Raw genomic sequence first — 60,619 nt, 5'->3', positions numbered from 1 at the left:
TATGTATGTATATATGTATATGTATGTATATATGTATATATATATATATATATATATATATATATATATATATATATATATATATATATATATATATATATATATATATATGTGTGTGTGTGTGTGTGTATATATGTGTATATATATAAAAAAATTTTTTCCAGTTTTTATGACCACAGATTGTAGCTGCTGGCTTTTGAGTTGTGGCTGTTTGACCAAACCTCTGGTACCAGCTTCTTAAAAGTAAATGATAAGATTTAAGCTACAGCTGAGTCAGTTTACCTGAGTTTACATGATTCTTGCATTTTTCAAATAATTCTGGCACTTTAGGTTTTGTTTGTCAGTAATGAGACAGAAGACATTCTTTTGAAAAGGTGTCGAACAGACATTTTTAAGTTCAAATGGGGATGATGGTAGACATTTTATTCATCAGAAAAGCTGTTAGGTATCATGTGCAATGTACGTGTTTCTAATAATTTAATAATAACACTTTCATTATAATAATTTCTAAGGGAAGCATGTAGAATATGGAAAGTACTGGTCCCAACACACAATCCTGCAGAACTCGTGCATGAGGAAAAATCGTCATTCACATAAATGATGTATCAGACAGATGAGATTAGACCAGCACAACTATTTTAATGCCAACAGTTTATTCTAGTGTCTGCACAGAGCTCAGTGTCAGAGGCCATGACAACATCATTAGTAACTTGTAGCTCTGCTGTTTTCTATCTTTACTGAAGCACTTCAGAAACAATTTGCAACTGACAATTTATAACAACTTTAATAAAATAAATAAATCGAAGGTTAGAATTGATTTCAGAATTTTCAAAAATACTTGTATCAAATAAAGGGTTTTAAAAACAAAGCAAACTCAGTTTATGTGTGTACACATTTCTACTTTTAACAAGTTGCAAAAAATGTTTTGTATTTTTCAACTGAGGTTCTTATGTGAGTGTACGTTCATGAACACGTTGTAGCCGAGAGGATGTGAAGCTTTTAGTTTCTGCTGTGTGTGCCTTATAATGAAGAAAGAAGCTAGGGTGATTTCTGATCATGTAAATTTAAAGCAAATGATTTTTTTGTCTTACACTGGGGAGAATAAATCACGAATTATTGTGAGAAAATATTGAAATGTGTTCATTTTTTGTCTCTTCTTTCATCTGGGACCCATCGGACCCAGTGTCGGCTGAATGAAACAGAACTAATAGGTGAACAAACTGCACATAATTTACTGAACAACGATTTGGCAGCGTTGTTAACCCAGGATTATCTACATGTCTAATTTGGCAAAGGTTTTACACTTCCCAATGCAACCCTCCTGATTTACCTGGGCTTGGGACCAACATTAGGAATAAACTGGTTTGGCTGGTTTCCAAGCAGCCTATATCAGCTTCAGGGTCACCTGATCCAACCCCATCTCTAAGTTTTATCGAGAAAAAAAAAGAAAGTGTGAAACTTAATCTGGAGCCTATTCCAACTGTCCCTGGGCAAGAGACAGGTCAGGAGCCCATAACAGGTCTAACACCAAAAGATCTGGAAGACCACAAAAGAAAGTTCTGTGGATGCTAGAATATATTCCTTTGTGTCCAGTTACAAGGAATTGTCTGTCCCAGTGAGCACAGTGGCCTCCAGTTCTCTTCCTGCCTGGCAAATCTGAGCAATCAGGGTAGAGAGGCTGTAGTTAGTGAGGTGACCAAGAACCCGATGGTCACTTCAACAGAGCTTCAGTGCTGCTTTGTGGAGTGAGGAGCATCTTCCAAGACATCCATTTCTGAAGCACTGCAACAATCAGCCCTGTATGGTAGAGCTGCCAGACGAAGCCACTCCTCAGTAAATGATGCATGACATGAGAAATAAAATTCTTTAGTCTGATGAAACAAAGGTTCACCTGTTTGGCTTGAATGCCAATCATGATGTCTGGATGAACCAGGCACGGCTCATCACCTGGTCAGTACCATCCCCACAGTGATGCGGTGGCAGCATCATGTTGTGGGGATGGCTTTGGGGAGAGACTGGAAACTGAGAGACTAGTAATGGTCAAAGGAAAGATGAACATGTACAGTGCATGCTTGTTAATAACCTGCTCCAGAGCAATCTGGACCTCCAACTGGTGCAAAGGTTCATCTCCCAACGGGACAATGACAGTAGGGACACAGAAAGGGACTGAATCAGGACCACTCTTTGAATGTCCTTCAGTGGCCCAGGAAGGGCGGAAACTTGAATCCAATGTAATATCTGTAAACCTTTATAAACAATATTAATGACATAATTTTATAACTAAATCATGAATTGTTTTGATGCAGCCCACCACAGCTGTATTTTAATTTTTGACACATCCTTGGTTTGCTTGAGGTCACATGCAGACGATCAGAGGACAGAGGACACGAGAAGCACATTGTAAAGAAACAATGAATGCAAGTGGTGAACTGAAATGTGACTGAATCAACGGACACCATCAACTTTACAGGTGCCCCTGCTGTCAGCCTCAACCTGAGTCTGTGTGTTTGTAAATTCAAATTCTTGCAAAAGTAATCATCATCTTTCGGCAGACTGATTGTTCCTGTTTTTGTTTTTGATCCAACAAACAAACAAGCTGCTCATCTGATGAAGGCATCCTGTGACCAGTTGATATTGTCTGTGCATCCACCACCAATGAAATCTTTAGTCTGGCAGAGTGGAAGCAGACAAACACTATTCCATAAACATGGAAAAGTGTAGGTCTTCCAACTGATTTAGACGAATGTTGTCATATAGCAATGAAGCATGTCACCTTCATAAGGCAGCTTTTAAGTAATTAAAAGGCTGACACATATGCAGTACATTCTAGAGTCATCTAAGGCAGTGGTCCCCAACCTTCTCTGAGCCATGAGTCGTAAGCTCATGTTCAAAGATGACAGTATGCATAATTGGCCTCCTCTTTCACTCCTCTATCAAACCATCTGTCTTTTCTATTTCTATTTCCTTTGTCCTAGGGTGCAGATGTGCGGCTGAGTCGTGTGCTGTCAATATGGCTCTTCTATGTTGTGCCATGTGTTTATGGTTTAGGTTCTCCAATGTAACGGACTGAGCACTCCTCACTGCTCTGCACAGCATACACAATGTTGTTTAGTTTCTGTTTTGTCCTGGAGATGAACCTCCACAGACCAGTTTTAGTAGTAGTTCTGTGTATCAATACCAAGAAAACATTACGACGGCTTCAGTGCAATAAAAGCACAACAAAAAAAGTCTAAGTACCATCGCTGAAGAGCCTCTTGAGGGTTTCTTATTTCTGTTTTTTGCAGAAAGTGTATTGGATTGTTGTCGTTTCTGCACACTTCCAGGCAATTTCCAGGCCTCCTTGAATTTGGGAGAGGATCAGAAAGCACCAGTCTGTGTTTAACAAATGTTCAGGCAAATAGCCCCATTTTAAGTGAGTGAAGCCACTGCTGTGGTAGCTGCTCGAATATTTGGGCCATCTAAATAAGAACACCTGGCTATCCTGAACTTGCTTCATAGTTCACCTTTCTGAAAACCTTTAAATGTTATTGTGTATGAAGCAATGACATGCTCTGACAGAGTATACTCTTACACATTCCCAGCTGCATCTTGGCTCTGAGCTGGGCTGTTCTGCATCTTTACCTCCGTTTCAGTCAAAGATTACTAAACAAACTAAGGAATAACTGACTCCATGCAGGACGCAGAGGCTTGAATAAAGTGTATTTTACTGAAACAGTAGGCACACGTTTGAAATCTTCACAGTCACCCTCCAGAACAAATGAAATGCTAAACTTAAGGTACAATAAACACTATAAAAAACTAAATGTATTCGTAATCAAACTTTTTTCTACACTGCCTAGGTAACACAGCAGCCCTCCCAACCACAGGGCACAGTGAAGTTTTCAGTGTAAACGTTGGAGCTGACGGCCATTAGGTCAGAAGACAGTTACAAAATATCCATCAATGAAAATTGTCTTGGGACCTGAATTCAGCCGAGAACTATTTAACATGGGGAATCCTGAGCACGTCCTGTTAGTGCAGTAATAGCTGAGCTGCCATTGAGAGCTGTGTATGTATTGGATGAGATGAACTATGAGTCTTTGAGCATGCTGATCTGAGCAAAGATCTTGAGTGCAGGCCCCAGTTTGATGTTCATGGTTCCCATTAGGTGATCCTCCTTCAGCAGCAGCAGGGCCTGCCCGTCGATCTCCTGAGAGCGGAACTCCTCGGCAATTTCCAGGCAGCCTGCAGCAACAGAGCGACAATGGTGAGTTCACAGCTCACATGCAGTCCTTACAGAGAACAGTAAAACAATCTATCGGAAATCTCTTTGCAAGAAAAGGGAAGCACAAAGAGGGCGGAATCAGAACAGGACACTGCTGAAGTCAGGCATCAAAGAAATCACTATGATCGACTGTTGTTGTGTAATAATCAGATAGTGACAACCCTAATCTGCATAGAGGGTTGGGATTTCCATGCTGTTAACACCTGTTTGGTGTTCAGCTTCACTTCTTACAATTTCACTGCTGCCTTTGTTGTGTGGCCAAAGTCGACCAGCCTGATGTCCGTCAGGATCATGTTCGTGACCAGCCTCGAGTTCACGAGTAAAAATCAGTAAAAATCCTGACTACTAAATGTTCTGCAGTCAGCTGTTAGTCAAGTGGCTTTATTGTCATTCCAACCATGTGTAGTGGTGCAGTACACAGTGAGACGAGACAGCGTTCCTCCAAGACCATGGTGCTACATGGTCTACAACAAAGACACAACAGAATGATACAGACACAACAGTGCAATAGAAATGCACAAAAGACTGAGTGTTGTGCAAAAAGTCACTTGGTGTAAGAAGGTGTGTGTCAGCGTGTCGGTCCAGTCACTGAGTGTTCTGGAGTGTGAGGGAAGAAACTGTTTGGCAGTCTGGCAGTGAGGGCCGAATGCTGCGGTATCTCTTGCCAGAAGGCAGCAGGATGATGAGTGTGTGTGAGGGGTGTGTGGGGTCGTCCACGATGCTGGTGGCGTTGCAGATGCAGTGGGTGCGATAAGTGTCTGTGATGGAGGGAACAGAGGCTCCAATGATCTTTTCAATGATCTAGTTAGTGGTACTTGGGAATAACAGCAACCCAGACATGGAGTGGTAGGCCACATAAAATCACAGTCAGCTCCAAACTTCAGGTGGTCTTCAGATTAGATCAAGAAAAGGGTGGAGAGGGGCTCATGGAGCAGTTTTCCACAGCTGAGCAACTGCATCCAAGCCTTGCATCACTAAGCTCAAAGGGGGTGGAGGAAAAAATTGATACAGCATAGCATTACCAAATTTTTCGCAGGCATATTGTATTAATACGGGGAACCCAAATATTGATATTTTATTATTATTTTTTAAAGACAGCAAATATCCCCTGACAGAAGGTAACCTTTCAGCAAATAGTCATAGCCTCACTTGGACAGATTGGTTGCAATCTCAGAGAGATTGTCAAAGCTTTGCTGTCTAATTTATGAAGGCACAGAGTGTCAGAAGTACAGACATTATTGAAATAGGCTGAAGTGCAAATACCTGAATTAAAAAAAATACTGCAGTAAAAGTTGAAGTATTAAATCAATTTTACTCGAGCATAAGTAAACAAGTGAAATGTACTCAAAGTAAGGAAGTAAAGAGTAGCTCCATGAAGGACAATTCTACCAAAGGTAACTAAACCTAGTTTTACATTAGACTACAACGGGAGAATACAAATCTACTTTCTAATTCTAATGAATGCACTAAGCTTAAACGAGTGATGCAGGACACAGGCAGTGAAAGACAGTTTCCAAACATCATTATTTTCTGTTGCTTATATTGTAGAGGGCGACTTTGCCTCCACATCTAAACAGAAAAACGTTTACAGTCGGGGTTTAAGGTGGGATTCAGTAACTCTACATCAGTTGTGATTATTAGTGAACAGGTCAGCTGACCTGCTGCTCTTTGTGGATTTACACAACTGAATTCAACTAAATGTAAGCAGATGTTTGCTGAGCCATCTTTGCTGACTTATCCTACTCTAACAGTACACTGTACACTGTCTTTATACAGTTGGTAGAAATTCAGTGAATGAATCTAAGCGACAGCAGCTCCAGTCCACATTAATCTTTGCTACATTTAATGTAACCCAACACTGACTGTGAGCAAGCTAACCTGTTTAACCTGCACAAAACTACCATGCAACATCAGCATTTGAATAACACAAAGTTACTATACTTAGCTCGTTTTGCAGGGAGTTTCACAATGTGAAAATATACAACTTATCAAAACACATTATATACAGATCCAATATGGGAATAAAAATGAGGACATTACATGTAACCTTTAAATCTGCAGCTCTTACCTTTAACTATAACCTGTTCATCTGTCTTCCTCCATCTCTGACTAAAGTTACACTCTTTTCTCTCCCTGGGAATCCAGCAGCTGGACCTTTAGTTAGCAACACACTGTCACAGACTGCACACACACACACACAGTTTGTGTGTTTGCTGATGTTTGTTCAGCTGACAGAAATGTTGCATTTGAAATGACCTGCTACTTAAAACACTTCAAATGCACATTTACATTACCAGCCTTTATGGATCACAGAAAATGATCCATGTGACAGCTTTACTAGAAATGTGTTAAAATCTATAAGAAACATAGAAAACATGTCAATAAAATGAAACACTGTTGTAAAAAAAGACACGATCATTCATTGTTAACGTGGTGATTCAGCACACAGAATGGTATCATTTTAAATCCAGTTGATCATTTTAACATTGAGTGCACTCTCACTGCTGATTCCTAAGCTGATGGTTAAACATTAGAGCTCTGCAACTTTAATCTTTAAATGGATCCAGTTTAAAGCTTACTGGAAAGCTTTAAACTAATGAACAGGTAATCGTAACATGTGTCCTGTGTTCTTGTGACAATGTGACAGTTTGTGATTCATTCAGTGTTTTTTAGCAAAGCACAGTTTAACAAGCTGCACATATAAAACACATTCAACCAGCAGTAACTCTATAATACGCTTAAAACAAACTGTAAATGTGGCACTTCCAGCCGATTTTAAACTGAAACCTGCTTCTAACGGTTTCAGCTTTTATTCTCTCAGCTGCACACTCAGTGTTGGATTTGAGAGCAAACATTAAATATAAAAATAGAATTCAAACATAATGTATGTATGACTTTGATATACAGTGAAGGTTCTGCCAACATGTCGGGCGTGGTGTCGCAGAATGAAGTTGTGTCTAATCATCGACATTACAGACGTTCATTAGGGAAACAAAGACACCTCCATTAAAAAACAATAAACCCTCCTACTGTGTGTGTACAGAGGTCGGGCAGATTTTCCAGGACAGGTGATGCTACTTTCTGGAGAACTGATTGTTGATCTGGATTTTAACCTGCTTCAGAGCTAGATAGGTTCACAGCACAAGTTACCATGACGACTTACCCTGTTAAGGAGTAAACCACCTTAGTAGTACAGAAAACCCTGGGTTAACCCTTAAGTTACTTGGAAAGCCAAACTTGTGTTTTGCAGTTAAATGCAGCCTTTTGTCTTCCATGGATATTCTCAGCCATCATTGCTGTTTCACTCCCCTTCACACAGACATACAGGTGGTCCTGAATACTCAGTGTCATTACATCAGTGGCTTGATGACCTGAAAACAGCCACTCTCAGGAAGCAGTTATTGTTGGTGGGGACTGTTCTACCACACTGGGCTGGCTGTCACTTCCAGTTAGTAGCACAGGTCATCTACTAACTGGAAGGTTGGTAGTTCGATCACCGCCCTCTTCAGCTTGCCTAATTAGATTAGATACTAATTCCAAGTTGCTCTCTGATGCTTCAGTTAGAGGATGGTGATCGAACTACCAACCTTCCAATTAGAAGTTGACCTGTGCTACTAACTGGAAGTGACACGCGCAGCACGGATAATATCTTGGAGAAGAACACTCAGAATAAGACCTTCGAGCGAAAATTTGATTACACCTTGGAGAAGCTCACTGCAGTCGTGAGTTCTCAGAATCGGCTCTTTGAGCACAAGAATGGACTGATGGTAAATGGACTGATTCTTATATAGCGCTTTTCTACTCTCCCGGAGTACTTAAAGCGCTCTATACAACACACCACATTCACCCAGTCACACCCATTCTCACAAGCACTACCTCTATACTGAGTGCTTTCTAACTACACTCACACACATTCATACTCCGATGGATGCATCGGAAAGCAACTTGGGGTTAGTATCTTGCCCAAGGATACTTGGCATGCAGACTGGAGGAGCCTGGGATCGAACCTCCAACCTTCCAATCAGTAAGTGACCTGCTCTACCTCCTGAGCTACAGCCACCCAGAATGACAACATCACGAAGCATAAGTTTGATAACATCATGGAGAAGCTCACAGCTCTCCAACAGGAGATTGAGAGACCAGTGTCGGACTGTTAGAACAGCTTTGAAATTCACATGAGTTGTTCGCACTAAAGTAAAAACCACCATCACTTCATGCGGCTACCACTTCGGCGCCAGCTGTGATCTCAAGGCTGGAGCTGAACAAAAACACCCTGATAACAGACGGTGCTTAGACTGTTCCTCCCCTATGCAAGGCCACCTGAGTTGGCTGGAAGACTGTTTACTTAGCCTGGCAGGGCGAAGGACACCGTCTCAGCTGAACTCTGGACACACACACACACACATACACATACACTGATACACACTCATCCCCCCTCCCTTTCCAAACGCCTTCGATGCTTGTCCCCTCCCGGGGAAGATGGCGATCAACTGGACCAGCGCAGACATGCTGCAGGACCGGATGCGCTGTTTACACCGGCTCTCTATTACCCTTTGCCCGCCCCTGTTGCTTGTCTTGTGTTTCTATGGTGTATTGATAGTCATGTGCTTTTTGTATGCGCTGAGGTGTTTTGTTTTTTTTCTGTTCTCAAACTGGTCTCCCAGTTGGAGCTCAGTCTGGGGGGAGTTCTTTTTTCTCCTCGTCTTTCCTCATGTTGTGTATTTTCCATTGTTATACCTCTCTGACCTGTCTTCCCCATGTGATGTTTGTGTAATGTATGTATGGTCAGAAGGGTAAGATAGCGCTGGCACGGCTGGCAGCCTTAACCCAATTTCCCTTGGGCTGAATAAAGTATGATCAATCAATCAATCAATCAATCAATCAATCAATCAATCAATTGATGATGAGGCTTCAGCAAACCACAGGATCAGCCGAGTCAGGATCAATTTAATCTGCGTCAGATCTTTGCTGGATTTTTTAAATTTGGTCAGCTGCTCTAGACAGCTTGTTCTGTCCTCCATTTGTCCAGATATCTCGAGTTTTTAAAGAACATACCCAACACACCATCCCAAAGGCTCTTTGGTAATACCTTGGTGGTGTAAAAATATTATTTTATGCCTGACAAACTGTATCATCTTTGGCATTTTTATATATTTCACTGGAAAAACAAACTTGCTGGCAGCTGCCAGTGCAACCCCTTAGCTCCTTGTAGATACACATCTGGTATCAGTTTTAAAATCCGAGGTGACTTTGTTGTTGAGTTACTGCATTCAGAAGGTTACAGAAACTTGACCACTAACCTTGAGGTCGAGGTCACTGAGATTTGAACTCGTCAAAGATATTTAGGAGATAGACCTATCCTACGTCATGTCCAGTTACTGCATTCACAAGATTTTTAGAAAACGCGACTTCTCACCTCTGAAACAGAATCAGAAAACTTTATTAATCCCTGAGGAAGTATTCTGATTCTGACGCTGAGTCCAAGATGACTGACACTGGAACTTGTCTGAGAGCAGATAGTAGATACACCGATGGTATCAGTTTGAAACCCCTAAGTGGCTTCCTCTCAGGGTTAGAACATTCACAAGATTTTCACAAAACTTCAGGTCACTGAGATTTAGACTGGTTGAGATTTTTAGTTGTCATCGATTGAGTTAAGTGCCTTTAACGATTCGTAGATTAATGTTCAGTTTAAGTTATTACAAGTTTGTCTGTCTCCATAGAAACAAATTATGAATAAATGAGAAGAGCCTCTGTAGAGTTGTGCACACTTGACTCTTTCTGCACTGTAAAGAAGGAAAAATGCACAGCTGGATATGAACGCAGGCGTTACCAGATTGAGCACCCACCTGGCAGAGACGAGATGAACTCGTAAACGTCCTCTATGTTCCACTGCCCCGGATCACTGGGCAGGAAGCCATGGTGCAGCAGTGGCAGCTCAGAGCCTTGTGTCACAGGCAGGCGCTGGGGAACTGACACGGGGGATGGGGGTCTTTTGTAGAGGGACAAATCTGAACACTGATTTGAATCCTCCTGTGCAGGGTGGACTGAGTGAGCAGTAGGCAGAGCAGCAGCAGGCTTCTGAACACAGGGAGCAGTCTGAGGGAGTCCGAGAGAAAAATGGGACTATATTGAGGTTTTTCTCTCATTTATAGATGTAATACATCAGTCTCATTTTAAAAAAAAAAGAAAAGAGAAAAGACAGACAGACAGACAGACATACATACATACATACGATACCTAACAGCTTTTCTGATGAATAAAATGTCTACCATCATCCCCATTTGAACTTAAAAATGTCTGTTCGACACCTTTTCAAAAGAATGTCTTCTGTCTCATTACTGACAAACAAAACCTAAAGTGCCAGAATTATTTGAAAAATGCAAGAATCATGTAAACTCAGGTAAACTGACTCAGCTGTAGCTTAAATCTTATCATTTACTTTTAAGAAGCTGGTACCAGAGGTTTGGTCAAACAGCCACAACTCAAAAGCCAGCAGCTACAATCTGTGGTCATAAAAACTGGAAAAAAATAAATAAATAAATAAATAAATTATATATATATATATATATATATATATATATATATATATATATATATATATATATGACTATATAACCATATTCAAAAGTTTGGTACCCATTTTTTTACCAGCAGAATCCAGAATTCTTCTTAGCCTCATGTTTATTTATATTTTGGTTGTTTGTGTTTTGATCACCCTTGTTAGTGGTAGGGTCCATGCTGATGACACTGGGAAGGCACAAGAATGTGGACTAAGAGCCAGTCTGGACCTCCAGGATGGCGGCAACATGGCAACCTTCAAACATTTCAGTTCTTCATCCTTCAGAAACTGCAGGAAGCACAAGGCCACTGAAGGACTCGTGCCCTCAGGCCATCCTGATAAAGCTCGTTTCTGATTGTTTGGTCAGAGATATCCACTCTCTGGTTTGGGCAGTGCTTATCCTGTTCCTTCTTACACAAAGGAGCAGATACCAGTCCTGCTGACAGCTTAAAGAGCTTCTATGGCCGTGTTCAGCTCTGCTAGAGTACTGAAACCTCCTCTATGCTGTTGAGACTGTACTGAGAGACACAGCAAACCCACACACACTCTGCACTTCTATGTAACATTTACAGTCTGATGGATGCACTGGGAGTAACTTGGGTTCAGCATCTTACTAACGTTACAATGTTAGCCACATGCAGACTGGAGCAGCCGGGGTTCAAAGCACCAACCACCACCATCTTTGCAAACCACTCTCAGTTATCCTTCACTTCATTAGGGTAAATAGTCCTGACTGTCTCACCTTCTTTTTAGAGTCTATGATGGTGTTTTTGTGGTTTCCATTCACAGCTTTTTGCTTCTTCATGTTCTCCAGGGTGGTTTTGCGGTTCGGGAACAGACCCATTCGCTTTGTGCATCCCACATTGTAACTACAAGGATAGCAAACAAGGCAAGTTCAAAATCTGTGCATCATTCACAAGTCTGAACTAGATGTTTACGTCTGGTGTGTTGTGAATTAAGTTATTCCTTTGTCATTCTCAGTAGAAGTGTTCTTTGTATTCAGTTCCATTTTATTTCTATAGCGCCAGTTCACAACAGTAGTCACCTCAAGATGCTTTATATTCTAAGGTAAAGACCCTAAAATATTTTAAAATAGCTGGAACTATAGCACACAGCAAGTCACTGCACACGGGAGAGAAACATGTGACACTGAGGTCACAGGCAAAGACTGGACCAAACACTCAAGTAGCTTCCTCAGTCATATTCTCCTAAATGTTGACTAATGATGTATCAGCTCGGAGACAATATTAAGGCAGTGAACCACAGTGAACTGTGAAAATGAAGACAATGATCTTACCGTTTAGCGCACACCGTAGAACAGAACCTCTTAGATCTTTTGAAGATGTAGGCAAAATCCACCCTGCCGCATAATTCACAGGTCAGCATGGGCTCCTGTTGGCCCTTTACCTCTGAGGGAACAGTCAACACAATCTTTGTGATCATCACGCTGAAACTGTTGAACATCCAGTAAAAAGAACTGCATCCAGCAGCACCAACACCAAAGCTGTTAACCAAAACAAGGGGCTAACACAACTCTAGAGTTCTACACAACTCCCTTTATGCCCAGTATTCCTGACTGCTTTCTTACACAAAATAAATGCTGAATGAAATTTAATGGCACTTTTTTAGTCTCACTGAGCAGCCAAAACACGTTTATATGTGCAGCTGAGATCACTTTGCTACTTTCAAAACCCTTCGACCAATCCCTGTGGTAGTGACAGATCAGACTGGACTTGGTTTCACTTGTACGATATGAAATTAAATTAACAAACTGTTCCAACTTAGGGAGCTTTTGATGATACCGTCCTTCCATGAAAATGCATATGGCATCATTCTGTAAAACGTTCCTGTTCAGAGCCCATTCAAAAGTGATGCAAAACAAGCGTCCCTGCTTGCTCTTATGCTTTTAAGCATCTTCAACATGATGCTGTCCTACACCTTCTACCTCTACATGCACCCTCAGAAAAGAAATGCTGGAAATCTCCTCAATCTTGCATATAACTGAGCAAGGATGAAGGTGTGGACGTTACTGACTACAGCTTACTGTGTATTCTGAAGCTCTGCAGTCAATCAAATCTTTGTCACAAACCCAGCTGGTGAAGAAGTGTTGGGCGTGTTGGACGGGTCAAATATGCTGAGGCACAGTAATGATTTTCATTTATACATTTATTACAAAGGGCCATCCAAAACCCTACTGACAGTTGGAAAACAGTGGGACACAAATTGATGTTGGTACAATCTACAGTCAGGGAAAAAATTATTTGAACACCAGCTGATTTTGTAAGTTTGCCCACTAAATAAAGAAATCTACCTCTAGTCTACAATTTCAGTTGATTTGAACAGTGAGAGACAGAACAATAACTAAAAAAATTCAGAAAAATGCATTTCTAAAAAGTTATAAATTAATTTTATAGCTTGTCTTAGTAAAGTGTCGGGCCACCAAGAGCCACAAAAACAGCTTCATAGTCCTGGGCACTGATTTTGAAAGTCTACAAGGAATCTGAGGAATAAAGACAACCACTCAGTACAGCTTTGGACTGATTTACAGGGACAAGCGTGCCCAAACCAAGCCCATATTCTGAGAAAGAGAAACGTTTAAATTTGACAAACCCTTTGTTGACAGGCTGTCCATCTTTGAATCTGGTGTATATCTTCTTAGATTCTCTATTGAGAAAGATGGACGTTCCACCTGCAGACACAAAAACGTATCAGTGCACTCATGCTTATTAAATACTGTTGGATGAAATCATTCATAAGCATGTACATGAATGAAACTTTCTTAATAGTATGACCTATAATCACTCTTGTCCTAGTGGGAAATAAAAGGCCTTGTGTCTCTCTTAAATCTTACAGCGATCAGCTGGTGGGTTATGGAGGCAGAACTGACGTCATCCTAGAACTATTTAGGAATAATTCTATAATTAGCAAAAATAAAAGCTTTTTAAGAAGACTGTGGTTAAAAACATGACTTAAAAGCCTGTTATACATAGTCTTTTAATAAAGATAAACAGCTCATAGTTAATATTGATGCTGAGGCTTCTTCCAACGGTCTTGTTAGGAAACGGTTTAACAAACATGTCGTTGGCTTGAATTATAGAATTACAGAAATCTGCTTAGACAGAGCAACAGAAGAAGGAAGTAATCTAAATAAATAAAAGCACTTATTAAAGTTGCTGTGAGAGTAAGATCTTATTTGTGTTGGCAAAAAATAAATAAAACAAAACAAAAATATTTTTCTCCTATTCAGCCTATCCCAGCTTCCATGTGGCAAAACACAGGGTACCGCCTACACAGGTCATGTTGCAGGTTAACACAGAGAGACAGACATTAGTTTGCACTTACATTCATACCTATCGGCAATTTAGAATCATCACTTTAACCTAATCCCACCAACTACATGTCTCTGGATTGTGGGAGGAAGAACGAGTACCAGAGTACCTGCAGGGAACCCCATGCAGACAAGGGGAGAACATGCAAACTCCCCACAGAAAGGCCCCAGATAGCTGATTCGAACCCAGGACCTTCATGGTTTCTCTGTGTCGCTCACATTGCTTATACTAATTAACAATTTAGATGGTAAGAAACCAAACAAAAAACAGTGAAAATTTCAGGCTTTTTATCTTTAGTGTTTTTTGAGTAGTTTTTTATGGTTGGGAAAAATATCAAGCCTCTGAGGAGGAGTTAAAGTGACTGAATCAAACCCAGAATTTTAACTGGTATTTTTGCATTGTGTTATACACCAGGAGGCGTTGTGCAAATAGGTGTTTAAAATGAACCATGCTGTTGATGTTGTAACAAAGGCACTGATTTACATGCAGTTTGTTGTACTTTTGGAGGAGCATGAAACTGAACATGGTGATACAGGCTACCACTTAGCAGTCAGGTGGCTCAGCCCAGGCAAAGTGCTCAAAGAGCACAAATTTCAGCATTTTCCCCTCAGTCACTAAACCTTACTTCACTTGTTCAGCCCAAACAGACTTTGTATAAAGTTAAGGCCTTGAACTTTTGCACACACATGCACAGTGTGCTCATGTTTGGTTTTTGAAATGCTGATAAAACTTTAGCATTTTTACCCTGCCTACATCACTTTAAATTACCTCACTGTAATTTGATGTGATGTAGGCATCAAATTACAGTGTGTGCACGTGCACACACACACACACACACACACACACACACACACACACACACACACACACACACACGCACACACACACGCACACACACACAGCATTCTCCAAAACAGTAATAAGGCAGAAACTTAAGACACTGGGCAGGGGCGTGCACAATCCTCATCTTGTTAATGTGACATTACTCATTCAGACCAATGAATGTAGAAAACACCTGGAGCCATCTCTACTGCCCCCTGGTGTCTATCTGCAGCACAGGCCATAAAGCAGATGGGACTGTGGTAAAACTAAACAAAAACACATTTTCTCAGATAAGTTTTACCCAAAGATGGTTTCAGCTGTTATTGGTCGTTCTCATTACGTGTTTGAGGGCTACCCTCTCCCATAAGTTTGATTCTAACTTCTAACTTGATGCTGTTACACCGAGGTCCAAAAGTCATCGCGCTGCCCAGTCACCAACATTACTGTTACATTACAGGCTGAACTGTTCTCCTTTTCCTCTGCAGAGCTGTTAAATAAATATTTGTAAACAGCTGCATGTTTCTGTCTCCACATCTTTTAGGGATAAACTTCACATTTGACAGTTTGTGATGATTATTTTGTCTCTAGAGTAACAGATGCTGACCTAGGATTCCTCACCCTGCCCAGTGACAACAGATAAATATTCTTATATGTCCACTCTTAATGGTAACTACCCACATTACATTGGACTAAACTTCAAAAAGTCAAAGAGATTAAACATCCATGTAACTGGAGTCATTACATAGGAGCATAAACAGTGTTTAGGAAAGCTGCTGATCTCAGACCTGCACAGTTTCTGCTTTAAACACTGAATATATTCAACTGCATAAAGAGAACATGAGATTTTCTTTGACAGCATTAAATAAAACCTGATGAAAGTCAAAGGTCTTCACTTATTCACTTTAATAAGGAATTCTTTCACATTGTGTTTTGCTAATAGAGTCTTATTTGCCATAAAGTCATTCAAAGCCATTCATTCCAGAGTAACCAGAGAGGATAATACACAGTCCAAAACTTTAAGACCACTTGAAAAATGGCAAAAATCATATTTTGCTTCAACATGGAACACAAAACCTTTTTTGAGCATTAAATTTATTGAAAACAACGCTTAAACTGAAACAGGCTGTTCTAGCAGGCTGATCCCTGCGATAAGCTTCAGTCCTGATGTTTCTGAAATGATGTCTCTCAGTGAGTCAACAGAACATCTGGCACAGGACAGCTGTGGTGACAGAAAGGAAACAAGCTTCTCCAAACCTCTGGACACCCAGCTTGGTCTCCCTCACTATCTGTTCATAATAATGTGGACTCTGTTATTACATGAAAAGGACAAATTAAACTTCTATCAAACCCTCTGCTGCATTTTTAGATCTAACATTTTATTTAATGTTTCCATGTCAGCAGAGTGCTCTGTGAGTGGATCTAAGACTGTTTAAATCTGCAGTTCTATATCATCCTCAGTCTTATGTTAAAATCTCAAAGAATGACTTTTAATGTCCAGATAATTCTAAAAGCAACTCTGCTGACGTCACCTCTGTTTAAAATAAGACAACACAAACTAAGGAGTAATAAATCCTTCAAAAATGTGTGTAGCACTGCTAACTAGCCAGTAACAAGTCTTTAACACACTGCATATGCTAACAGCTAATCTAGCAAACAAATCACCACCAGGAGCTACAGAGTGATGTCAGGTGTTGTGTACAACTATAAGACGTTAAGATGTGAGTCTTTTGAATCATAGTGACGTGATTGTATTTACCTTAATTTAACAAGCTGTCAGTAACGGTAAACCCATCAGCAGATACCCTCAAACTGGAGCTGCTGGGCTACCTTAAAAGAGCAGAGGGGCATGTTCGTGGTCACGTCCAGTCGGTGTGGGCGGGAGTTCGACGCAGTGACTGCACCTCAAGTCAGTACTGCGCAGACACTGGCTCCAAAAGTGCAACGTAACAGCTCCCACAGACGGGAAAGTCTGGTTTCACATTTGCACAATGGGAGGACGTGGAGCCACACGCTCCAGCTTTCTACAGCGAGTTTGTAAAACCATCAGCACAGATCGTCAGAACCAGAGTAGCCACGTTATGTGAAAAGACGGTCACTGGACCATCCTTTATGAAATAGGGGGAGACGCCATCCCATAATTCATGACGACAGACTATCAGACCATTCGTGAAAACAACTGCCATAATAAACAAAGTGGAGCAGATCATGTAGTTTTGCATTTGATGCCATAACCTCCTGATCATTCTTAAGTTTTTAACCACAACCACAGCTGAACTGTGAACACCACAACTCTGGAATATAAACTACTTCTTGTTGAGTTGTTTCTGCATGAAGAACGCAGAACGCTACACAAGCTCAAGATTATGGACTATGTTAAATTATAAAAATGTGTTTAAGGTCATCAGTGGTCATTAGTAACTGCAGTCTTTGGGATCATCATGAATTAATTTTTTCTTCAGGGCAGCTGAGATAAGTGATGGATGAAGAATTTTACTGCAGTCATGGAAATCCTAACCAGTGAGGCGTAGAGCAGGTACACAGCACGTAAATATAAGAAAATAAGATGCTTTTATTTTTTTATACATTATTGGACAGATTTACTAAGTGAGGCCAATTATTATAATGTCATAATGCACTATAATCTATATAGAAACATGAAGTCAGTTCTGCCAAGAAAATTTCAATTAGTGGCTCAAAAATCCCAAAGAGGGAGGATGAGGAGCACTCAGGCCTGCAAACAAAAAATAATTCGGTGTAAGGTGAAGTTTCACGCAAGTGTTTCTCTTTGAAAATGGTGAAAAGAGACGAGGATGAAAGAAAATCAATATTGTTTTTCTATAAGAAGTCTTTTGATAGAAAGAGCCAAACACTGTGCAAAGGGTTCTGAGGATTAGGACTCAGACTGTTAGAAACCTGAAGTCTGAGAGGAACAGCTGACAAACACAACACAAAACATTATATTCTGTCAGATATATCAAATCTAATCTTCTGTTGTCACTTTCAGGCTGTGTATTCATGCACTCAACAAACATTTGCATTAACAGAAACATACATAGCTCCGGTACTCACAGGGAAAGGCTCTGCACCCTCTTGGATAACGAAGCCTTCTATGAGATGGGTGAGGATGTGAGACTTGACTATGGCCTGGGCAGGTTTACTCTCTCCATTGTTTTGGGTGCTGTTAGTGTTCCCATTCCCAGAGGTCATGACTGGAGCACAGGGCACCCCTCACCTGTCAACAGGAGCAACATGACAAACTCAACAAGTGCTCGCCATGTGGACGAAGTCTCACATTATTTGGAAGAGACAATTAAATGTTACTCAGTGTCTCTGGCAAAGCTCACCGCGTTGATATAACACTGATTATGAAAAGTGTTAGTTTTAATCTTTCAGCAACACTTTTGGATCCTGAATCCCTTACAGCAGCTGTTTTTTCAGTCATGTAAACTTTGGTTCTTTTGCCAACTTCTTGCACTAATCTGAGTTTTAACTCATGCTGATATAAAGACGGGATCCACTGTGTCCCGGTCCGATTTGAGCGTATATATGTGCCTTAACTGAATCTGAATTTCCAGATTTAAGAATGGCGTGAGTCACTCTTACAAAGGGGGACCTCAGTTAGGCTACGTGCGCGGTTGCTGTGGAAACCCACGATTTAATAAGCACCAAAAAAAATGAAAGAAAGAACCGTGGAATCAAGCTGCCATATATATGCATGTGATCTGGATAACGTTAACACTATAGGTTGTGTGACTTTGAACAGCAAGAACGCAGAGTGTTAGTTTTCCAAACTCGCTAACGAAAACAAAACAAGGAGTTTGGCTCAAATTTAAACCGCACACATTACATTTAAGCGAAAGACCCGTGTGAACCAAATATACCTGTAAATACTATTATATATACATATATATATATGCAGTGTTGCGTAAACTTACAGCTAGCTTTCAATCAAATCAGTTTAGCCAGGCGGACACTTGGACCTGCTGGTTGCGTAATGGATAAAATTAGCGCATTCAAACGCACCTTTTCTTCTCCTTAAAAAAAGACATTAAAGATGAGTTCACTTACTTTTACGGTTCGAGACCGCCTCTGGATCGGAGGGATACCAGCCGTCCCAGTAACAATAGTAGAGGGAAGAAAAGCTCTTTGTTCAACGGCTCCAAACAACGCTTTCATATACTGATTACACTCCCTGCGTGAAAACGACAAGGAGTCCGACCCGGGAATCTTTACCGGGCAGCGGGCCCACCGCGTTACACGAGGACGCGGAAAGTTAGCGACCCTACCATAACCGCACTATGTTTCACCATTCTCCTTCTTTCTGCACACAATACTATACACTTGGACGTGTGTGTTCATTTCTCAAGCCAAATAAAGTTACATAAAGCACTTCCGGCAAGCGCTTTCAAAATTAAAAGCCACAACCAAGAGGAAAAAGAGCTGTGCAAATATGTGCGCTTCGATTCCTGAATCTAAACTCAAATTTCCAGATATCTCTTCGGAAAACATGAACTTCTTTCTTTACATCTAATCGAAATAAATGTTTTCGAGTGAGATGACAAATATATATATATTTTTTAAATGTATAAAATGCAGTGAAACCACTGCAAAACACAAAAGTCTGGGAAGTGAACTTATCGGACCAATGAAACGTTTCAGTCAGTTTAGTCCGTTTTGTTTATATCGCTCCACAGCAACAGCCATCCGTCCCACTGGTTGGCTGAGGAAAAGACAGGAAAAAGAGGAGAATAGAAAGACAAGACAAACAACAACAAGAGTGAATGACATACGATTCTAAAGGAACAAAAAGGTGAACGGGATTATATGAGTATAGCATTTAATTAGAGTTAATGCGAGACCGTGCAGAGTGGGACGTGCAGATCAGCCTGTGGACACGGTTCAGTTCAGCTTCCAGATGTAAAATATCTGGCTGTAATCAGCCAGATATTTTCAGGCTGATTAACATTAGGGGAATTTACGCTGTATGAATAACTGTGAGCTGCTGCAGAGATTTGCAGTTTCATAGAAAATATGATTCTGTATCCCAAACATTATATTTTAGAAATAGATCGATAGACTTGTGCCAGGTTAACCATGGCCATATTATTAAATCAAATTTGAATAATTATTACCAATAAAACATCAAATAGTTGGCAGGAAAACCACGACTTCCTGTCCACCGAGATCACTTTCATAATAAAACCGCTGGAGCCTGTGCCATTGAAGAGACATGCAGCTTTAGTCGTGCCCCGCCGCTCGGGAGAGAGGCTGCGTACTACATCCCGCACAGGCCGGCGATCACAGAGCTACGAAAGGCAGAAACAGCTTTTACGGTAAAACTAACCTAATGTGTGTTTTGGATTAAATGCGTTTTATTTGAATGAATACATTTATTTTTATCAGTATTTTAATTTTTTAAGGCCACAGATTAAGTGGACAATACTGTTGACTTGCGCTGACTTCTATCAGCTTCTATCATCTGCGGTGAATCAAATAACAGCAGCTCCAGCACAAGTCTCATGACGTCCTTGGACTTGATGAAAAAACAGTGTTTTGCATCTGGGACGCTGTCCTCAGCTTCTCTCAAAAGAAGGTTCATAAAGAACAGCAGGGTCGCTCCGGGGAGGCAACACGATGCGGGCAGCGAGTGTCAGCTGTGCAGGTGAGACAGAAAGTTAGGACACACCGAGAAAACCCCCCAAACACAGGCAGACATTTGGAATATATGGTTCTTTTAAAATTAAATAAATAAATACATTTTCCACATTTGCTGTAGATTCTGCTGACTGATTACTTGACAGATTGCAGTTAGGGTTCATGTTTATGTTGTCTTCATAATAATGACTAATTGGATAAGTTTGCATCTTATTTAGCGGAAAACAAGAGTTTGCTTAGTTTATTTGCACTAAACAAAGAATATAAAGAGATTATCAGCTTTATTCACAGTACATCTAAATATTGGTGGACCTCTACACTCAACAACATTAAAGTTAAGGTTAATGTGTTCTGTCCTATAACATATAACTGTTTTGCACTGAGAAACTGCGACATCACACCAAGTAATTAAAAACTCGGTGAAAATCAAAAAAGTGACAACAAAAAGAAAAGTAATGTGGAAGTTGCAGAGGGATTTGGTCTGAGGCTTCCTACTAACGAGCTGGCAGTTTAGGTTGGCTAAAAAGGCTGAAGGGAGGTGCCTGGTGTACCTCATAAAGAGGCTTTCACTTAATTAAATCTACAAAATGCCACTCAGCACTATTCATTTGATAAAGTTAATAAATTCACAACCACAAGTTATATTGTCATGATAAAATAATAAAAACAAAAACTGAAGTAGCTCGTCACTTTTCACTAGAATTTTTCTAATTTCTCCGATTCTACATTCTGTTAATTAATCTATTCCGGTCCTCCCTCACTTAAATAGGGAGGTGTTTTTAGGACTTTGTTTTAACATTATAAATAATTCAAGATCCATAAGACATACGCCTGACAGAAGTAAAAGCAGCCATCTCACCACAGAGTCAAATGATTTGGGGCAAGAATTGTGTCCCTATATCAGTCCTTGAGAAATAATAATAATAATATTTGACAATAGCACATAGTAGGATCTATTGTTTTGTAACGATTCTACCACTAAATATAACAGTAATAAAGAATGTATCTGTACAGTAACATATAGTGAGATTATTCCCACTAATATTAAAAATAATCCAACAACAACATGTTGTATGATGTGTTGCAACAGTCCCAGCAAAATAAATTTTTTTAAAAATGGACTAAAACCCAGTTAAACGTCTGGTAGTGATGTCCTTTGGAATATTTGTAATGCAAATAATATGCATTTGCATATTCACCTGCCAAATAACATGGCCTGCTATGAGCTGTGTGGTTCAATTCTTGTTTTTTTAATGTGTCACTTAGCACTAATTCGCATGTGTGCCGGCATAGTGGGCGCAATAACATTAAAGCTTAAAAATACAGAGTCTAGAAACCGGTATTTGTCTAAAAGGAACAAAAACAGTGCCTGTAATTAGCATTTAGACAGTACTTAGCATTGGGTAGTTAGTCTGAAGCACATTAAACAAACTGTATTCTTCTTTTGCAGATGTTCCATATTTTCCCATTCAGGCAGCAACCAGACTGTTCGTCGGATTCTGACAGCCTGCCTCCTCTCTTTCATGGCCCTGCTCGGATCTGTATTCATCGACATCAACTCCAACTTTGACTTGCTGTACACTACAGAAGCAGCTTACAGCGAGCTGACTTCATGCAAGACTCTAACTCTCCTGCAACTTGTCAGTAAACTTCAAAAGACGAGACATTTATTTTCCAAAAATGTAGGGAATGAGACAGCTGAGGCAAGTTTTCCTAAGATGCTTTTTCTCATCTTTGATAATCACTGTGACAAACTGGTGGGTCGAAGTAATGACATTGGGATTCCTTGCAGTACTGAGTTTCCTAGCTTTTGCAAAGAGCTAGTGAGGAGCATTCAAGGATTTTTAAATACTTCACAGGATACAAACATTACCAGTGAAAGTGGAATTCTTGCTTTCTCACTGGCTATTGAAAGACTTCTTGACGTCTGGTGTACAGTAGAAGATACTTTGGTAAAGGCCAAACAGAATTCTAATTGGAGAGATGTACTGTCTGCAAGACTGTTGGTCACATTTATTGAGCTCAACCACCAGTTGAGAGACTTTGGCCACATGCAAACTCCTACTGGCTTCCAGTTTAGATGGTCATACATTCTGAGCTACCTCAGCTTTGCCAGGGTTTTGACAGAGAAACTGAATGACTGTTGGCTAGAAAACATAGACCACGAGATAAACACTACGCTGGATGTTCAGCATTCCTATATTTTTGACACAAGTCAATGGCAGATCTCTGGCACAAGTACGGAACGTCTGTCTGGGTCTCACACTGGAATTCAAGCTCTGACAAACACTCAGCAGTGTTTATTTGATCGTGCAGTGTTGGCTCTCAGGGCGGGCTCTCGATCCATCTCTTCAGGCCTCAGTATGAGGATATGCCTGCTGGCCATGGCGTGCCTTATCTACCCTGTGGTGATGTTCTCTTTCAAACAGATGACAGAGTGGATACAGAACTATGCTCACAGTCTGAAGGAGAAAACACAAGACCTTAAGCACCAGAGGCAGCTGGCTGAAGATCTGCTTCACCAAATGCTGCCAAAGTCAGTTGCCAAACAGCTCCGCCAGCATAAACATGTTGAAGCTGAGAGCTACGAAAAGGTTGGTGCAAGAGGTAGCTATGACTATACCAGGTTATACAGTGAAGGATTGCTGGTGTTTAAATCCCCCTTCAAACCTGATTGGACCAATGGACCAGCCTTCCTTGCCTGTCATTGGAAACAAATTATACACCAGAACAGTTTCAAAATAAATTCTCCATTAGAAACTGTTTATGCAGTCAGGTTTTATTGTATCTTGTGTCATTTTAATTTGTACATTTTCTAATGAAATAAAAGAAAAGTTAGAAATGTGCAACAGGAAAAACACAAAATAAGAAAATTAATCTGCAGAAATGAGGTAGGCTTTGTGTCTGAATCTTTAGTAGCTTTATAATTAGAAGAATCTGATTCTGAAAACCCCTAAATCTAAATTCATCTCTGTGCTTGTCCTGCTAGACCTCAGTGCAGCGTTCGATACTGTTGACCATAATATCCTATTAGAGCGATTAGAACATGCTGTAGGTATTACAGGTACTGCGCTGCAGTAGTTTGTATCATATCTATCTAATAGACTCCAGTTTGTTCATATAAATGGAGAGTCCTCTTGAGAGGAAAGAGATTTTATATCTCTAAGAGTAATCTTTTACTAGTTTACAAAGATTGATGGAAAAAAAAGCCTTCAGTATGGGCTCATTTCAACTTTTATTCCTCTGATGATGCAAAAACCTAAAATCTTAAATGCAAGTTGCAACTTTGGCAAAGAAAGGGAAGACAACAACCTTTACCTTATACAATTGCCATTTGCTTTGATCATTTAACCAAACAAATCCAGAGCATGTGCGGCTGTGAGAGCTGTGGGATGTTGCTGCGAGGGGGTTACTTCTGGAAGATCTGCAAACACACACACACAATGAATGTGTGTGTGTTTGCTGCCTTTGTTGCTATTGTTAGCATAATTGTCTATAATTGCCCTGTTGCATATTCATTGGAAGATAAAACATATCGTATGAGTGAAAATTGCATCTGGCTTTTTGAAGAGATTTGAAGCAGCTGTAGCAAAAAAGCCCTCTGAACAGGGCTGTGGGGCGATTACAGAATATGGCTTGATAGGGTAAATTTTAAACAAATTTCAAGTTCTAGAGTATTCTAGGAGGAAAATGTTATACCCCTTATTAATTTGTTTCAAACTAAATGAAAACGGAGAACACTACCAACTGAGAACAGGATAGAGATACCAATATAAAATATAAAGCCCTCTATGATATAGGACATAAGCTGTAATACCGCTTGTGGGCTAACCATGGGAAAAATCCTAGACTTTGAGCTGCAAGCTGACACATTGTACTCAGATGACAAAAAGTCAGATATGAAAAAGACAAAGTGAGAGGTACTTGAAAATGTAACTCTGATATTTCAAGATATTATTACTGACTTTCTATATAAAGGACCATTGTTCAGGCTACAGGGGGGGGGGGCAGTGCCAAAATTGAAGGGTAGTATAAATAATTATCTCATCTTTTCTTTACAATCACCTACAAACTGCCTTGTTTTTGTTAGCTAAGAATGGACTGGGTCTTATATGTTGCATTTCTACTCTGAGCATTTTGTACAACATGCCTCCTTCCTTAGTGACATCCTCTATGTAGCCGGTGTATCGGAAAAACTCAGGAGAGTCTTCTCCAAGCACAACATCCCAGTGTACTTCAGACCCAGCAACACACTCAGACAAAAACTGGTTCATCCAAAAGAAAAACTCCTAAACACAAACTTAACAATGTGGTGTATGCTGTACAGTGTACCGAGGAATGCTCAGACCTCTACATTGGAGAGACCAAACAGCCACTTCATAAACGCATGGCACAACACATGTCCCTCCACGGGACAAGACTTGGCGGTCCATCTGCATCTAAAGGTCAAAGGTCACTCTTTCGAGGATGCCAATGTTCACATGTTGGACAGAGAAGATAGATGGTTTGAAAGAGGAGTGAAAGAAGCCATTTGACAGTATGTCCTCTGTGAGCGACCATCTTTGAACAGAGGCGGTGGCTTACGACACCAACTGTCTGCCATCTATAATCCAGTTTTGAGATCCCTTCCCAGACGCCTTAACGCCCACTCACACCCTGGGCCATCTGACGTCAGGAAATCACATGATAGTTGTGGGGCTGGGTTTCACAATGAGCTCACCCAAAACCTTGGCTGATTGTGACCCACACCTGTTTTCACACCTCGGCTCGTATGATTAGGTAGAGAATCATATGGAATCCATTGTCCCTCTTGAGGAGACACTCCCACAGAGCTTAAATCTGGGACTCCCCACCTAGAACTGAAGAAGCTTCTCGGATGAGAGGTGAAACGTCTTCAAGCAACCTAAAGAAGTCCAGACGCTTTTCTTTGCAAGCTCCTTAGAGTACGATGACCTGGATGGGTCTTCTTCTGTTATGCTGGCTCCCCTAGGCATTTGCGTTTTGGAAAGTGAAAGGTATATTTAGTGAGTTTGAATTTGTAAACTTATGGCTAAATGCCTATAAATGCTATGCACTGATCCTTTAAAAAAAACAAACATCAAAGATTAAACTATCACTTGCTAGACATTTGGCATTTGCTTTCAGGTAGCATGGTGGTGTGGTGGCACTGGTGCCTCATACTATAAGCTCCAGGGTTTGAATGCAGCCTGGGCCTTTCTGTGTGGGGATTGGCGGTTCTCTCTGGGTACTCCAGCTTCCTCTTATCTGTCTCTTATAAAAGACATGTATGTCGTTATGTTAATTGGTGATTCTAAATCGACTGTAGGTGTGTGGGTTTTTGTATATGTTTTATACTGCCATGTCCTCTATATAATGTTAAAAAAGAGGATTTTTAATGTCTTCAAGTGCATTTTCTTAAGCTATTGCCATAACAGTACCTTTATTTTAAAAATCAATGTCTTAGAGTCATATCCAAAATTTGCTGGAGAAAGACTGTAATTTTGCCTCCACACAACCCCACAGTGGATTTTAAATCAAAAAGTCAAGATGTGATGTAATTGAACCCAGGTAGGGGGATGGCCACAAGCCAGTGTAGTCCTAATGCCAGCCACAAGCCCAGATGCCCCTGTTTGAGTTTTTGCCAAATCAAACATGCACATCATCAACATTTCCGTACCCGACCGGTCAGGGCCTGGGTTGTGATATTGTTGGCTAGACAAAACTAGAGGTGAATGCATGTTCAGAACCGGTGAGAGAGAATGAAAGGCGTGGAAGTGAATTAAAATGTCCTCGCCGGTCGACCTGCCCGTTGTGTCCATGTGCTTTGTTTTGTCTCGGCTCCCTTCCCGGTTCCCTATTTCCCTGTTTGTGTGTTTCTGTGTTTTGATGTGTGTGTTTCCGGAAGTCCAGTTTCAAGCGTCATTTGACCGGGAAGTATTCCCAGGCTGAAGTCGGCCAGACTTGCTGCTCATCAGCCATCGCCAGCTGGAGCTGATTGTCATCGTCAGCAGCCTCCCTACGTAACTGTGTGACAGAGCTTCATTCGAAGCTGGATCGTTGAGTTTACTCGTCAGTACATCCCCTGTTCACTAGTGAAAACTTTGTGTTGCGTTTGGGTTCGCTTCTTACCACAGACCTGACAGAACGATCCAGCCAGCAAAGGACCCAGCGGACTCGAGCCCTGTTCAGCGAGAGCTGTCACTTCAGGCAGATTTTTTGGATCGCCATAAGAAAATGCTGCAGCATATCTCAAAGGAACAGAATGTGCTCCTCCAGGTTGTTACCAAACTGAAATGTATGTTTCAACCTCACCATGGCAGAAAATGTTCCACCCTCTCTGCCTTCCTGCTGCCTGTCCTCTACCTCCCCTGCACCCTTTCCTTGGGAGCATCCGCTACTGGTGCCGGAAAAATTATTGACAGAGTTGGATAAAAGTGCAGGTTTTCTCATGCAATGTGCTTTTCAGACAGCAGAGTCAAGCCTATGCTTCGGACTGTGCCAAGGTTTCATTTGTGGTGGAACTGGTGACGGGGCGAGCGCTGAAATGAGCACAAGCAGTACCAAGGACTCAGCCAGAGATCTCATATAATGACCTTTTGGCTAAATTCTGATAAAGGTTTTTGATAAAGGTTGCAGCCCAGACACGGCCGCACACTGGATATTCACCCTCAAACAGGGCAGGAAAAGCATGGCAGATTTCTCAGTGGACTTCTGGGTTTTGGCTGAGGAGATGGGTTGGGAGGAGAAAGCGCTCCCTGGAGCATTCCTGAACAGCCTAAATGAGGAGTTTAAATGTGAGTTGGCTACAAAAGAAATGCCCAAATCTTTGGATGCTTTCATTGCTATGTGTGTCAGGGCGGATGATCATATGCATGAGTATGGAAAATGTACTGGTGGACCTCGGCAGGCTGGTAGAAGCTCGAGCCCCTGGAAAGGGTCTCTGTCTGCAGACCGGCGCTAGGTGGAACACGAGCAGGTGGACTGGTAGGAATAGCCAATGCAGTTGGGCCATGCCAAGCTGTCCTTCCCTGATTGAAAAATAAGATAGATTGTAGGTGAAAAGAAGGGTCATTTTGGAGATTCCTGCCCCTCGCAGCTAAAAGATGCTGCCCATCAGTAGCTGTGGGGATACTGACAGGCCTGACTTAAAATGTGTTGACTCTAGGGCAGAACAACATTTTATCAATGAGACCCTCGCCAAGAGGTTGGGGCTTCCATTAATCCCCCTCTCTGAACCCTTGCAGGTTCAATTCAATTCAATTCAATTCAATTGTAGATCGTACAATTATACAACAGAAAAAAACCCAACAATCATATGACCCCCTATGAGCAAGCACTTTGGCAACAGTGGGAAGGAAAAACTCAGTTTTAACAGGAAGAAACCTCCGGCAAAACCAGGCTCAGGGAGGGGCAGGGCCATCTGCTGCGACTGGTTGGGGTGAGAGAAGGAAAACAGGATAAAGGAAGAGAGACAGAGATTAATAACAAGTATGATTCAATGCAGAGAGGTCTATTAACCCTTTAAGACCTACCATAGAACCAAGTCCGCCAGAGCTTATCTTTATATTTTTACATGCTGTAGTGCCATTTTTGGGAGCATTTCAAGTTGCTATACATCAATACAACCATTATAGCCCAAACTTTAATAATATGTATGCATTAAGTGCATAATAGTTACACAAATTGCAAAAAAGTGCAATAAACTACAAAAAAGAAATATATACTTTTGCATATATTTCTAGTTAGAGAAATTTAAGAGGTTTATCCCTCAAAACTGGAAATACAAAAAAGTTGCACAAAATAGTTTCCAACAACAGGAAATTTATTTTGAGTGTCTTCATAGTTTTATTTTTGAGATACACCAATTTTTATATACTGCAGGAAAAACGAAGAAAAAATATTAAATGGTAAATGGACTGGTTCTTATATAGCGCTTTTCTACTCTTCTGAGCACTCAAAGCGCTTTACACAACTTGTGCATTCACCCATTCGCACAAGCACATTGATCTAAGTGCTTTCTAAGTAACATTCACACACATTCATACTCCGATGGATGCATCGGAGAGCAATTTTGGGGTTAATATCTTGCCCAAGGATATTTGGCATGCAGACTAGGGGAATCGAACCACCAACCTTCCGATCAGTAGTTGACCTGCTTTACCGCCTGAGCTACAGCCACCCCATTATAATACAAATTTGCAAAAAACCTGCATGTGCATCAAATTAAACTATTTCCAGCAGTGCAATTTGAGTTCTAAGCATCCCAGAAACTATACAGAAAAGCATAAAGTCAAACATGACTTTTAAAAACACCAGTGTAGGCTTATAAGGCCCCAAAGGTAAAAAACTACATTTTCCGTGAAAATGCCGTCACTTCCGGTTTCGGGCAGGTAATGGCGGACATGCGATAGCTCACGCTGACCTCTATTCCAACTAGGAAGTGTTATGAACAGCTGATCGGATCGGCGAAGCGTGTTTCTGGAATATTATGTTTTTGTTGCTGCAAGTGCTTTTTATGCAATTTTTGCAAAGCTATATGTGGAAGGAAACCGTGACCTAGGGCAAGCTGATGGCATAAGATGTAAGTACAACTCCTCCGGTTTCTTATGCAAAAAAAATTATTGAGCTAGCTTATGTGGTTGCAGTTCTACAGGGATTTAAAAATAGTTACGCAAAACGGAGCGTGCCCACTCCGACCAATTTTAAAGGGTTAACACATAGTGAGTGAGAAAGGTGGCTGGAAAGGAAAAACTCAATGCATCATGGGAATCCCCTGGCAGCCTACGTCTATTGCAGCATAACTAAGGGAGGATTCAGGGTCACCTAACTATATGATTTAGCAAAAAGGAAAGTTTGAAGCCTAATCTTAAAAATAGAGATAGTGTCTGTCTCCTGAATCCAAATGGGAAGCTGGTTCCACAGAAGAGGGGCCTGAAAAAGGTGTCTGCCCTTACTGGGTCTCAATTAGCCAACATAACTCATAGTCAGGCAACCATGTGGAGGAGGTCAGCCTGTTTCTGTTCCAAGCACCAAGTGCCTCTTTGGTGTTAGGTTATCCTTGGCTTCACCAGCATAATCCACAGATTGACTGGGCCAAGGATGCGTGTCTGGGTGGAGCACTTGGTGCCACGAAAACTGTTTGTGATCAGCTGTTCCTTGCGTTGCAGTATCTGAACTGTCCGAGCGGTTAACTAAACCGGACCTCTCTACCATTCTTGATGTGTCTCATGATCTGGCTAAAGTTTTTATTAAAGATCTGTCTCTTTCACTCCTGATACACGAACCATATGCCAACTAGCCGGCTATACAGCCTGTCCAATCCTAGGGCAGGGTTTTTCTTCGTCAAAAAGAAAGACAAGACTCTCTGTCCCTGCACTTCTTCCATGGCTTAAACAAGATCACTGTTAAAAATAAATATCGCTTACTTACCTCTGCTTTCGTCAGCTCTCGAGTTACTGAAGGAGGCCACCATCTTTTCTAAACTCAACCGCCTACCACTTGGTTCAAATCCGAAAGTGTGATGACCATGCTTAATACTCACCTGGGCAACTTTGAGTATTTAGCCATACTCTTTGGGCTAACCAATGCACCTTCTGTGTTTTTTAGGTTATGGTGAATGATGTGATGAAGGACTCCATTAACCATTTTGTCTTTCCTTCCTGGGTTTCTTTGTGGAGCAGGGGCAGCTGCAGGCAGATCCAGCCAAGATCAGGTTCGTGGTGGAATGGCCCAAGCCAAAGAATCAGAAGGAGCTACAGACATTCCTGGGATTTGCAAACTTCTAAAGACTGTTTATCAGAGAGTTCAGCAAAGTGGTAACAAACCCTCACCCAACTCACCTCATGAAGAGTCTTGTTTCAGTGGTCTCCCTCTGCTTAGCAGGCTTTCAACCAGCTCAAGTAGCTGTTCTCCTCCGCTCCCATCTTGATTCAAGCGGACCTCAACAAACTGATCTGGATGAACCACAAGAATCTGGTGTACCTGCAGGCAGCCAAGCACCTGAACGCCCTTCAAGCCAGGTGGGCATTGTTTTTTGCCAGATTTAACCTCACTATTACCTACAGGCCCAGATCTTGAAATACGATAAATAAATAAGTTGTGTCAGTTTCCGCTGCACCAGGAAGCCTTGGAAAAGGAGAAGCCCATCCTACTCTCCTTATGCATAGTGTGCTCCCTCACTTGGGAGATTGAGAAGCTGATGCGGGAGGCTCAACAGAATGAACCTGACCTGGGGTCTGGACTCACGGGCCAATTGTACATCCCCACTGCGGTCCAAGGCAAGGTCATCCACTGGGAACACGTGGCTAGATTCGCCTGCCACCCGGGTAAGAATCGCATGATTCAGTTTCCCCATCATCTGTTTTGGTGGCCGTCTTTGGAAAGACGCACAAGAATAAGTGGGGGCCTGTTCCTTTTGTGCACAAAATAAGGTGCCAAACACTCTTCCCGCTGGCCTGCTTCGACCACTGCCTGGACCCAAGAGGCCGTTATCTGACATTGCTCTAGACTTTCTCACCAGCCTGCCACCTTCATCAGGTAACACAACCATCCTCACCATAATCGACTATTTTTACAAGGCGGTCCACTTTATTGCTCTACCAAAGTTACCCACAGCCCTTAAAACTGCTAAACTTCTTACTGATCATGTGTCCCAACTTCGTGGCATTCCTCAGGATATTGTGCCATATCGGGGTCCCAGTTCGCTTCCCGGGTGTGGAAGGAGTTCTGCACAGAACTGGAGCCCCAAGTCAGTTAATCTTCTGGTTTTCATCCTCAGACCAACAGCTAAGTGGAGAGGGCCAATCAGGAGCTGGAAATCATTCTCGGTTGTGTGGCCTCATCGAATCAAGCCAGATGACGTGTTCACTTGGGTGGAGTATGCTCACAACTCCATGATGTCAGCTGCCACTGGAGTTTTTCCTTTTGAGGCGTCCCAGGGATACCAACCTCCTCTTCTGACCATCACAGAGGGAGAACTGGCTGTACCCTCCATGCAGCAACACACGCACCGCTGCCACCGTTTATGGAGGACCACACAGGCAGCTTTCCTCAGGTCAGTGGAACAGAACAAGCATCTGGCTGATCAACGTTGTGTTCCAGCTCCCTCCTACCAAGCTGGCCAGAAGGTTTGGCTCTCTTACAAGTATGCACCCCTGAGTGGTCCTTTTGAAATGCAGTCTATCATCAACCCTGTAACTGTTTATTTGAATCTTCCCACAACATCAAGATCCATAATGTTTTTCATGTATCCCAGGTGAAGCCAGTACGGATGAGCCTATAGAGTCAGGTCCAAAATTTGCTGGAGAAAGACTGTAATTTTGCCTCCACACAACCCTACAGTGGATTTTAAATCAAAAAGTCAAGATGGCCACAAGCCAGTGTAGTCCTAATGCCAGCCACAAGCCCAGATGCCCCTGTTTGATTTTTTACCAAACATGCACATCATCAACATTTCAATACCCGACCGGTCAGGGCCTGGGTTGTGATATTGTTGGTTAAAGACAGAACTAGAGGAGCGGGTGAATGCATGTTCAGAACCGGTGAGAGAGAATGAAAGGCATGGAAGTGAATTAAAATGTCCTCGCCGGTCGACCTGCCCGTTGTGTCCTTGTGATTTGTTTTGTCTCGGCTCACCTCCCAGTTCCCTACCCTGTTTGTGTGTTTCTGTGTTTTGATGTGTGTGTCCGGAAGTCTGGTTTCAAGCGTCATTTGACCGAGAAGTATTGGCACGCTGAAGTCGGCCACACCTGCTGCTCATCAGCCCTCACCAGCTGCAGCTGATTGTCATCGTCAGCAGCCTCCCTACTTAACTGTGTGGCTGAGCTTCAGTCGATGCCGGATCGTTGAGTTTACTCGTCATTAAAGCCCCTGTTTGCTAGTGAAAACTTTGTGTGCGCACTGCTTGCCCGATAGACTGATGTGTTTTTTTTTCTCACTAAGATTTGGGAATGGAGTTTGTCATGGGGGCGGAGCCATTGTACAGAGAATTGAAGATTCACGATTCATGCCATGGACACAAGCACTGTGTGGAATTTGGGGAAATCACCACTGTGTTTGGGTCCGCTTCTTACTACAGACCTAACATAAAATGTAGGGAAATTGACTAGTAAAGGGATGAAAAAGTGTATTGATAAGATGTAAGGGGTACTTTTATCAGCTGATGAAGAAAATGAGCGAGAGAAGAGCACAGATGGAGGTAATTTAGTGAATCGGGAAGTGCTGAAGGTTAGTAAGTGGGAAATGAAGGTAACTGTGAAGACAAAGGCAACCATAAGAAGAAATCAAGTGCATTGCTTATGGCAGCAAACTGAAGAAGCTGTTGGACAGATGAGTGGAGTCACCTGTAATGTAGAGGGCTTTTCAGGTGAGGTGTGTGCAATAGATATCCTGGAGGGAGAGAAAAGAAGCGCCCACGATCCTTTCGGATGTTCTCACTACTCGATGCAGCTTTTTGCAAGAGTCATACCACACAGTGATGCAGCTGGTGAGAATACTCTCAACAGTGCCTCTGTAGAAGGTGCTCATAATGGGTGTTGAGGTGCTCTCCTCAGCTTGCGGAGGAAGTAGTTGTTGTTGGGCTTTACTGACCAGTGATGCTGTGTTACTCCTGTGGTAGGTCTCTGTGGCGTGGTCGGTGGTGAGGCTGCGGGGGAGGCGGACACACCTGAGCTGCATCTTTCTCCCCTGCATATAAAAGGATTGAACTGGATCCTGAAATGGTGGCTGAGCTGGTGGCCACGCAGAGGGAGAAGGCAGCGGTGTCGCCCCGAGAGGTGGAGGAACTGGAGAACCGGACTGAGTGCCAGATACACGTGATATAGAGTCTGGCTGCTAAGGTCTGCTCCTGGCCGACACCACCGGTGTCCCTTGACTGCAGTGGAGTGGCTGATATCCGGACTGCTGACCTCACCCCCATCCACGGATGGGAGGCGGTTGGTGACCGGCAGGTGCCTTCACCTGTTCCTGTTCCACAGAGGAGGGCAGTCGAGCAACCTCAGTTTCCACCACCTGCTCAGCCCAACCCATTGGACAGAGCACCAGAGGGACCTGCTCTGCCGGACCCGGGGGTCAAGGTGCTGGACTGTGGTGCTTGACCTAAACCAGCGGACAGCATGTGGGAGAGTCCCTTGCAGCCGGAGTCAGAGGTCGGCGGTGGCCAGAGCGCAGGAGGGACCTGCTGTAGTAGAGTTTGGGTTCTGCGCACCCACGGGACCTGCCTTGCGTCCGCTGGAGGTAGCCGCAGGTGAGCCTCAGCCCATGTCTGCCACTGCTGTGCATTCCCAAAGACAGGAACACCGTTTTGTCGGGACCCATTTTTTCTTAGCCAGCAGTTTCAGGGATCCTTCAATGTGACCATGGACTACTATGGTTCCTGGTATCACTAACTCAATTAAACTGCTTGATTAAAAAAAATTTTTTTAACTAGCCAATACTAAGACTTTTTTCATGTTTTGCATTTTCTGTTCCAAATTACAGATCACACAAATAATTATTTATATATTCATGTTCAATCATTGACATAGCTTTCAATATACAAAAAAAACAATCTAAACATTTCAAAAACAATCATCCAAATATAGGACAATGAAATTTCTATGCAGATCTGGAGATAGTCAAGCAGAAGACCAATGTTGATCTGCTATGGAGCTGCCAGGCAGGAGGAAAAGAGTAAGACCAAAGAGGAGGCTTGTCATGAAATCATAATTGAAACCTCAGAAAATTATGTGGTTACAGTTGCTCCCAGACAATAAGAACAGTAACAAACTGGAATATATTGTATTATTTAATTTAGTTCAAAGTTACAAAATATAAGAAATAGCTCTAATATATACAAATAGCTCATATACACAAATAGCTCTTCACAATAGCTTGTGAATATCGAGAATATTACAGGAAAGAAAGATACGAAGAGGGTTGGTGTGTCACAGGTAGTATAAGATGGAGGGAGATGCTCCACTGTGGTGACGCCAAAAGGGAACAGCCAAAAGATGACCCAGAAGAAGAAGAAGAGGCTTTTCAGGCTCAAAGAGATGTTAGTGAGGGAGGACATTATTAGGCTAAAATAACAAACTTAACATATCAGAGAGGGAAGAATATAGAAGTTGACAAATCATGCACTGTCAAATCATATGTAAAATAATTGTAAGTAAACAAAAGAGGAAACAGTCGTCAGTTAGTCTCAATGTCATGTTATCGTATTACCATGAAAATTAATTGGCAGAAGAAAGATCACTGGGAGCAAACAGTTCTCTAAATGACCCTAATACAATGAACGATAGTCAGAAACACCAGTATAATTCATATGGTTATTTAAAAAAACGTACAGCTTCTCGTTCACACATACAGTACATACCTCATACCTCAGCAGTATTGAGTGGATTGGACAGCTAAGCAGCACACATGTGGTGGTGTAGGACACCAGTCCTGGCTGAGTCATCCTGGCTAGTCCCAGTCTTATTACCTACATTTACCTGGCCAACACTGTCCTCTTGTGAGAATTCAGAACAAGCCCCAAAGATCACAGAAGACATAAACAAAAAGAAAAGCTTAGAAAACATCTTTAAAAAAAACCCTGCCCTACTGTTTTGAAAAAAATAAAATAAAATCTTCCTGTGCCTTTTGGGTGCTACCGCAGGTGCCTTTGACACACCATTTTGTCGACATTGTTGTGTTTGTTGGGGAGAAAACTTACAAACATACAGTACAGCACTTCAGAGTCACACTGCTAGCGAACAAAGATTTATGTAAATTTGACAAGCTGAACGCATTCTGTACTGTACAGGAGACACGGCACGAGATTGATTGGCTGTAGACCATTGTCAATCAGGACGCAGAACACAATACACTGTAAAAAAAAAAAAAAAAAAAAAAAAGGCATGGAAAATTGCACCTAAAAAAACAGCGAGGCCGCGAAAGGTGAACCGCATTATAGCGAGGAACCACTGTACACTAAAGTGTCACCTGTCACCTCACACTCTGGTGTTTTCCATTTATTTATTTATTTATTTATTAGCATGAACTGGAGACTTGACTGTTCATTTTGTATGCTCTATGCTGATTGTCCTTACAGACTATAAGCTGTAAGTGTAACTTCTGCCAAGTTATATATATATATATATATATAAATAAAAAATAATAATTCCCCACTCGCCCCTGCGGGCGGTCAATCCTTCAAGCTCGGGTCTTCTACCAGAGGCCTGGGAGCTTGAGGGTCCTGCGCAGTATCTTAGCTGTTCCTAGGACTGCGCTCTTCTGGACAGAGATCTCCGATGTTGTTCCCGGGATCTGCTGGAGCCACTCGCCTAGTTTGGGAGTCACCGCACCTAGTGCTGTCATTCGGAACCGCTACATCGATCACTACGGCCGTCTTCTTCTGTTTGTCTACCGCCACTATGTCCGGTTGGTTAGCCACCACCATTTTGTCCGTCTGTATCTGGAAGTCCCACAGGATCTTAGCTCGGTCATTCTCCATCACCCTTGGGGGCATCTCCCATTTTGACCTTGGGACTTCCAGGTTATACTCGGCACAGATGTTCCTGTACACTATGCCGGCCACTTGGTTATGGCGTTCCATGTATGCCTTGCCTGCTAGCATCTTGCACCCTGCTGTTATGTGCTGGATTGTCTCTGGAGCATCTTTACACAGCCTGCACCTGGGGTCTTGCCTGGTGTGATAGACCCCAGCCTCAATGGATCTTGTGCTTAGTGCTTGTTCCTGTGCTGCCATGATTAGTGCTTCCGTGCTGTCTTTCAGTCCAGCTTTGTCCAGCCACTGGTAGGATTTCTGGATATCAGCCACCTCCTCTATCTGCCGGTGGTACATACCGTGCAGGGGCCTGTCCTTCCATGATGGTTCCTCGCCTTCCTCCACTTTCTTGGGTTTCTGCTGCCTGAGGTATTCACTGAGCACTCGGTCAGTTGGGGCCATCTTCCCAATGTATTCTTGGATGTTCGTTGTCTCATCCTGGACTGTGGTGCTGACACTCACCAGTCCCCGGCTCCCTTCCTTCCACTTAGCGTACAGCCTCAGGGTGCTGGACTTGGGGTGAAACCCTCCATGCATGGTAAGGAGCTTTCTTGTCTTGATGTCAGTGGCTTCTATCTCCTCCTTTGGTCAGCCTATTACCCCAGCAGGGTACCCGATCACGGACAGGGTGTAGGTGTTGATAGCCCGGATCTTGTTCTTACAGTTCAGCTGACTCCTCAGGACTTGCCTGACCCTCTGCAGGTACTTGGTGGTTACAGCTTTCCTAGCGGCCTCTTCATGGTTCCCATTCGTCTGCGGGATCCCCAGGTACTTGTAACTGTCCTCTATGTCTGCAATGTTGCCTTCTGTTCTGGCTACCTTCCCTCTCTTTGTTATCATCCGACTACACTTCTCCAGCCCGAACGACATTCCGATGTCATTGCTGTATATCCTGGTGGTGTGGATCAGTGAATCGATGTCTCGTTCACTCTTGGCATACAGCTTGATGTCATCCATGTACAGGAGGTGGCTGACAACTGCTCCATTCCGTAGTCGGTATCCGTAGCCAGTCTTGTTAATGATCTCACTGAGGGGGTTGAGGCCTATGCAGAACAGCAGTGGGGACAGAGCATCTCCTTGGTAGATCCCGCATTTGATGGTGACTTGTGCTATGGGCTTGAAGTTGGCCTCCAGTGTTGTCCGCCACATCCCCATTGAGTTCCTGATGAAGGCTCTCAGGGTCCTGTTGATCTTATATAGTTCTAGGCATTCCAGGATCCAGGTGTGGGGCATTGAGTCATAGGCCTTCTTGTAATCAATCCAGGCAGTGCACAGGTTGGTCAGTCTGGTCCTGCAGTCTCGGCTGACTGCTTGGTCTGCCAGTAGCTGGTGTTTTGCACCTCTGGTATTCTCGCCCATCCCTTTCTGTGCCCCACTCATGTATTGACTCATGTGCCTGTTCATCTTAGCCACTATGATGCCTGACAGGAGCTTCCACGTGGTGCTGAGGCAGGTTATTGGTCGGTAGTTGGAGGGGACCGGTCCCTTCTGGGGGTCCTTGAGGATCAGGACTGTCCGGCCTTCAGTTAGCCATTCCGGGTGTCTCTCGTCAACTAGCAGCTGGTTCATTTGTGCTGCCAGACGCTCGTGGAGTGCAGTCAGCTTCTTCAGCCATTAGGCGTGAACCATGTCAGGGCCTGGTGCTGTCCAACTCTTCATACTGGAGACCCTTTCTTGGATATCTGCCACTGTGATGGTTACTGGACCCTGTTCAGGGAGGTCGCTATGGTCTGCCCTCAGATCCACTAGCCACTGAGCATTGCCGTTATGAGTTGCGTCCTTCTCCCATATGCTCTTCCAGTATTGTTCCGTCTCCAGCCTTGGTGGTGCTGTTCTCATATTGTTCCCCTGCCACTGAGAGTACACCTTGGCTGGTTCCGTGGAGAACAGCTGGTTTATTCTCCTGTCTTCTATCTTTCTGGTGTACCTCCTAAAGCGGCTGGCCAAGGCTGTGAGTCGTTGCTTGGCAGTTTCCAAGGCCTCAGGTATGGACAGATTCCTGTACTTCTTAGGCACCTTCCTCATCGCGCCTTTCTGCAACTCCGATAGTTGGCTAACCTCCCTCCGTGCTACCTTGATCTTAGCCTCTAGCCTCCTTCTCCATGGAGGGTACTGCCCCTTGTGGCTGTTGAACTTGTAGCCAAGCATCTCACTGATCATTGCTGCCGTATTGTAGATCAGCTTGTTAGTGTCGGTAAGCGTGGCTGTAGGTATCATCCGTAGTGCTGCATTAACATCATCTAGCAGACCTTCTGAGGGTACTTCACGTAATCTTGGTAACCGGCTACGGGGGTCCAGGTTTCAAACTTGGCCATGATCCTATCTTTCAGGTCAGTTCCTCTCGCACTCAACGATCCTTCTCCTGTCGCACTTGGGGCTTGGTACCCAATCTCGGGTGGGGGTGATGATATCTCCCCCCTGACCTGGCGTCCTGGCTCCCCCTTGCCGTAGCATTTATGTTGTACCTCGTCAATCTCTAGCTGTGAGAGCAGTCCCTTCTTTCGAATTTTATATATATATATATATATATATATATATATATATATACATGTGTGTAGCCCCATAGGTTTTGGACATCTTTCATCTGAAAACATCTGTAAGCAATTTAAAAAAATTTAATACAAGAATGTTTCCTAATATCCAAGTAAACTTTTTTTTTTCGGGTAGTGACTGCCTAAAGTCTTGAACCTATGTACATCCTCCGTTACTGCCTTTCATGTCTTGAGATGCTTAGCCAGGCCTTTACAACAGCCATTCTCCTGCTGCTTGTTTGTGTGTCTCTCTCTTTTTGGTTTCATCTTTAATAACTGAAAAGCATGCTCTCATGAGTTGACAACAAAGCAATCAACAGTTTCTTTGCCTTGAGAAACTTTAAAATTGCTTTTGGTTGTTATTCATAGTCACTCAGTTCAGTTTATAAGCATCTGGGTGAATCTGAGCAGAAAGTGTAGTCCTGTATACTACAGAATTCATCCTGCTGCTTCTCAGCAGTCGCATCAACAGTAAACAGTAGTGGCACATTCCTTTAGCAGCCATACATCCCCATGGCACAACACTGCGGTCACCATGTCTGACACATAACGCCATACACTCTGGATCACAAGATGTTCCTTTTTTTCTCTGTAGTTTTATCTTCCCATAATTCTGGTACAAGTTCAACTTCGTTTTCTCCGTCTGAAGATTTTATTTCTCTTTTAGATGTTTTCTACTATATTTCCACTACAAACAGTAATTCTATATAGTAATGGAACTACTTTTCTACCTTTGGTTCCAGGTGACCATTTTTTTCTCAGACATTGTGGGCTTCACCTCTATATCTGCATCCTGTACTCCATTGCAAGTTGTGAAGATGCTCAACAACCTCTACATGTGTTTTGATACGCGCATTGACTCCTATGATGTCTACAAGGTAACCCAAGTTTTACTTCCACTTTCATCACTTTTTTGACTTCAATTGAAATAATTCTTTATTTAGTTACTTGTTCTGTGGGCATGTCTCTGGGCATACATTGTTATACATTGTTGAAATCTGGGGTGTCTGCACTTATGCAGATGTATTGAATCTGCTAGTTAGTAGTTGTAGCCTTTCGGTATACCTCTGTAAAGCCTAATTTTGGTTGTAGCTTAGGCTTCAACAGATTTCAGTAACAATATGCACTGTCAATCAGTAACACCCTAGCATACATTCTAGTCCTCCCTGTTTTAGGTATTTTGTGTGTGCCGTTACACACAAGGAAACCTCAACAGAACCTTTGCAGTACTTGCAGAAGAGACAGAGCAGGGTTCTGGGCTGCTCCTCAGACTACTAATCAGTCTGAAAAGCTGCAGCTGAGTTTCCCTGGTTCTCTATCTGCAGCCATCATTGAAGCCTGAAGTCTCTGCTGCAAAGAATGATATTAAGACAGTATGGATCCTGTTCATTATGCTGTGTTGCTATTGTGGTGAAGGCTCTAAACTACCATGCCAGCTACACTTGGTGATAATCACATCGGTTCGAATGCACTCCCTATGTTTCCCCCAGGCTCAATGCAGACAAAGAATCATGACACAGTTGATGGGTTTACTGCTTCTTAAGGCAGCACAGAGATGTGGTTCACATGCATACACACAATAATATAAGGCACATTAAAGTTTATCAGAAACTGAAAAGTTGTTCACAGCCTGCACGCCTTACTGAACAGTTGCAACGTTACAATTTACATTTCTCTGGATGCACACACAGGAACACAAACTGTGGATCTGATGAAGCCCCCAACCAAGAGACTGCATGGCTGAACCGGTTATCACTGATCCATCTGCACTAAATACAGTACACAGCTGCCCCTTGTGGACAGGCTAGTAAATGACATCTTCAGAACAGCCACCCCCAGACCTGCTCAGGCAAGTTTGCAGTACTAAATCCATTGTATAAATCTTCATTCGGAACAGCAGTCAGCCGAATGAGGTTACCTCACAGGTCATCCATAGGTATGGTACATCACTTTAACCTCTGCAGTGCAAATAAGGCTGCCAGGGATCACCTTGCCAATGTTCCCTACAGGCCATGTGAAGCTCTGGGAAGTTTGGGATCAGCGATTATCAAAACACTACCCAGTTGAAGCAGGGCTGTATCTGACTGCCACTAAGAGGGAGTACGGCGGGCAGGTAGTGGTGCAGGAACCATGTCCAGAAGTGGTCTGATAGTACTTGGCAGTCCAAGTAGCGATATACTGCCTGTGGTAACAAATGGTCTGGCCAAATCATCAGCAACAGCCCTGGGTTTGCGAGTTGTCCGCACTTCTTTGTGAGAACACACGGGGAACACAACTGACACGAATTAACGTGACGCCACAGGTAGACACACTGAACATGGAAACATGAGACCTTCACAATAAAACATGTCACGGCTGCTACGGCAGACGTGAGGACCCAGAATGCAGGCATAGGCAGTGATGCTAGTGAGCTTTATTTACAATAGGTGAAAACAAACAAAAGCAAGGGTGGCAGGGACAGAACTAAGAAATACTCTGAACTGGGAAACCCAGTAAACAAACCTGAATTATAACATGCGGAGAGAAACATGAGATGATAACCAGAGAAACACAGGACATGATGAGCAGGAACAGGAACAGGAAACAGATTCCACAGAAAATACTGAAGCTCATGGACACCGTTCACATAGAGTTCAGGTGACCAACCTGGAAGGCGACAGCACAACAGTCCATTGCTAAACAGTTCAGGGCCCAACCACAAGGAAAGTGGCAACGGCACAGGTGACTGAACCGGTCCGGCGGCCGGCCATGGAAAAGGCAGCAGACGAAGCAAGTCCGGAGGCCGACCATGACGGCGAAGATATCCGGCCAGCAGTCTGGAAAGTGGCTGGCGACAGTGAGGAGCTGAACGAAGTCAAGCAGGACGTGAAGGACGGAGATGGCACAGGTGTGGCAGCTGCAGGTGATGGAGCAGTTGGTGTCACTGCAGGTGGTGGAACTGCAAGCGACAGTGTGGAAACTGCAGGTGGTGGAACTGCAGGCAACGGTGGAGGATCTAGTGGCGCTGATGGTGTCTGGATGGGCTCCTCGGACCTTTCAGCAGAGACAGAAAACATCTGAAGCGACCCCTCAGGACCTTCAGCAGGAACAGAACCTGGCTGAAGCGGTTCTTCTGACCCTCCAGCAAAGACAGATGGCTGGAGCGGTTCCTCGGACGCTCAAGCAGGAACAGAAGACAGCTGAAGAGGTTCCATGGACCCTCCAGTAAAGACAGATGGCTGAAGCAGTTCCTTGGACCCCCCAGCAGGAACAGAAGATGGCTGGAGCGACCCCCCCGGACCCTCCAGCAGGAACAGAAGATGGCTGGAGCGACCCCCCCCGGACCCTCCAGCAGGAACAGAAGACGGCTGGAGCGACCCCCCCGGACCCTCCAGCAGGAACAGAAGATGGCTGGCCGGAGCGACCCCCCCGGACCCTCCAGCAGGAACAGAAGACGGCTGGAGCGACCCCCCCGGACCCTCCAGCAGGAACAGAAGACGGCTGAAGCGGTTCATCTGACCCTCCAGCGAAGACAGACAGACAGCTGAAGCAGTTCCTCGGACCCCCCCGCAGGAACAGACGGCTGACGCGGTTCTCCAGAACCCCCAGCAGAAACAGAAGATGGCTGGAGCGGTTCCTCTGACCCTCCAGTGAAGACAGATGGCTGAAGCGGTTCCTTGGACTCCCCAGCAGGAACAGAAGATGGCTGGAGCGACCCTTCGGCCCCTCCAGCAGGAACAGAAGACGGCTGGAGCAACCCCCGGACCGTCCAGCAGGAACAGAATACAGCTGGAGCGACCCCCCGGCCCCTCCAGCAGGAACAGAAGATGGCTGATGCGGTTCCCCTGACCCTCCAGCGAAGACAGACAGCTGAAGCAGTTCCTCGGACCCCCCTGCAGGAACAGATGGCTGGCGTGGTTCTCCAGAACCCCCAGCAGGAACAGAAGACGGCTGGAGCGACCCCCCCAGCCCCTCCAGCAGGAACAGAAGACGGCTGGAGCGAACCCCCCGGACCCTCCAGCAGGATGAGGAAACGGCTGAAGTGACCCCTCGGGACCTTCAGCAGGAACAGAAGACGGCTGAAGCGGTTCCTCTAAACCTCCAGCGAAAACAGATGGCTGAAGAAGTTCCTTGGACCCCTCCACAGGAACAGACGGCTGGAGCGACCCCCTGGACCCTCCAGCAGGAACAGAAGACGGCTGGAGCGACCCCCTGGACCCTCCAGCAGGAACAGAAGACGGCTGGAGCGACCCCTCGGGACTTTCAGCAGGAACAGAAATGGTTCCTCTGACCCTCCAGACAGATGGCTGGAGCGGTTCCTCGGACCCTCGAGCAGGAACAGAAGATGGATGAAGAGGTTCCTCGGACCCTTCAGCAGGAACAGACAGGATTAACAGGTACGGAGCCACAAATCCTCCAGCCTTTCAGTCTGTGGCACTAAGGCTGTGGAACAGTCGACCACCACAACTACTTTTGGTTAACTCTGTGGATTCTTTAAAAAGCAGTTTAAAACTTTTGTTTAAACAGAACTTCTGTTGATCAACGCCTTTTTCAATTTTACATTTTTATTTATATGGAACCTTTTGTATTGACTATATTGTTGATTTTGTTACCAAACGTTCTGTTTATTTTAACCTTTGTGTACAGCGCTTTGTGACTGCCTGTCTATGAAAAGTGCTTAATAAATAAACTTTACTTTTACTTTATTTCTCCTATTACCTGTGTGTGCTGCTCGGCTTGGGCCTGCAGCGTCTCCAGTTACTGCTGTGGTGCTGTCTCTTGCTCTTGGTGCATGTTGGCCAGCTCCCTTGCATCTTGTGTGATAGGCACAGTTGGGTGCCAATGTAACACCACGGTCATGGGAAACCCACCATCCAGCTCCAGACTCTCAGTTTCAACTGAACAGGTCGCGTTTATTCTCACAATTACTGTTTTACACGTGTGCTTCACTTGCAGCTTTTCCTCCAGCGTTCTTCCACTGCTGCTGTCCTTACTCTCTGAACATGACCGGTCTCAGCATTTTACTGAGTTAAAATAGTGGCTGGCACACTGTGGCTGTGCGCCTAGAACTGCCCCTGAACCCTCTGCTCTACCCCTTCCCTGCAGCTGCACTACACCAAGATACATGAAACTTCTGACATTTTTAAACTTTTTTTTCTCCAAGAGTTACAAGACTGTCACATAGAATCAGTTCTTCATCTGCGTTAAATGCTATTGTCTTGCTCTTATCATAGACTGGCTACATACCAGATGATGTGAAAGTGTCGCCATACAACAGGAGAATGCTATAAAGTTCCTCTGCTAAGTTCGCAAATATGGACGGATCATAGCAGTGATTTGATTCTGACCTGATGTTGGTACTTTGTCACATAGTTGTCATTGTGATACTTCACTTGGAATGCAGTACTCCAGTGTGAAGCTAGTCTCAAAGAATATTTTCAGTATTTCACTGTTGGCTACTCTCACCACAAACTTGGACTTTAGGGTACCTTGTTTATATCCTACTAAAGTTTCAAATAAGCTAAATTCAAAGATTGAAATGCAAACGGACGCGTGCTGCAGCACTTTTCTTTTTGTGTTTTTTATGCTTTTTCATTGCTAGTTCCTGCAATGCACTGATCACTTTCAGTAGTCAGGAACTGATAGACACTGACCTCAGCCTGAAGCTAGACTTTATTTGGATTGGACCCACAGTATCCATCAGGATTGCAAGACCACCGGGAGCTCCATTGGTTATTGTCAGGAACAGCAAGAGATGGCAGGAGAGGAATAAAAAGCTGGGATGCAGAGCTGGCTATCGTGTCCAACTGCAAAAGCAGCAACACAAACCCCTGCTTCCATTCATCTTCCTAACTAACGACAGATCCCACACAAACAAAATGGAAGAGCTACAATCAAAGATTTACTACAACCATTTTGTCCGGGCGTGGTATCTACTGATTATAACTGAATCTTGGCTCCATCCACAAATATCTGATGTTTCACCGCCAGGATTGCAACAAAGACTCTGGTAAGGGATCACCTAAAACTTATCATTAGTAAACAGCAGAGAGACCAGCTTGAGGGCATCCCTGTCGTTGCTGGGGATTTTAATAAGCCATGTTTGAAATCGGTAAACTCAAAATTCCACCATCATGTTAAGCGTCCTACCAGGGGCACAGGATACTGGACCGCGTGTACAGTAACATCAAGCAAACCTGCAAAGCGACACCCCTACCCCACCTGGGACAATCTGACCACCTCTCTCTCCACCGGATTATAAGGCACATTAAACAAAACAAAACAGTCAGATTAGTCAAACTTTACTCAGCTCATTCTTCTTGCTTCCTCCACTTCCGTACCATCGATTCCTAATGTCGTTGCAGTATATTAATGACTAACCTCGTATTGTGAATGGATTTTCTCAGTTGTTCTCCTGACTGAAGTTTGGTCCGTTCACAGCATCCTGCCATGTGATTGCATTTGTCTCTAACCATCGGGAACCCTCACGTTAACTTTTATCGAGTGAAAAAAGTTAGCGTTCATCCTCCAGCTTCACTGTGTATATGCTATGCTAACATAGCTGTGTCGCTCGCGATCACATAGCACATCATTATATACCAGCTAGCCCAACTTCAGTAACCCTACAAACATCACTGCTGTTTAGTTTTCTGTCTTCATTTATGTAGTTTTCTGTCTTCATTTCTTCTTCATCTTCTGTTCCTGCTGGAGGGTCCTTCATTTAAGTGATAGCAGAAATTTTCAGAAATCTCTCAGTCAGAACATGGTATATCATGTTTAGGTGGAAACTAGCGAGCTAACTTCCTGCTAACTTCTAACTCTGTTAAATATAATAAATTCTGTTTTCATGGATGCCTGGATGTTAAACTTAATTGTTACACCTGGTAAAGCAGCATAGCTGATCATTTTGTTAAAGATGAAAGAATTTAGACAGTTTTTAACTCTCAGTGATGCTGCAGTGTTTGTTTGACTTTGGGACCTGAAGCAGAGTTTGGACCCAGATTATTCTGCAAGGCTCCTGACTACGGTAGCCGTAATGCTGCGACAATCCATCAGGCGGTGCGGCTTCGTAGCTTACCAAAGTCGTACTAAAACATTTTTGACAGATTTTTGAGCGCCGTGTACCACATAAAATCAGTTCGAGGTCAGTAAGTACAACCAGAATTCATACATAAGGCGCACTGGATTATAAGGCGCATTGTTGATTTTTGAGAAAATTAAAGGATTTTAAGTGCGCCTTATAGTGTGGAAAATATGGTATTGCAAAATATATAAATGAGACGAGTCGATCCCACACCGATCCCGGCATTTTCCTAGACATGAGTAGGTTGTATATTTTATGCATTTCTAAAAATCTGTTAATCCAGGTGGAGACTATAGGAGATGCATACATGGTGGTGAGCGGCCTACCTGAAAGGAACGGAGACAGACATGTGGATGAAATTGCCAAGATGGCTCTGGATCTGGTAGCAGCCGTCAGACAGGTCTCCATTCCTCACATGCCCAATGAGAGGCTTCAGCTCAGAGCTGGCATCCACACAGGTCAGAGGAATTTATTAAGATACAGCAGATGTTTTCTGTGTTATAGAAAATTATAATCTGCGTGGGGATTGATAAAAATGTGAATCACTACAGTGACCTTGGTCAGGTGCTTTGTGGTAAGTACCATCTAGTAAAGGAACCATATCAGATTACAATTCCTGGATATTCAAGGTCAAGGTCAAGTTTATTTATATAGCACATTTCAAACAGCCGATGCTGCACAAAGTGCTTAACAATATAAAAATGGCATTAAAAAGCAACAATCCTCAACAATTCACAATCCTCAGAGGACGATTCTGTTGAAAATCTTAAACATAGAAATGTTGGCATCCTCACAGAGCTTTAACTGTATACCATCAGAACAAAGCCACAAAATTTATTGGAGATGATAGACATCAGGTAAACTCAATAACACTTAGTAGCTCTTAGATGCAAAGCCTATATCCAGGTATTTGAGTGCTTTTTAGTTTGCATACAGTATACACTTACTCTTCAAACAATTTCAAGTTGTCCACATTGTTTGTGGTTTTACACAGTCTTTATAGCTCCTTAAGCATTATTCAGCATTAATTCAATCTTGTACTTTCCACATATGTGAGTATATAAAAGTCTGAGGAACATCTGATTTACATTTGCCAAATCTCCTCTTGAAGGTTGTCTCCTTGTGCAGTACTTACTCAAAAGTACTTACTCCTTATGCACCACAGCTGCATGTTCTCCTTTGGACATGTTAGCAGATTCTCGTGTTCTTGCAACTTGTGACAATGGATGAGTGTGCTGCATCTGTGCTGCCAAGATTTTTGCAAGGCAGTCACTCACAGCGTAAACCAACAGGGTTTCAATTCTTCAGTTGAAGAAACAGTTTGCTATTGGTTCTGTTTTGACACAGAAACTGATCTTTGGGCTCTGTTTAAGTTTGTTGTTCATGTATACATTCTTGAACAGGACTTATAAGGAGCCTATATGGAGTGCTGGGAGCAGTCCAGGTGTGCACAAAGAGACAACCATGAAGGGAAGATTGTAAAAATTTGAAAAAGGTACTGTTTTTAACTTTTATGGATAAAGCAACAGATGATTTTGACTAGAATTTGTATTTCAGTTTCTTTGCAACACAAGAGGCTACTGACAAACCCAAAATACCAAGTCTAACATGGAGCATGGCAGTTCAGACAGTCTTCACTGCTTGGCACACACACAGCTGTGTGAGCCGCAGCTCTCGTGCTTGCTTTCAGCCACTTGAATGTTGCTCTGACCGCTTCTTGTGCATGGCTCTTGGTTCCAGCGTCCTACTGTGTAAAACAGGGAAGGCACAATTAGGTGATGGCTGGCAGCTATGAACCTAACATGCACCTAGCCTATATACACATAAAAACCTGCGTCATGGGATAAGCGATGACACCTCATTCACTTTGTTTTAGTCTGCGCACGAGCATATAGAGCCGTCTTTGTGCAGCTCTCTTATTACACTCATCTCCAGCATTAAAGCCAGTTCCTTCTGAACTACTTGTCTTTTACGTACAGATAATCTGTAGGACCATGAACACAGTGTTACACCTGGGTGAGTTTCAAAGTGGTGAGTGTGGTGTGAATGGGCAAGTGAGAGAATGCATCTGGAAAACGCTGTTGTCTGAACCAGCGTGAGATGGTTATCACAACGGTCTTTCACCAGGTTCCCCAGAGATACAGTTTCTGTCTCTCTCCATCCTTTAAGGGGGTGGAGGTGCTATATTTGTTTTGCTCCACCCCTGTCCGAATGCACCACTTTATAGTCAACATCCCTCACTCACTGCATGACCACAAAAGGTCCCTGCCACTTGGCAAATAACTTTCATTTGGATAAGGAGAGTAATACAAGTACTTTATCATCCAGAGTAAATTGTCTGATTTTAGCCCATCCACAGAACACACACCATCCGCCTAGAAGATCCACCCGGCAGAAGTGTCGTGGCGTTTGCACGAGTTCCCGTGAGTTGGGCAATGCACGTAGCCATAGGTTGGTTAGTGCGCGCCGTCGCTCAGTCATATCTCTCATGCTTTCTTTTAGCCACTTTAATGTCACTCTGACTGCTGCTTGCAGCTTTTCTCCTGTCTCCACACGCCCCTCACTCCCAGTGTCCTATTGTGTAAAATAGGAAAGGCACAATTAGGTGATGGCTGGCACCCTGGCACCACCCCTCCCAGCTTAGCCACAAACCACACCCCACCACCACACATTTTACAAAAATTACAGTTGATATGTCGTTGCTTTTTTCCCCAATCTTCTTCCATTGATGAATATTCTGAATGTTTAGTGCTAAAGGGTTTTTTTTAGAAGATTGTAAAGTGTTGCTTCTTTTTCTCCTGTGATGCAGGTCCATGTGTGGCAGGAATAGTGGGCTACAAGATGCCAAGATACTGTCTATTTGGAGATACCGTCAACACAGCCTCTAGAATGGAATCAACCAGCCTGCGTATGTGCAGCTAGTCCCAGTATACACTAGCACACACAATATAGCACAATGTAGTGGACATGAAATGAAACTAAATAGACTGTATGTGTTGTATTGGAATTTGGTACCAAAAACAGCTTTCTTGGATCTTTCTTGCACAAATATACAAATACAAATCTGGAAAATCTTAAATCTTTACATGATTTTAATGTCTGTTGATTTTAATTTTTCTTTATGCCAGCTCAGAAAATCCACATCAGTTCAGAAGCATACCTGGCTCTGATCAAAGACAATGCTTATGAGCTGCAGCTTCGTGGAGAGATTGAGATTAAGGTAAAATAATTTCCAGCTATGCCATAATATGTTATCATTAATATTATTTTATTTATTTTAAGAATGTTCCAAATTTAAATTAAAAGACAAAAAAGTGAAATTTGGTGGAAATTTTATGTTTGTTAAAGAGTCTTTAGTCCAAGTTTTTATAAAACATTTTCTTACTTCATGTTCAACACAAGTCTACTTTAAGAGATTTCTTAAAATTTCCACATATACACAAACAATATGCAGTGCTTAGTTTTCATTTTGTTTTTTTTGGTGAACAGTACCTTGTCATTGCTCCTTTTTCACGCGCGGTCTTCTCCTGCCAGGGTAAGGGCAAAATGTATACATACTGGCTGATTGGCCACAAGAACTACAGCGTGCAGAATGACAGTCTGGTTTGCCACTGGAATCCCAACATGGCCAGAAAGAAGAAAATGTTAGCAGGGAGCCAGGTATCTGTGAGCAATGTGAGTTAAAGTGCTTTAATATTCTGAATATGTTCCATTAGAGAAGCATCCGTGCATGTCCTCCAGCTTTTGTCCTACATAGTTTAACACTGAGCCTTAAATGTTTGTTCTGCTGTGAATAGCACTGTAGTCATTCATTTGTTGTATATAAACAGGTTCATACTAATTTGTTCCCATTATTTCTGTATTACATCTTCCCTGACCAACTGTAGGTGTCTATAAATTTACATTTTCATCAATTTATTACAATTTTGTTTTGATATTTTTATGTTTGTGTTCTGTATGTATATGTTTTACTGCAATTGTGTCGCGTGGGTATTACACCAATTAACCCACAGTGTAACCACCAAGCTAATGAAAACTGGTTCTCAAAAGCATGTTACAATCTCGTTCCAGATGTTAGCATTATTTTCTCATTGACTTATGGTAAATATACCATTAATATACAGTGCTTTTCTACTCTGAGCACTCAACGTGCTTTACACAACTTGCCTCATTCACCCATTCACACCCATTTGCTTAAGCACTTTTTCTAAGCTCTTTCCTATTCCAATGCAACACATCTTCCAGTGTGTGTCAGTGTTCTCCATCCATCCAACCATCCATCTTTTTCTTATCCAATTCAGGTTCACAGTTAGGCTGGAGCCTATCCCAGCTATTATAGATCAAGAAGAGGGGTACACCCACCTCTGATGAAGTTTCACAAGTGTCAGCTTTGCTTTTATACATAGATATAAAAATATGGATATGTACTCATAAAAAATCATAATTATAATATTTCTGAGTAAAAAACCGAATTGAATCAAATCAAATTAGAGTCGCATCAGCAGAAGAAGGGGGTGGAAACAGAAGGGGATGCGGATCCGGTTCAGCAGCTGCAGTAACTATAGCCATGCTTGGAACATGCTCCGGAACCTCCTCTTCGGGGCTGAGACTGCCCGGCTCCCGACATCCAGCTTCAGGAGCTCCCTTAGAGACCCTGGCCGTGCTGCCAGGTGATCGTTGGCCAGGGTCACCGCCAGATCCAAGGGCTGGTGGCAGCAGACCCACTCTGCCATTCCTGCTGGGAGCCCCTCCATGAATTGTTCCAGGACCACCATATTCACTAACTGGGCCTCCTCTTTTGTGGGAGGTACCTTTGTCTGGCTCTCGGACTGGTTCTACGTGTTTTTTATGGGTGGCCACTGGCTGCTCCCAGTGCATAATAGCAAGCTCCACCACCATTTGTGCTAGTGCCTCCACCAGTTGTGCAGGTCACATATCCGTCATCACGCAGATTCGCTTTGGGCACCACTGGAGCACTAAGGACCTCACACACAGCCAGAGGGTCACGGTGAAGTACGGTTTCTTTTATTACTGTTTTGCACACAAACACTTTGGCACATGCAGGCCGGCAGTATCCGGCTTCCCAACTCATCTCTGGTGCTACTTCCTGCTCACTGCTTACCTTCCCTCTTCAGGTCCTGGCACCTGCTGAAATAGGAGAGGTAGAGGGAGATCATGGCTCAAGAGTTGGGAGTTCGCCTTGTAATTGGAAGGTTGCCGGTTCGAGCCCTGGTTTGGACAGTCTCGGTCGTTGTGTCCTTGGGCAAGACACTTCACCTGTTGCCTACTGGTGGTGGTCAGAAGGCCTGGTGGCGCCAGTGTTCGGCAGCCTCGCCTCTGTCAGTGTGCCCCAGGGCAGCTGTGGCTACAATGTAGCTTGCCGTCACCAGTGTGTGTGGATGACTGGATGTGTAAAGTGCTTTGGGGTCCTTAGGGACTAGTAAAGCACTATACAAATACAGGCCATTTACACAATTACTGCCCGGTGTGATGACGGCCTTCCCTGGGCCTGCCTCCTTAGCCCATGTTTAACATCAGAATAGAATCTTAATCTAAAGACCTCATACTGTTGCACCAATAGAACAGAACCCTTTCTACTTTTCAGATTAGGCTTCAGACTTTCCTTGTTGATAAAGCATATAGCCAGGGCTGAATCCTTGCTTAGCTCGATACACTGACTGTTTCTTTTTTGCTCACCCTTTTTCACTCATTGTGCCCCACTCTTCATCTCCCCCACTCTTAATTGTTATTCATCTCTGGCTCTCCATATTAACCAACTCGGCTCCCTCTCCTCACACTCTGAGCCTGGTTCTGCTGGACGTTTCTTCCTGTTAAAAGGGAGTTTTTCCTTCCCACTGTCACCAAAGCGCTTGCTCATAGGGGATCATATGATTCTTGGCATTTTCTCTGTTTTCTCTGTGTTATTGTAGAGTCTTGACCTTACAATATGAAGCGCCTTGAGGCAACTGTTGTTGTAATTTGGCACTGCATCAATACATTTTAATTGAATTGTATTGACTAGCTAAAAAGCTTCAAAAAACGCATTGAACTGAATGCATTTATGAGAGCAAAAACATTTAACATAATTTTATTTACTGACACTTATATGACACAGATAGTGTAGCTCTATCATCTAATAGCAAGTACATGATTCACCTCATAGTCAGTATTGCTGCCAGTAGCAGTCTGGTGCAATGAATTAATATATCCCCACAGCACCATAATCACAAACATACTTTTAATGTTATTTTTTCTTGTCTACATTGCATTTTGTACGCATTATAAATTGATCAGAAAATTACCCAACCTTGTTATTCACAATTCGGTGGTTTTAATGTGGAAAAAGAGTGTTACAGGCAGATTACAGAAAACAGTGCTAATGTTTAGTATATACTGGGACTAATGGGAACATAAAATATGAGAGTGGGACAGTTATATGATTGGTCATATGGTATTCTTGTAACCCTCTTCCGGTGTTATGTTAATAAAAACAACTAAACTAAAACTGACTATGATGAATAACAATCATATGGAAAAGCTATGTATCTTTTCTAATATGAATGTACCTTCCATGTGTACTTATGCCAGTCATCAGTGACAGTGCAGAGTCTGACCGAGAAGGCTACCACTCCAGTGTCTCTTCTCATGAACCAAACTTCGCCACAGCCACCGAAAGACAAACCTGGCAAGAGAATGGCAGCTCAGATGGAGACCTACAGCAGCAGCTGCAGTACCCTTGGCTCCATGATTGGAGGACTGCAGGGAGGAGATAAGAGTCCTCAACCCAGCCAGCATAGCAGTGGACTCAAACTTGATCTGGTTCCTGTCTCCAACCAGCATGTGTAGCCAATAACTCTGCCAGCATAAATTAACCTAAGAGAATCTGAGAAATTAGTTTGTTGCAGGTAGCGCTTTAACAGCTAAAAGACATAGTTAGTTGTCACCTGACATAAAAAAATTTCAACTCATACTAATTTCCTTCCTGAACTTTTGAGTTGGAAAGTCTCACTCATACCAAGTATTACAAAGAAAGTTCGACATTCTGTCATCAGACACACGCCAACAGTGTCAATCAGGCCAAGCAGACACACAAAGGTGGTTATCTATGGAGAGAATTTTGGCTCAAAAGGGTTATAAATGCATACGTTATCATCCACAGCAACAGCTTATTTAAACTATATATATCAACCTTCACAGGGTACTGTGTAGTGTCTGTAATTGGTAAATCTATGTTTTCCAGTAGAGTTCTGTTTAGAAGAAGGCCAGATGACAGCAAGATCTTGAACGCAGCTTACATTTGTGAGTCTGTGTGAAGCTGGCAGCATGAAATTCGTCCCCACGTGGGCATGTGACCTGTGTTATTTGTGCACTCGTATTTAAGGTTGTAAGTGAGAAGGATGTTACATGTAGTTTAGACATCTAGATGCACGGAAAGCTTTTTGAAAGTGAAAATCGTGTGAAGTTGAACTTCATAAATTATGTGTAAATGATCCGTAGTTATTCATGTTTAGGTGCATGCATTTGCAAAATTGTTTACATGTGGTTAAATTGCTTTGTATTTGTGTGTGGATTGAACATTTTTGTAAATCTTTATTAACATACCATACACATTTTTAACCCTTTTGAGTCCAATTTCTTTCCAAAGTTATTGGCTCAGAGTATTTAGGCTTGATATTGAAAATGGCCCCAGAACCAGGCTCCTGGCAAGGGACTGGACTCAGTCTCAAGTGTCCCTTAGAGGCAGTGGGCAAGAGTGGGTATTCTTGCTTTCTCCCAGTAGACAAAAGGTTTGTTTTCTTATGCTGAATAACAGTTCAGAGTACTCAACTTTCTTGGAGTTGCTGGGTGGGGTTCTGGATGATGCCACACTTCGTATCGACAGACTTCAACAGTCATGTGGACAATGACAGCTAGATCTGGAGGGGTGTGATCAGGTGGAACAGCCAGCCTGATCTGGACAAGAGAAATGTCCTGCCATTGGACTTTTGTTGGGTGGTGGGAGTTAAAGAGTAGGCGCTTGGCTTGTGTGTGGGTTTCTGGTAAACTTCAATGTTGAGGCTTTCATCCTCGTCAGTGAGCACAACACTGTCCAGGAATGGTAACCCATTATCCTTTGTATCCTCCTCCCTAAACTTTGTTTTTAACCACTGAGTTGATGTGATCAGTGAAGGTTTCTACTTCTTAGGTTTTGATTTTGACTTAATATGAAGAAGAACTTTTTAGATATTCCTTGTGTTGTGTTGTGTGGGCCTCTGTGTTTGTAGGTTTATGTCCTTGTGTTCTGTGAACAACTTTGTCTAATACATTCCAGACCATTATTGTTTGTACAGCTTATTAAAAACAATGGATGTTTCATTAATGTGGTAGGTCTTAGATAGAATTAATGTCATTTTACAGTACTGTACAAAGGTCTTGAGCCACCCTTTTTCTCTTGATGTTTTGAAAATTGGGAATAGGTGCAGCGATGTGCAAACAGACATGGAAATATAGTACACAACACAAAAAAAGAGTCTGTGCAAATCTAACAAGCTCTAAAGTCAAAACTTGATATGGTCCTGGGTTTTGGTCCAGTTTTGAGGGGTTTTTGTTACTGAAGTCTTGTTATTTGATGTTCTGTTTGTTTGTTTGTTTTAGATTTTTATACTCCTTTATATCGTGACTCCTCTTTTTTAGTTCTTGCTTATTTACATTTGTATTCTGGTTGGTTTATTTTAGTGTAGTTATTTTTAGCTTTCTCTGTGGATAAGGTGCTTGACACTGTGTTGATTTTCTGAAGCCCCAACATTTAGAAACACTCCCCTGGAGTCTCCCCTGGCACTGCCCCTAAACCCACAGCCCCATCCTTCTCCTGCAGCTGAGCCACAGACCACACCACGTCACACACATTTAGTCTTTTTTATTTAAATTGGGGATATTGCTTTACATCAGTTCTAGTGAACTATGTAATGGGATCTCCTGAAGCAGTGCCCCTGCACTCCATTCCTGCAAAGAGTGTGGCGAAGGTGCTCTTTCATGTAATTACCCAAGTCGGCATCCCAAAAAAGATACTGTCTGACCAGGGCATTCATGTCTCCCACACTAAAAGAACTGTATGAATTACTGGGCATTAAAGATGTTTGCATCAGCATCTATCACCCTCAGATTGACAGGCTGGTCGAGCAGCTGAATAAGATTTCAAAGTCCATGATTCAGAAGTTCATTTACGAGGATGAGCACAACTGGGATTGCTGGTTAGACCCTCGGTTGTTTGCATTTGGGTAGGTTCCCCCTTGATCTACTGTTTGGCAGGAAGACACAGGGTGTGTTGACCCTAATTATTAAAAACTGGGAGGAAGGCCCAAGCCCAGCTAAGAGCAAAATTCAATAGGTCCTGGACGGGAGAGCAAAACTACACACAATGTTATCACAAGAGAATTTGCAACACATGGACAACAGAGGGTCTAGGATCAGGCAATACTGCTTCCTTCTTTGAGCTCAAAGGTACTTTCCAAGTGGCAAGGACCCTTCGTAGTGACACAATGAATGGGTGACACTGACTATGAGATGGTAGTGTCGGACAGAGGAGGAGCCACACAATGTTGTATGTTGCCCAGTCGTATGACACTGACAGAGCACCATTTTAACATGGGACCTGGCATGACGATGAGTTCACAGCCCTACAGGTTACCTGAGCATGAGATGAAAATAGTTCAGAAAGAAATAATAATAATGTATACTTTATTGATCCCTGTGGGGAAATTCCTCTCTGCATTTAACCCATTCACTCAGTGAAGCAGTGGGCAGCCACTGGGCGCCTGGGGAGCAGTGTGTAGGGACGGTACCTTGCTCAGGGGTACCTCAGGGTAGCCATTCAGTGGATTTGAACCCCTGACCTTACAGTGGTGCCACCACTCTACCTACTGAGCTATCCCTGCCCCCAATGGCTGAAAGACTGAAAATGAGAAAAATAGAAGAGTCACAGAGAGTGTGGTGTAGCCCCAAGATGGGTCTCTACGGTTCTGTGTTGACTACCATGAATAAAGTGTCTCAGTTATCCCACGCCCTGGGTCGATGAGCTCCTGGGCCAGTTGGGTACTGCTCATTTTTTCACGACACTGGATTTAACTAATGGCTACAGGCAGATTCCCTTGTCTCCAGAGTCTATGGAAAAAATTGCCTTCTTGGATGAATTTGATTGGCTAATCAGTCTTCAGAAGAGGCCAGGCTGTCTAGAGGCTAGACAGCTGCGAAAACATCACTAACACTGCAACAATGTGTACTTGTGGGGTCTTTGGTGTCACAAATGATAACAGTTTAAGTCAAAATTAGAAATTTTCATCACTCCATGAGAACTATTGCCACTGATTTTCAGTCCTGTTCTTGTTTAATTCAGCGTACCTCAGCCTTTTCCCCTTGTTTCCATTCCTAAACAATGGCTTCCTGACAGCTGCTAGGACCAGAGACCGGCAGCATATTTGTACTGGCACGCACTGGGGCTGCGGTGGCTGAAGCATTTGCAGGGCGTTGGTTGAGTGCCTGTGTGGGTATACGTTGAGCAGCCATCAGTGTGGGACCTGGGTGTTGTTGTTGGTGGTGGTTGTATAGATGGTGTTTAAGGCCTGAGGCCTGGGTGCTGACTGACGCATAGCATTCGGCATGTTCTGGAAGTGCTGAGGGCGCACTTCCAGAACTTCCAGCTGGGCCAGCTGTTTGGCAGAGAACGCAGCACAGTTCTGAGCCTGTCGGATAGCTGCCATGAGGGTGGATCAGGCTGGTATGGGTTAAGGACAGGATTGGGCACAGCTCGGACAGTGGCCATCTTTTGCATGTACTGGTTGGTTAGATGAGCCTGATGCTCCTCTTTCCGCTGAGCAAGGGCCACATACAGTGGCTTTGTAGCCATAATACGTCCATTCATCTCTGTTACAGCTTTAGTGTCCACCTCTGAAGAAGAGAAGCACACAAAGCCAAAGCCTTTGCTGCGGTCACCCTCCATCATCACCTTAGCACTCATTATGGTTCAAAATGAGGAGAATTATAAACAATATGTAGCTTGCCATCACCAGTGTGTGAATGTGTGTGTGGATGGGTGGATGACTGGATGTGTAAAGCGCTTTGGGGTCCTTAGGGGACTAGTGAAGCACTATACAAATACAGGCCATTTTACCATTTACCAATATATGTATAAATATTAAAATATATATAAATATAATTTTTTTTCTTTTTTACTAAGTGTTCTGTTGTTAGTAGACTCAATGGTAGCTCATCCCTTGACTTAGGTACTTTTTTATTGCTTCACTGGTCAGTGTTTAGTAGCTGTATTGGAAAGCACCTGAGCACACAGTGTTACAGACAGGTGAATTCCTTTATTTATAACTATTTAAATGTTTGTGCAGCTTTCCAGCCACCTCGTTAATGCAACACACTCCCCTGTCAGGTCCTGGCATCCTACTGAAATAGGGAAGCATGACCATGTGATGGACAGCAGCTGTGTGGGCCAGCCTCCCCTGACACCACACCCTGAACCCACTGGTCCATCCCTCCCCTGCAACTGAGCCACAAATCACACCCCGCCACAGCGGCTTAACAAATAAAAGTGGCTAATGTCCAAAGAAAAACTTTGAAGAGCTTCAGAAAGACTGGAGAACTGAAGATACTTGTTAGTTGTTGTTTTTTAAAGAATGAACGTCTGGATTCTTAGATGCAAAGTATGAAAAATGAGGTGGCTAAAAACTTTTGCACAGTACTGCACATAAAAAGAGAGTAATGCTGAATGACTGAATTCCCTTCAGCAGCCAATATGTATCATCCTGGTGGTACAATCTCCATTACTTTGATTGCAGCCAACTTCTGCTCTGGCTTGGCAACAAAAGCATGTTTAAATGCATACATCCTGCGCTCCAGGTCATAGGGTGCTGGAGCCCACCCTAGCTGCCATTGGGTGAGAGGCAGGCTATACACTGGACAGGTGGCCATTCTGTCATAGGGCTAACATACAGAGATGGTCAACCATTTACACTCCCATTCACACCTATAGCCAATTTAGTTAACTTAACCTTACTAACTGCATATCACTGGGAGCAAGCCAGAGTACCTGAAGAGAACCCACAGTCAACTGGTGGGAAAGAGAGAGACTGAAGTCCCCCCGGCTTACCTCCCATCACCTGAGAGAGGGTAAACACCCAGCCTTTAATGATTAAAATGATGTAGAGTGTCATAATATGTGCTTTTGCTAATAGTAAATCATCTTTATTCTTAATGAAAGATAAGGAATATAATTATGATTCATATGTTGAATGAGTGCAGTTTGAGTAATGAAAATTATTCTCTGGATTTTGTGTGTGTGGACATGATCCAGCTTCACAGATTAGTGCCTGTGTGTGACTGTAGGAATGTGGAAAAGATCCCAAATGTGTCACCAACCCATCATTATATCTGATTTTGAATAAAAGTAATGCTAATATGTCTTGTAATTGTTGAACATAGAATCATAATTACTACTACTAATGTGATCTTGCTGATAGTTAATCACATTTAATTGCTTAATACTGGAATATAATCAGGTAGAAAGTTAAACAGTATAATGAATAAGAAACTATAGTAATGATTTTAAGACAGGCCTCTCACTGACAGTCTGTGGAGATGGCCTTGGAGGCTGTGTGTGATTGGTGGCGACACTAAGGAGCTAGGAATGTCTGACTTTGAAATGCACGATTTAATTTAAAAAATCGTATTGACTATATTGTAATTGACAAAGACAGTTTGTCAGAGTTTTAAAGAAAAAAGTAAGAAAAAGTATTCATCTGCATTTGAATTAAAAGGGATTATGCTGAGAAGTGAATAAAGTGAATGAAACATGAAGTAACATGTATTCATACATGACTAAGTGTTCATATGTGATTGAATTATTGACAAGTCATGTTAAAGTACAGCATAGAAAAGAAGAAAATGTGAAGATTTTAAAATTTCAAATTTACACTTTGTTTTAAATCATAAATGGTGAAACTGAAATGATGATGAGGTGTGACTGGATATGAGGTGATTGTAAATCAATCCAGACAGGAGAGACGGGGGGGGTTAGGAATTATTCTGTAGTAGTAACACTACAGGAGCAACCAATGTCCACTAATTTAATTTATGATTTTTGACTTTTTCTCTCTCTCTCTCCATTGTTTCTGATTGGAAACAAGAACTGGGCTCCTCTCCTGTTGGATTATATTCACACAGAGATAGGCGCATCGTAGCCATGGCGTGCCCATTTCTCTTCTCCAACCGCTCTCCTCTTAAAGATCAAAACAAAGTCAGCATTAGCTCCGAGTAGGTTGGTTGGATTAGTATAATTCAAATTATTTGATTGCTTGAATATTTGATTATGCTTTTGATTTGCTCCTGCTAAACTGTGTCAATAAAATATCCTGCATTCAAAAAGTTTCTTTTTTTAGAGTAAATTCTTGACCATCTCACACTTCTGTTTAATCCGTTTTCAGTCTGACATTCATTCAGCTGTGTGTAAACTGTAACTTTAATCTCAGCCAAACTGATTTACTCAGGAACAAATAAAACACTGAACACAAAACACTGAGAACCTTCTTGCTGTGATGCCACAGTACTACACAGTACAGCTGGTACTGTGTAGCACTGTATTTTATACTTTTTGCTAAAAAAAATTGGATTTAAAAAATGTACATTTGTAGTTTGCTGAACTTGTTTTGGAAATTTCACAGATTTTAGCCCCAGGAGTCATCGTGGACATGCAGGAACAGTGAAATGTGAAAAGTGTGTGTGATAGGAAACGACTTTAGGATCAATATCAGTTGAGCCTTCAGCTATGAACGTTCATATTGAGTTTCAGCTTGTTGTTTACTTGTCAAACCCAAAGAGCAATGCTGGGGAGGAAATACGTATCCAATATGAAGAACTGGTTCATTCAGTGGCCCCTTGAGGCTGGGGCCCAAATCTTTACCCAGTCAAAATGTGAAATACATAACAATAAAAAATATGTTTAGAAAATTATCTAGGTAGATAGGTAAATAGTTCCCCCTCTTTTTTATGTTATACATTCAAATGATATTAAGGCTTAATATTGGAAGTGATGGCAGCTTTTATTGATGGGTGTCAGGCAGGCCTTATGGAGGCATTATGTCTGTCTACTGGATGTTTTATGCTGATTTAGACATCATATCATGCGTTGTGCAACACAGCCTTGCACCTCTCAATTTTTGTAACATGGTGCGTTGTGCTGTGGCCACCGCAGCTGGCATGAAAACACAAGTGTACAATCCTGTTGGTTTTTGTTACCATTTCAATTATACAACACAGACTCCAGTGCAGAAGCTTAGGTGTTGGAACAGCTGGAAAACTTGAGTTTGTGGAAAACATTTTGCAACAAAACAAAGTCTTGCTTTCTGGTTTTGTCTTTTCTGCTTGTGTAGAAAAGGTTTAGTAAAGTTTATTTATTAAGCACTTTTCACAGACAAGTGGTCATAAAGCACTGTACACAAAAGGCTACAAAAATGATTAACTAAATAAAGACAGTAAAATAAGCATGTAGTTTTAAGTTTTAAGTAAATATTAATTCAATATAACATTCTCAACAGCAAGCCTTTTGTTATAGCTGCTTTTTAAAAGAATCCACAGAGTCAACTAAATGTGGTGGTGGTGACGGTTCCACAGACACGGTACCACAGACTGAAAGGCATCGTCCCCCTGAGTCGTGTACGGGAACAACTAACAAAGTCAACGAGCAGCACTGTATTATGCAAGAAGCTGAGACGCTTATTTGGAGATACTGTCTGAGTGGCGACACCTATCGCTCAGGAGAGTACTGCAGCAGCTGCCTGCAGCTTAACATGCGACTGTGATATGAGGCTTTGACAGTGAGTGAAATG

General features: G+C 42.8%; 2 protein-coding genes and 1 pseudogene across 3 annotated transcripts; 1 reads left to right on the top strand and 2 right to left on the bottom strand.

Moving 5' to 3' along the window:
* Window positions 1-634: 634 nt before the first annotated feature.
* On the bottom strand, window positions 635-19,348 carry phc2a (polyhomeotic homolog 2a (Drosophila)). 2 transcript variants are annotated; one of them, XM_084917587.1, is made up of 7 exons: window positions 19,046-19,348; window positions 18,047-18,209; window positions 13,437-13,515; window positions 12,124-12,235; window positions 11,569-11,695; window positions 10,114-10,363; window positions 635-4,224 (listed from the first exon to the last, which is right to left on the bottom strand). In XM_084917587.1, exons 2-7 carry the CDS (start codon window positions 18,182-18,184, stop codon window positions 4,070-4,072), a joined length of 861 nt encoding a protein of 286 aa, XP_084773713.1. In that variant the 5' UTR covers window positions 18,185-18,209; window positions 19,046-19,348; the 3' UTR covers window positions 635-4,069. The 2 variants fall into 2 exon arrangements, with proteins under 2 accessions (XP_084773713.1, XP_084773714.1); XM_084917588.1 differs by lacking the exon at window positions 19,046-19,348 and adding an exon at window positions 18,913-18,985.
* An 877-nt stretch (window positions 19,349-20,225) lies between these two features.
* LOC146364399 (uncharacterized) lies at window positions 20,226-59,258 on the top strand. Its single transcript, XM_084918084.1, has 9 exons — window positions 20,226-20,310; window positions 20,398-20,639; window positions 22,083-23,226; window positions 39,433-39,567; window positions 46,036-46,210; window positions 48,562-48,660; window positions 48,881-48,972; window positions 49,287-49,427; window positions 52,341-59,258. Exons 2-9 carry the CDS (start codon window positions 20,497-20,499, stop codon window positions 52,596-52,598), a joined length of 2,187 nt encoding a protein of 728 aa, XP_084774210.1. The 5' UTR covers window positions 20,226-20,310; window positions 20,398-20,496; the 3' UTR covers window positions 52,599-59,258.
* LOC146364400 (polyadenylate-binding protein 1A pseudogene) lies at window positions 56,157-56,745 on the bottom strand (annotated as a pseudogene).
* Window positions 59,259-60,619: the final 1,361 nt, after the last annotated feature.

The sequence above is a fragment of the Perissodus microlepis genome, chromosome 20 (assembly GCF_051167445.1).
Source record: "Perissodus microlepis isolate ML-2025 ecotype Zambia chromosome 20, ASM5116744v1, whole genome shotgun sequence".
In the NCBI taxonomy this organism is placed as follows: domain Eukaryota; kingdom Metazoa; phylum Chordata; class Actinopteri; order Cichliformes; family Cichlidae; genus Perissodus; species Perissodus microlepis.
The sequence above is the reverse complement of the archived record's forward strand: the minus strand, read 5'-3'. Positions and strand labels throughout refer to the sequence as shown.

Coding starts and splice junctions, on each gene's coding strand:
- phc2a (XM_084917587.1), bottom strand. CDS start 18,184: ATGACCTCTGGGAATGGGAACACTAACAGCACCCAAAACAATGGAGAG. Junction 10,364..11,568: donor TCATAGACTCTAAAAAGAAG/GTGAGACAGTCA, acceptor GGACTCCCTCAG/ACTGCTCCCTGTGTTCAGAA. Junction 4,225..10,113: donor GTTCATCTCGTCTCTGCCAG/GTGGGTGCTCAA, acceptor CTGTTGCTGCAG/GCTGCCTGGAAATTGCCGAG.
- LOC146364399 (XM_084918084.1), top strand. CDS start 20,497: ATGACGTCCTTGGACTTGATGAAAAAACAGTGTTTTGCATCTGGGACG. Junction 20,640..22,082: donor AGCGAGTGTCAGCTGTGCAG/GTGAGACAGAAA, acceptor CTTCTTTTGCAG/ATGTTCCATATTTTCCCATT. Junction 46,211..48,561: donor CAGAGCTGGCATCCACACAG/GTCAGAGGAATT, acceptor CCTGTGATGCAG/GTCCATGTGTGGCAGGAATA.